The following is a 72,089-nucleotide window of genomic DNA, read 5'->3' as shown; positions in this document are numbered from 1 at the left end:
TGCTTCATTTCGGCTCAGGTCACGACCTCACTGTTCGTGGGTGCAAGCCCCTCTGTGCTGAGGGCACACAGCCTGCTTGGGATTCTCTCTCTTTCTCTCTCTCTCTCTCTCTGCCCCTCCTCCATTCATGCTTGCTCTCTCTCTCTCCCCACCTGTCTATTAAATAAATACCAAAAAAACCCACCCCAACTTAGGCCCCGAAGATGAATGTTTGTCTTTACGTCTTCCCTGAACCACCCCCCCCCCCACCAGCCAAATAATTCTGGGCCTTTCTGCTACAAACCTGCACCTTTTTCCACGTTAACAGTTCGAATGTGGTTACCCAGCCTGACAGGATGCCAAGATGACCCAGGGCCAGAGGGGATAAGGAAGCTGAGCTGTGCTCATACTGGACAACAGGAGAATTGGTGTGGCCTTCAAGACAAGCAACCTAAAACCCTGGAGCCCAGGTCAGGCTCCACTGGGCCAAGTCATGCCCAAGAAGGAACCGTCAGGTAGATCTATGGGGGTGCTAAGAAACTCGTGGAGTCACAGATGGCTGGTTCATGGTTCCAAGGGCCATGGTTCTCATTGGCTTTGTTATATTCTGAGCAAAAGCCCAAGCACTGGTGGGGACCAGGCCAGTGACCCTTAGATGTGACGGCCATGTTCCATGCAACCAGGCAAGGCTTCAGGGAGAACCCCTTTTCTCATCAGAGACACGCCTTTGGAAGCAAAGTATTAGTTGAGCCATACAGCCGTGCATATCCAGTGCATCTGAGGTCAGAACAGGGCAGCAGGGAGAAGGCAGGTGGGAAAGCAGAGCTTGGGGCCATGTGGGTGCTCTGGACTCACCATGCACCCAGAGGAGAAGGGGAAGGCCAGTCCCAAGCCCTGTCTGTGGTGGGGAGGGGGCTGCAGTCTTGGCAAGACCTGGCTAAAGGACAGCTGGCCCTTCCATTAGGGGCATATTTTGAGATATTAAACAATGTTGTGTTTCTTGCCTGTGGGTATTTTCTTCACTCAGTTCCCCTCTTTGCCAAGGGTCTCCCCAGGCAAGCAGGTATTTATGAATCACTCTGCCTCGGGGGTGGGACGTGAGAGAGCGAAGGGCAGAACGACCCTAAGACCGTAAAGTTTCTTACCCTTAACAGGAATAGCTGCTCCAAAGCCATGAGAAGAATCCAGAGACAAAATATCCAAGACCTCGAGAGGAGAATGATTTCCTCAAGACTAGGGAAGGATTCCCTCCGGCTGGTGGTGGAGTTGGGAGCAGGAGTGAGGACACAGGAGCACAAGGAGAACAGAGGGACTTCCCCCCATCCAAGTGCACCCCAAATCCCAAGCTGAGCTTCCAGACACTGAGAAGAAACCATGATGGGGCGTGTCTGGTCCCGCCGTGCAGGATCCTAGACAGCCTCAAGCATTCCCGTGCCCCAGGCAGGCTAAGGAGACCAGAGAGCCTGCTCACCCGGAGGAACCATGTAGGGCTAAGCGGTGCCGCACAGCCCCCATGGAGCTCTTGGCCCAGCCCCCCGCCCCCTGAGCTTTTGCACTGTATAACGTTCTGGAACCAGGGCTGACTGTGGAGGGAAGCAATTGCAAACCGACTCAGATTAGCAGCAAAGACCTTGTCTAGACCCCATGGAACTTGCCGGTGCAAACCTATTTGCTCCCAGCCAAACACCACAGGACGCCGCTGTCTGCCTGGGGCTGCTGGATGAGCTCCCTCGTGGCGTCTCCCTCTGAAACCCTATTTCTGGTGTCTGCTGACAATGAGGGACACAAAAGACTCAACCATAAATATTCCATCTTTGCGGTGTGGGCCTCTGCTAGGGCGTATTATCATTTGAAGGCAGCCCAGAAGACGGAAATAAACTTCAAAGTCCAAAGGGGAAGAAAGAAGAACCCACGGGGGGACTCTTCAAATGAAAATAACTGGCCGACAGGCGCTCCGAGGCTTGAGGGCCACTTGGCTTCAAAGAGCGAGCAGGCAGTATGGACGGCAGGTGCTGCACGGCTACAGACGGGCCCTTTCCTCTGGTTCTCAGGTGAGATCCTTAACATCCCGTGCCATGTGGCAGGTTCTATTTTGCTCCCTTGATTTTCTTCTCTCCGACGTCGTCTTCCTCGGCAAAAATGTAGACAGCGATGTCTTCAAAAGCGATGCACCATACAAAGTAATGTGTACATGGAGGGGAAATGCCCTCATAAAGTGGCGTATGTCTCCCTTTCTGTACCGTTGAACTTCTTTTTTCCAGTCTAGCTTCTGAGTACGTTGATTACATGCTTTACCAGGATCTGTGACACGCGGTCTACATTGTGGCTCTATCCCCCTACACAGACAACTGGTCTTTTTTTCTTAGAGCCGTGACGGCTGCCTCTGTGCAGGCCTCATCGTTCCCCCCACCAATCACTTGTTTACTTCCTCGGCACACATTTGTTCGTGGCCTAACGTGGGCTAAGCGTGATGCCAGCGATGTTGGCCTCCTGCCCACAGCCTTGTGAGTAAGGCTGGGTCCTCCCGCCCCAGTCAAGCCCTTGGCTGACACCTTAACCCACACCAATAAGAAATCCCAAGCCAGAACCGCCCACCCAGGCTGCTCCCCAATTTCCCGATCCATAGACAATGGTAATAAATGTGTGTTGTTTTGAGCCACAAGACTTGGGGAATCATTTGCGATGCAGTGACGGATACCGAATTCACTTTGCATGAAAGGGTGCCATCTACAACCTGTAAATGGTCCCCACCACTTGGAGCAGAAGAGCTGGCATGGCAAGCAGATGAGTTTTGGCTACAGAGTCCTTGCAGGTATTTCGAACTGATGTTCCAAAATTGGGAGACGTCACATAAACATCAGAACATCTGGCCACACTAGTTTCACGTGTCTGTAGAGGACCATGAGCTGGCCAGTGGCTTGGCTGCCCCCTTTACAAAACAGGCACCGTCTGGGGAGCCTGGGTGGCCCAGTTGGCTCAATGTTTGACTTTGGCTCAGGTCATGATCTCACGGTTCGTGAGTTCGAGCCCTGCGTTGGGCTCTCCACTTTCAGTGCAGACCCTGCTTCAGATCTTCTGTCTCCCTCTCTCTCTGCCCCGACCCTGCTTGTGTGTGCACTCTCTCTCCCTCTCTCGAAAAGAAATATGGTACTCTCCAACGTATCAGGTTTCCTCCTCAACAGTAATAAGGGCATGCGACAGTTGCCATTTTTATCCTTGCCCGCACCATTATTTGGTTATAACAGAGATATATTCTTGTGTATTCATGTCCCTACCAAAAGTGGGGGGAAAATAGACCAAAAGGGCTCTATTAAAAAAGAAGTCGGGAAAACATCTTTCTTTATAAAAAAAACAACATTCTCATGTGTTTGATATGTGTACAAAGTGTATAAGAAACATAAGCAGGTCTCAGTTCATTCATTTGTCTCACCTGCCTGGCCCCTTTAGACATGTGTGCTTATGACTCCAGATCTATAGGGCAGTGGTGGTTCATTGGCACAGTCTGGCTTTTCTGGAATCCAGCCCCAGACCATTAATTTCTCATGCTCACCCCTCCTTGACTCATCCCACTCAACCCACCAGGATGGTTTCATGTGTCAACTTGGCTGGGCTTCGGTGTCCAATTGTTCAGTCAAACACTAATCTAGATGTTTCCATGAAGGCATTTGTTAGATTTTAGACTAACATTTAAATTGGTGGGCTTTGGGGGCGCCTGGGTGACCCAGTCAGTTAAGCATCCGACTTCGACTCAGGTCATGATCTCACAGTTCGTGGGTTCAAGCCTTCCATCAGGCTCTGTGCGACAGCTCAGAGCCTGGAGGCTGCTTCACATTCCGTGTCTCCCTCTCTCTGCCCCCCCCCATTCGCACTCTGTCTTTCTCTCAAAAATAAATAAACTTTTAAAATTTTAAATTGGTGGGCTTTGAGTAATACAGATTATTCTCCATAATGTGGATGGGCCTCATCCAATCAGTTGCAGGCCTAAAAAAGCAAAGATTGAGGTTTTCTGAATAAGAAGGAATTTAGTCTTACGACCCCAACCTGGAAACCTTGCCTGAGTTTCCAGCCCACCTGGGCAGTCATGTAGAATTCAGATGCAACACTGTAACCTCAGCCCATATCAGCATTTCCTGCCTGCTGGCTTGTCCAATCAATTCATTTTCCAACCCCTACATTGTGTGAATCAATTCTTTCTCTGTCTCTTTCAATCTCTCTGTCTCTCTGTCTCTCTCTCTATATATATTCTATTTCAACACTATTTCACACTACTATCAACTGCATTTTGTCCTGCCAAATTCATATGCTAAAATCTCATGCCCCATTCTGATGGTATTTGGAGATGGACCCTCTGTGAGGTAACTGGGGTTAGGTTATGTCATGAAGATGGGGCCTTCATGATGGGATCAGTGTCCTTATTAAAAGAGGAAGAGAGAGAGTGTGGAGATCTCTCTCTCCCCATAGGAGCACAGAAGAAAGGCCACGTGAGGGCACAGTGAGAGGGTGGCCATCTGAAACCCAAGGAGAGGGGCCTCACCGGACACTGATCCTGATGGCACCTTGATCTTGGACTTCCAGTCTGCAGGACTGTGAAAACACATATTTCCGTTGTGTAAGCCACCCAGGTTGTGGCATTTGGTCATGGTAGTCCAAGCCAACTAACATACCCACTGGCCACGTTCCTCATACTTTCGATTCTGTCTTCCGTGTCCTTGGCCATGCCCTCAGTCCTTGGTCATGCCATTCCCTTACACCCAGGACGTCTTGTCCCATCTCACCCTCAACAATGCCAGCGCTTCCTCTAGGACTCGGCCGAGGCATGGCCTCGTCCGGGAAGCTTCTCATGACCATGCAGACTGGGATAGGTGGTCTTCCCCGACGATGCTTGCTCCACAGCCCCTCTCGATCCACGTGTTAAACTGCAGTATAATGGCCTCCTTTTATGTGGCCCACCAGAGCAGGACTATCTCTTATTCTGTCCAGTGAATGAATGAATAAGCAGATGAATTCGAACGTGTTATTACTGAGGAGGACAAACAGACAGAATAATTTTAGACCAAGTAGTTTTATGGAATTATCATGTAAATCACTGCAGAATAGAATAAATGCTTTGCAATTTAGGGGAAAACAGAAGGATTTTCTGGGCTTCTGGCAAAGCTTTTTCCTAACTCAATCATTTCATGCACGGCTTTTGCGAGCCCATCTTCTGCTGGTCATAATTATGCATCTCCCACCCCCCCCCCCCACTGTTTTGAATTACTTTGTGCTAACACCAAAATTGTTCCACTGAGAGTCGGATTTATTTGCTGAAATGTGATGAGAAGTGGGATAAGAGACATACTTCACATGCGGTGTCCGTTGCTGGCACAGCTGTATTTCTGAGAAATATATTTCAGTCCTTTTGCTCCATTTCTCTTGTAATTTAATAACTGAAGTACAAAGCTCATGAAAGCTGGGAATGTGCTGGAAGGTCAGTGAGGAAAAATGTGCGTGGTACAGTTAGGAGAGACAAGGGAGTTAAAATAACGGGGGAAATTGATCACTTAGGATCTTTCTGGCCAATGGTTTATGGCTAAATGTCTGTTTCGGCTGAAGACCAGGCACTGGCTTGTATCCACCGAAGGGTGGAACAGATAACACATTCAGGATCTGAATTCCTTTTGTGCCTCTATGGGCAATATAATTACTTGTTTAAAAATTGTTTCATTTAAGACCAGTAGAGGGATGTCTGCACGCCCACATATCAAAGCAATGGTGGTGGCTGCTTCTGCTCCTTGAACGACGGGCCGCCACGTTCAGTTTTCTCACCGAGCACAGAGCCTTTTATGTAGCACATGCCTAATGCCTCTGACAATGTCTTCCTTGTGCGCACAAACAGCTCTGTGTCAAAAATCGACATTCACGGAGGCGCCAGAAACGCAAACAGGTCCCTGGTGGTGGATGGGCTGATTTCCCTCCCGGAGGAGCAGTACCCTGCAATCTTTACTTGGTATCGCGTCTATAAATGGGATGTAAATAGTAGCTCCGCGGTTTCCAAGGAATCTACTGTTATCCACACCAGCGTTCATGACAGCAAACACAACATCACGACTGAACTTTGTAATCCGCACTTTCAGGAGAAGGAGGCCTGGTTTAGTTTAACAGATGCCCCTGATGCCTGCCTAATCCTCTGATACTGGGATGCGGCACAGAACACGGGTTTCACAAGCAGACAGCGCTCCAGCCCTGTCGGGGTTTGGCCTCACCAGATATGTGACCTTGGGCACGATGGTCTGCTTCTCTGAACCCCGGGACCCTGCTCTGTCAAGAGGAGCAGATACAAAATACCTTTGGAGGAAGCATATGCAATGAGTTCAAGCATTTAGAATAGGAATTGGCACATAAGACATGATCACAAATGGTAGAAATTGTTTGTAACTGACTAGGGTTGACACCACGGCCCCTGATTCAGGATTCTGGCTAAGACTTCCAACAAACAAGGAGAAGTCCCCTCCTGTTCCAGAATAAAGTTCGAAACAATTCCTTCAGGTCTTATTAAAAGACTGAAAAGCCAGGGGCCCCTGGGTGGCTCAGTCAGTGAAGCGCCCAACTTCGGCACAGGTCATGATCTCACGGTCCGTGGGTTCGAGCCCCGCGTGGGGATCTGTGCTGACAGCTCGGAGCCTGGAGCCTGCTTTGGATTCTGTGTCTCCCTCTCTCTCTCTGCCCCTCCCCCACTCACACTCTGTCTCTATCTCTCAAAAATAAACATTAAAAAATTTAAAAAAATAAAAACTGAAAAGCCAACCTAGCGACCAAATTGTCCATCTAGCCCAATCTATGCAATTTGTGTGCAAATCCAACTTATATATCTCTATATATGTATATAATGCAATATCACATAATTATTATAACATAGAATATAATGTACACGTATAGTATAAAATATATAATATTTATATACACAGATGCAGGTGTGTGAAGAAATGAGTTTATTGAAGGGAATGGGCCAAAACAAGACTTGCCAACCAGGGGCAGATTACTGTAGATTCTCCATCACAAGAAGGAAGTAGGGTGCTTGGCCACCCTCTCCAACTAAGGAGAAGGAGGCTTCAGCGGAGATAACAGAAAAAACTACACACACTTCAAGGGCAGGGGATTGGCGTCCTCCAGCCAACGTACCTCATGCTGAGCAAAAATGAAGGGGAGTCCTGGGAGAGCTAAATGTGTGTTTCTTGGGGTCTGAGGGTGTTGCCTGCTTCTCTCTTGAGACCTCTGAAAATGAGAGCTGACTGGAGCGGTGCCCTTTTGGAGTGAGGGAGAAGCGACCCACTTGGGATCCCTGCATGGGACCCCCTCGAGCCCCAAGCATGTAGAGAAGATGGCGAAGCCAAGCAGTTTGGAAGCACCCACCTGGTAGGGCAGCGTATGGGGGTGAGGGGTCCCATCACCAGGAGGCGGTAGGTATGCCATCAGAACGAAAGCAATGAGATGATTGCAAACTCCTCTAGAGTCCAGAGATACGTTTGCAGAGATCTCTGTGGGGCTGCCAGACCACCACGGAGGCACCTCCCAAGGGAGCGCCAGCTTTGGGAGACACGATGAGGTAGACAGGACAGGTGGATCACAATGGTGCCCAGGACGGAAGACGTGGGCTGTTGCCTCCAGTTTGCCCCTCCCCTGTCCTGGGGTCGCGAGGAGAGGCAACCAGCCCTGGGGCTGGGAGCAGCTTTGCACCAGATGGGAGACTGAAGCTTTCAGCCTCACCAGACTTTTATTACCTTGCAGGAAACCTTCTCCCCCACATGAGCTGAGGCATTGAGAAATCTGTATGGATCTGCCTGAGATGTCTTCAATGGGTAGGGAAGCGAAGCCCCACAGAGCGATGTTAAAAATAGAAGAGAAAAATAAAGCCATTTGCTGCTTCTATACGTGGAGTTCAGAGGCCACAATAAACCGGCCTCCAAATATGCATTATTATCATGGCAGCTCCCAAGAAGGGACAGGCACACCCGATGTCAAAGCTCAGAGACTTCTTTTATTGCCAACAGCCAAGGCGTGGTGGGGGGTGGGGGTGAGGGTTCTCTCTGGTACTTCTGTACCACCTATTTGTAACTATCACGTTAAGTTAGACACAACTTAACTTAGGATGCCTGATTATTACTAGATAGATTAGATATATATGTTATTTAGATATATACTATCTAAAAATATTAGAGTGAAACAAAACTCCAGGGACTGCAATCAAATTAAGTCAAATCCTGATTTCTACCCAGTCTGTGTTTTATAGCTTTTGCTTACACTTCCTTCCAAAACTCTTTTCCTCTTAATCACCGGAATGTGGGTTCCCTGATTTCTGCCCTCAAAATTTCCCCAGACAAACCTCTTTCTTTTAGGGGCACAGAACTTCTTCATCAGTTGAAATTGTACTCCTCTTTATTCCACAGTCTCTGAGCATACTCAAGTCTCTCTATGACAGCTTCTGATGTGAGTTCTACCTCTAGATTTGCCTAGACAGCAAGCTTGTTAAAACACAACCTTCAGGGTTGGGCGAACAATGGCGGTCTGCTTGGGAACCTTGGCCTCCCTCCCAAAATAACCATGAAATCAATCAGGAAAACAAATGAAACTCAAAGGGACTCATGCCTTCAGTGCTACCAGGAGAGAGAGAAAACAGCAAGCTTTGGGTTACCTCGGGGTAGAGGGAAAAAGCACCAGATTCCCACACAGCTCCCATGCTTACTCGCTGCTACTAAGAGCCTCTGAATGCAGAAGAGCAGAGAGGGGAGGCTGGAAGGATTAGTAAAAAGAGCAGAGAGAACAGAGGGCTTAGGAGAACGATAGACAAAACCGCCCCCCAGAAGGAGGAAGAGAAACCATCAACACAAAATGACTGAACACCGGTCAGGAGCTGGAGATTCCTAGCCCTGCTGTGGAAACGACACTTGCAAGTGGGTGGGACCAGAGATGGGGGCCTGGAAGAAGCCTTACTTGTGGGGGAGACACTGATATGTAGAAAAAACATGGTACCCCTTGGAGATGAGGCAGTGAAAGGAAAGAAGCAAATGAGTCTCCTGCAAAATAACTGAACAAACGGAACAACATCTCTTATTCATCGGTGAGAAGCCTCGATGTTATCCAGATGTCAGTTCTCCCCGAGTTAGTTTATAAATGTAATGCAATTCCAATAAAAATTCTAAGGAGCTTTTTGATGGAGCTGGGCAAGTTAGAAAAATAAACACACAAGAATAGCCAGGAAAACACTGAGAAGGAAGAACTCAGTGGGTGGGGCAGGGAGGGAGGAGGAATAATTCCTACCACAGAGTAAAACATAATACAAATCCTATACAATTGAAACAGTGTGGTACTGGCACATGAACAGACAGAACAGTGGAGCAGAATACAAAGCAAAGAAAAAGATGCAAAACAGGCATCTCAAATCACTGACACAACCATAATCTCTTCGATAAATGATGTTGGGACAACTGGTTAGTCATTTGGAAGAAGATAAAATTAGATCCATTCCTCAAACCATACATACAAATAAACTCCAAATAGATCAGGGATCTAAATGTGTACACATCTGTGTGTGTGTGTGTGTGTGTGTGTGTATAAAACATATATATATATATATATATATATATATATGAAGCAAACAGGGGTAAATTCTCCCATAATCTGGGTATAGTAGAAAGGCTTGCTAATTATGACTCGAAATTAAATGCAACCAAAGATTGACGCAAATTATGACTTGAAATTAAATGCAATCAAAGATTGACACATTTAACTACACAAAAATAAAATAAAATAAAAAGTTGGGATGGCATAAATACAACATAAGCAAAGTCAAAAAATGACAAACGGAAAGAAAATATTTACAACATACATAGAAGATAAAGGATTCGTGTAACTAGTTTATGAAAAAACATGTGAAGGTGTAAAGTCCTCTATAGATTCAATGCAATCTCTATCAAAATCCTAATGGGAGTTGCTACAGAAATAGAAAAAACAATCCTAAAATTTATACGAAACAACAAAAGACCTTGAGTAGCCAAATCAGTTTTGAGGAAAAAGAACAAAACTGGAGGTATCACACTTCCTGATTTCAAAATATATTACAAGTCATCTCAAATGGATTCGGTTTAAACAAAAGACCTGAATTTATCAATTTTCTAGAAGAAAACACAAGGGAAAAATTTTTTGACATTGGCCTTGGCAATGATTTTTTGGATATGACACCAAGGCGCCAACCACAAAAGCAAAAATAAACAAGTGGGACTACATAAGAAGTTTTTGTCCAGCAAAGGAAATAATCGACAAATGGAAAGGTAACCTACAGAATGGGAGAAAATGTTTGTAAAGTGTATACCTAATAAGGCTTTAATATACAAAATATATAAGGAACGCGACAACTCAATAGTAAAAAAAAACCAAGTAACGCGACAACTCAATAGTAAAAAAAACCAAGTAACTAAATGTTAAAATCGGAAAAGAAACTAAGTAGACATTTCTCCAAAGGAGACATATCAATGGCCAACACATATGTGCTCAACGTCACTAATAGGGAAATGCGAATCAAAACCACAAGGAGATATTACCTCACGTTTGTCAGAATGGCTAGTATGACAGAGACAAGGGGTCTAAGAAGTGTTGGCGGGGATGTGGAGGAAAGAGAATATACACTGTTGGTGGGGATGTAAGTTCACGCAGCCGTTACGGGAAACAGTATGGAGAGTCCTCAAAAAATGCAAACTAGAGCCACAGTATGATCTTGCAATCCCACTTCTAGCTATATATCCAGAGGAACTGACATCATAATCTTGAGGAGGTAGCTGCTCCCCTATGCTCATGGCGGCGTTGTCCACAATAGTCAAGACATGAAGGCAACCTAAATGTCTTCAGTGGAAGAATGAACTAAAAATGTATTATGGACGGGGCGCCCGGGGGGCTCAGTCAGTTAAGCATCCAACTTGCTCAGGTCATGGTCCCATGGTTCCTGAGTTTGAGCCCCGCGTAGGGCTTTCTGCTGTCAGCACAGAGTCTGCTGCAGATCTGTCCTCCTCTCTCTCTGCTCCTCCCCACCTTGCACACACTTGCTGTCTCTCAAAAATAAATAAAACGTTCAAAATAAATTAATACAATGTATTATGGACGTATAGTGGAATATTACTCAGGGTGTAAAAAGAAGAAAACCCTGTCATTTGTGACAACATCAATAAATGTGGAAGACATTATGCTAAGAGGGCCGGACACAAGAGGGCAGTAGGTTTATTACAGCAGTATAAAAAAAAAGCAATTCTGAAGCAGTTTAGATACATTATAAGACTGAGCAACTTAGGGGCGCCTGGGTCGCTCAGTCGGTTAAGTGTCCCACTTCAGCTCTGGTCATGATCTCAAGGTTCATGAGTTCGAGCCCCGTGTCGGGCTCTGTGCTGACGGCTCAGAGCCTGGAGCCTGCTTCGGATTCTGTGTGTGTGTGTGTCTCTCTCTGCCCCTCCTCCACTCACACTCTGTCTCTCTCTTAAAAGTAAACAGACATTAAAAAAGAAAAAAAAAATTTAAAAAGACTGAGCAAGTTAGTAAATATGTTACTATTTTGGGGAGCCAGAATCCTCATTATGGAAGAAGTGACAGGTATATGAAGGAAATGGAGAAGGCAAGAAAGAACCTTATGGGGATGGATTGGAATTGGCAGTATTAGAGTGGACTGGGAGCTCATATTTCAAAACTGCGTGTGTGTATGCGTATATACGTGCTTATAGGTGCTTCAATGTATGTATACGTATGTATGTGTGTGGGTACATTTATCAAAGAGCACATCGAGGGCCCAGAGGTTGGTCTCTAATACCATTTCCCACTAAAAGCAACCAGGACACCTTGGAGAAATGGCTAATTTCAGGTCTGTGGCAGGGTAGGTACAAGATAAGCCCAGAGCATTCTGTTTGTCCAGAAACTAAGGAAGTTAAAAAAAAAAAAAAAAAAAAAAGATGGGACCTGTCACAAGGACAGAGGAGCCAATTGAAAGAGCTCCCACTGGCCTAATATGGAGTGTCTGAGCACTAAAATGATTAAGTACGGTAATGAATTATAAACCATTAAGAAGCCAGAAAATCATAGCATAATACATACATGAATAAATAAGTGAATGAATAAATGAATGAATAAATGAATGAACACGGGAGAACAGAGGTCTCTTGCCGATGTTAGGGTGCTATGGGCTGCCAGTAAAGGGCATGCTGGGCCAGGGAAATCTGCAACCAACATGGTAAATATCTGATTGGACAACAGTCACCGATGGCTGTCTAATCATCAATGGTACTTACTCTAGGAGAAATTTTGTTGAGGAACAAGATAGTTTGGATAGTCTTAAAGTGTCTCCCCACGGACTGGTTATTTGTTGCAAGTAGCAGTTTTACAGTGGAAAAATTAGGCAACACCTTGAGCAGGTGACCAACGTTGACATCACCTGTGTGGAACAGACGGGCATACCATGTGCTTTGAGGTGTGATGTCTTAGCAGGACATTTTACCTGCTAAGAAGGTGGCTGAGAAGGCACCTCAGCCTAACCCAAGGACACATCAGGCAAGCATAAAATACGGAACATTCTGTTTAAAAAGTGAAGGGGAGGCCTGTATTCTTAAAAAAATTCAATACCATAGAAGGCGAAGAACCGTGGGACTGTTCCAGAATGCAGAAGGCTAAAGAGCCATGACAACTAAATGCAACACCTGATCCCGAATTGGACCCTGTGCTGGAGAGGGAAAATGTTATCAAGGACGTTAGTATTAGGTCAACCAACAAAATTGGGATACAGGCATTAGATCAGTTAAAAGTATGACATCATTGTAAATCAATACTATAGAATCAATAATGTCCTGTGGTTATATAAAAAAAAATTCCCTATTCTTAGGAAATACACACTGAAGTATTTAGTAGCAATGTAATATATATATATACATATATATATATATACACACACACACATATATATATACACATTCTTCAAATGGCTCAGAAAAAAATTGTGTGTGTATGTGTATATATATGGTGAAAGATAGTGTAAATGGATAAAAAACAAGTGAATCTGGGTAAAGAGTATGATTTTTGTTTTTGTGACCTTTGTGCATGTGAAATTATTTGCAAAGAACGTCATGGAAACGATGCTGTTCACTCTTCCCTACCTCGGACTCCTCACCTCGGATCCACCCTGCAATTCACCGTCACTGACCCTTCGTCTTTACTTCACTGAAATCGATTCTGGTGAAAGGTCCCTGTGCATCCCTGAACAGAAAATCCAGCGGGAGTTCTTCAAATCTTTGTCCTGCTTGGGTGTCTGTAGAATTGGCCTCTTCTGGTCCCTTGCTTCTTAAAAATCAATACCTCCTTAACCTCCAACCACTGTTCCTTCTCATCTTTATGACCACCTGCTTTAGCCTTCCTTTCTTGCCTTTTCCTCCTCTGCTCCTCCCGAGAATGTGTTTCCCAAGATTCTTTACTTGAGTCTCTCTCTCTTCAACATGCTCTCCCTGGGAATATTCTTCTATGTTCATGGCTCCAAATACTGCAAACTGGACAAACGGTTAAATGGCTGATCGTTAAACACCGGTGAACCTGAGTGTATCACTTAGCTCTTGCTGAAGAAAAAATAACTACACAATCTCCGTAGCGTTCAACTTAAAGCCTTTCCGCTCACAGGTCTGTGTGTTGGCAGAGTTTGGCTCATCTCCACGGAGATTTACCCGACTTGGCCCTAAGCTGTGGGTTAGGTCCAGGTCAGCTCTGTGTGCGGCTCATCCTCTGTGGAACAGCGAGGTAGCTGGACACATTCCTTCGGCAAAGGCAGAAGACAAGAGAGCAAATGGAATTGTGTCATGTCTCCAGAGGCCCGGGCCCCAAACTGGCTCATTGGCATGTCTACTCACCTCCCATTTGCCAAAGAAAATCACCGGGTCAAACTCCGAGTCCAGGGGCAGAGAAGGCTGCTCTGTGTCCAGTGGGGAGAACTGCAAAGGCTCTCGGGAAAGAGTGGCTACAGGGAAGGGGTGACCCTGGAACCCTCTGGAGTTAAAATGTACGAACTCATTTGGAAAGTGTTTCAAACGGCTCTTGCCCCGGGTACATCACCCCTGAAATGACGCGGGCATGCTGGGCAGGAGCTGCTGGGGACCAGGGTTCCTCACGGCAGGGGGTGGGGGCAACCGGTGAGCACGGGTGTCAGGAAGGGAACAGAGAGACGTTCCACCTGGAAGAGACATTAAGGGAGGCTTTTAAAAGAGGCTTTCCTGCTTCGGGACCAACAGCCAGAACCTCTGCATCTCTAAGGTTTTCAGATTTCTTCCCTCATCCAAATATTTCTGGGGAGCTTCCTGAGTGTCACATTACACATGGGGGGCTGCTGTGCCCACCTCTCCCGACGCTGTCATTCCATGTTCCCTTGGGCAGGGGCAGTTACTGCTGTGATGCCCTGGGACCTGTGGTTGCTCAGCTGGGACCTCCGCGCACCCCTCCTGCCTGCCATAGTTGGTAGGTGGGAACCAGGGGTATGTGAGGGTTTTCTTACCAATGAATCATCTGCTTATTTATATAATGAATTAAGCCTTTTTTTTTTTTTTTTTTGGCAGGAATTCTCTGACAGGCTAGGAGCAGAGTCTATGCCAGCAAAGAGCAAAGGAGCTTTTCATAACATGACTCTTTGGAGGTTCTCGTGGAAACAGCATGTCTGACACCAGCTCCATACGTTTTTTTTTGTTTTTTGTTTTTTTTTGTTTTTTGTTTTTTTTGTTTTTGTTTTTGTTTTTATTTTTATTTTTAAATTTTTTTTTTCAACGTTTATTTATTTTTGGGACAGAGAGAGACAGAGCATGAGCAGGGGAGGGGCAGAGAGAGAGGGAGACACAGAATCTGAAACAGGCTCCAGGCTCTGAGCCGTCAGCACAGAGCCCGACACGGGGCTCGAACTCACGGACCGTGAGATCATGACCTGAGCCGAAGTCGGACGCTTAACCGACCGAGCCACCCAGGCGCCCCTCCATACGTTTTTAAGTGCATTTGTTTTTTGAAATGGTCCAGAGGCAAACTGTAGATGAAATTGTACACAAAAGTGGGTTCCAAAACCAGAAGTGTGGAGGGGCTGTAAGTATAATGACTCTGAAGTTAGGCTGGGCTACGACGCCTGTGACGCTGCCTACCTTTGTCATCCTAATTTCTCCTGAGACTGCATTCTTTCATCTAGAAAATAAGACCCTTCCCAAGTTTGCAGAGTTCTAGAAGGGTGAAACCGAAGACTGTTAAAAGCTCCTACTGTCCGGACTAACCAGTATGCACTGAATAAATAAAATCTTTCAAAAAGTCAAACAAAAGATACCATCATCGGGGTGCCTGGGTGGCTCAGTCGGTTAGGTGGCCAACTTTGGCTCAGGTCATGATTTCACGGTCCGTGAGTTCAAGCCCCGCATCAGGTTCTGTGCTGACAGCTCGGAGCCTGGAGCCTGTTTCAGATTCTGTGTCTCCCTCTCTCTGACCCTCCCCCATTCATGCTCTTTCTCTGTCTCAAAAATAAATAAACATTAAAAAAAAGATACCATCATCATTATGTTTTGAGTGTGGCTGGATTTTTCCCCCTTTCTTGCTTATCTTCTACAGATGTGTTACTCAACTTTGACAAATTTAGTTTTGAATATTTTTAGCTCACCCTTACAAAGGATAGTGAATGTTTCTAATTAATGGAGAATTTACACTCACTGGTTAAAGGCCTTCTCTTGCCCTGGGTAATTAGGGAATAGGGAATTGAAGGAGAAAGAAACAGGACATAATTGAAGATTTACCTAATAGGTCCCCAAAAAATGACTTCACAAAAGCTTTATGTATTTTTCAAGGAAAAAAAACCACAAACATTTCTACTGCTCTGCTATGCTGTCTTCAGCATATACGAAATAGTACCTGGTAAGGAACCGTAATAATCACAAAGATTGACCAGCTTCTGTGCTAGGAAGCCTCTAAAATGGTCCCCACCTCTCTGCACACTCTTCTCCCCTTGTGGGTGGGCTGGGCAATGACTGGCTTTTAAAAAAAAATTAATTTATTAATTTTGAGAGAGAGAGAGAAAGCAAGGGAGGGGCAGAGAGAGGGAGAAAGAGAGAATCCCGAGCAGGCTCCGCACTATCAGCACAGAACCCAACGCAGGGCTCAAACTCAGGAACCACGAGATATGACCTGAGCCAAGATCAAGAGTCAGATGCTTCATGGACTGAGGCATCTAGATTTCTTAGATCTTGGGAAGAGAGTTTCAACGGTTGGTCCTCCGTTGTTGCCACAAAGATTGCTCGGATTCTTTGTCAAACAACAGCTGAGCTATAGCTCCGAGGCTCTAAGATTTCACCGCCTAATCATCATGGGCCTCTGGTCTTTTCCTAAGGGGAAAAGTACACTGGTCATCGCAGGCCTTCAGGGGACAAAATCTTATTACCCATCTTCCCATCGTGTCACATAGGCCAAGAGTACATTTTTATGAAGATAGAGCAATCAAACTGAAGAGGTAAGACCAGCCTGAACCCCAGCCATTCTTGTCCCGTATGGTCCAGCCACAGATGATTTCTCACACTAACATCACCACCACCACCAAGAGCAACAACAGAATGACCACCACAAAAACCACGAAAATCAACAAGAAAACCACCACCACTCTCACCACCACCACCAACACTAACTACTGCCACCAAAACTCAGCACAAAACCATCACCACGGTCTTCATCAGCAACAACAAAGCCACCATGGCCTCTATCAGCAACCCGCAGCCACAACAACAAGGCAATCACCACCATAACCACCCCAACAGAACGATCACCGTCCAACAACAACAAACCACCACTGACAATGAAACCGTCACATTTATTAGGTGCCTTCTGGGTCAGGTGCCGTGCTAAGTGTGTAAGTGTTGCACACGGATTGTCGCCCTTACTCCCTACTTCCCGGGATCCTCTGAATGGCCCATCCTCTCAAGTTGTTAGGTGTTTGCACATTTCTGGCCTTTGCTAGAATCCTGTAACTCTACCTTTCACCAACCATGCTACTCACTTTGACTCTTGGGCAAACTCTACTCATCCTTTAAAACTTGACTCAAGCATTTTCTGAAATTCAACTTGGTGGCTGACTTCATTTGCATCTTTTGTTGGCCTCATGGTTAGAACCAAACTTGTGGTCTACCTCCCACCATGCGTAAGACTGTAGGGTCCACCCGGTCACGCTCCCTCTGGCTCTATTTTCATTTCAGACCCTGATCCTTTATTTGGCTTTCTAAAAATGCCTCTTAGATATACCTAAATCTTTTATTATGCTGAAATATTACATTTTCTTTTTTTAAATTTTTTGATGTTTATTTATTTTTGACAGAGAGAGAGAGAGAGAGTGCACTCATGCGCACACGCACGCGCACATGAGTGGGGGGGGGGCAGAGAGAGACACACACAGAATCTGAAGCAGCTCCAGGCTCTGAGCTGTCAGCACAGAGCCTGACACGGGGCTCAAACCCACAAACGGAGAGATCATGACCTGAGCCAAAGTCAGACGCCCAACTGACTGAGCCACCCAGGTGCCCCCAAATATTACATCTTGTTAAGGCTTCTTCCTTTGCAATGAGACAGACCATGAATAAATGACTCAATGTGCAAAAAGAGATTTTTTCCAAATCGTTATTTCCAAAGGAAAAATTTGATTTTAAACTCTGCCCCATCATGTATGAACTAAAAATGTAGCATCAGCAACATCTAGCGCTTTCTAGCGAGCCACTGAGGCAAATTCTATCCTTGTTCCAAATACAGGTAGTAACTGACAAGTCCCTGATACCACAGGGTCTGGATGAGTACAAGAATGACCTCATTTCTTCAACACAAATGACTTTTCCTCGAGAGAGTTTTACAAGCAAGTATTTTCTGTTAGTATGGCTTCAGGGCCAAATCCTAAGGGCATACCATGTGCAGCCACCTGGCTAGATGTTGGGGAAAAAAATTGGAAAACAGTTACTGAGAAACTTCTCCCAAAGGACTTTCCACTGATTGCAATGTAATTCTTCCAGAAGCAGTGATAAAAATCAATACGTTCAGAATTACGGGATCCTGCGAAGGTATATATGAAGCCCTGGGATTAGAGGAAGCTTTCTGTTGGGCAGTCCATTTTGCACACGACATGGTGCTTATGTGATTTGCTAGCGGGCAAGATCACGGGCCACCTGAGTCACCGAGCTGTCTAAACACGTGGCGTCCATAGTGATGGGGGGGGACCCCTTAGCAAAGGGGTAAACTAAGTGATGGAACCCGAAAATCTACTGGGAGATTTTCAATTTTAAAACTAGGACTTCTAAACACAGAAGATCAACACTAAGGATTCATCAGGCAAGTTTTCTTTGATAAGAAAGTGTTAATCTGCACAACGCATTCAAGACCTGTTTTCAGGCTGGTGTACCTACTTAAGGGCAAAGTTTTTCATGCAAACCGTGAGCAGCTGAGGGACACATTTGCAATGTTTAAAACGGGATCTGCAAATTGCGTTGTTCCATCGCTTCGGGAAGTATGACCCAATTGCCTCGCATCAGTGGTAAAAGCAGTAATTTCAAATTCTGGACACAGCGATTCCTGAGCACCAAACGATACTCAAGAAACAGTGCAGACGCTTGGATAGCACGCTGGTGGCCTCACCTGCCTACCAGAGTGCCTTGTTTACACCCTATTATCAAGCTTGTCTCACCCAGGAGGCTCTTTTTCTTTTTTTCATCTTGAATTGCTAGCCTTAAAGAGAAGAGATATTGTGTTATATTCACCTTTGTTTTCTAAGACCTTAGCACATTTCCATCGAAAGTGGACATCAATAAAGGGTCATTTAATAGAGCTAATAAAAGAGAGAAACTATCTGTCTCAGATAATACTATTCAGCACTGACATCATCCCTCAACATTTGCTTGGACCCTTTGAGAACCACGGAGACCAGATTGTGTGAGATCAGATAAGTAATGTTATGGCAGAAAGCAGGGAGGTGCTTTGGGGTTTTACAAGTTGAGGTTCCAGGTAAAAAAGCCTGTCTACCCTCGCCACCCAGGAAAGACAAGTTTCCTCAGGATCGAGGGAGAAGAGCAGTCAGTGAAAGCCACTGGAACTACAATGCAGGAAGACCTGAGCAAAGGCTGGCATCGTCCTCTCCACAGACTGAGCCTCAGGGGTGCCTACAAAAATCCCTGAATGGGTGGGGGGGGGGGGGTTGAAACTGGATCCAGGTAGGGGCTAAGGAAGCAGCAAGACCCAGGGTAGAAATCCTCGCGTCCTGCTGGAAGGCCTAAAGCACCTTGTTGAATTCCCGGGGTTCTGGTGCAGAAACAGGAGAAGGCTCTATGCACCCAAGCAAGGCACAGAAGTCACCTCCCACAGCCCCAGGGGCATGCCGCTGCATAATGTGTGCAGGAAGAGGCAGAAGGCATCCTGGGCACTGATGTAGGGTAGTCATTAGATCTACAGATGAGTCATGCAAAAATGGTGGACCGTGTACGGTGGGAGGGGCTGGAATGCAGGGACCAGAGACCCAACAGGAGATCTTGAGAACCGGATAGGTTCTCCCCTGTCTTCTCTCGCAGTCCCCCTAGAGCTCAACTACAACTGCAGAAATGTTGGGGTAACCTCAAGCTGTGACACATTTCTACCACCTCAAAGGAAAGGAGCCACAAAGTTAAATTATAAAGGATAAAAAACAAAGAAATATTATTTCTTGCACACTGAGACAGTGCCGAGTGAAATATACCCATATGGTGATAACGACTGTGTTGTCTGAAATATACAGATGAAATATACAAATGACGTAAATACAAGTACACATCGAATCTGATCTGAGCGCAGCTTTCCTCGGTCTCCTAAGGGAGACGTTTAAAAACTAAGGGGGGAAATGAACAGAGTTCCAATACAGCATTCTGTTTACATAGTACTTTCATTACCTGAAAGCCAAGTACTTGTAGACAAAATAGTCCCACTTCGCCTAGACAGTCACTGCCAAGGAACGTCATCATGTGTGTTCAAATATTCAAGGGAGAAAAAAGATCGGAACTCTTTAAGAAGTCTGGTGGAAATCAAGTGCGCACCCAACTAATTGACTCGGATTTACAGAAGCTTGTGCTACCAGCCCAGCCCAGTAGTGAAGGCGGGGTGGGGGCTGCTGGGAGGCAGGGGGTGAGGAACAGAGAAGCCCCTTCCCAGGAAGTGGAATCAGCACGGAGGTGGCCCATCAGAAAACCCTCTTGGACCCTTCCCAGCCCTGAGTGGCGAGACCTGAGGGGCCTTGTGATCTGCTCCCCTCTATACTGAGGAGAGCTCCCCGAACGTGGGCAGGAGACAGAGCAGTGCTGACCAACAAGACCAGACCAGGGCTCCCACCTGGTCAAGGAGGAGGAAACCAAGCATCCACCTGTATGCCACAGGTCTCACCACCTTGCTTTCCCTCTCACCCTTGCCGTTTTATCCCGTCTTAACAAAAAGTCACACGAAGGAAGCCAGGATGGACCCAGGTATGACCGACCCCCAGGCGAGGCTCGCCATGCACGTGTGCCTTTGTCTGGCAGGGACAGCCATCGGACACGGCAACAGGAGCGCCAAGAAAGAGGAACTCATCCCCTTGCCCGAGGGATAGCCTCACCCGAGAGGCCCACGGTCTCTGACATCAGAGTGGTCACTCAACACTGAGGGTCTGTCCCAGGGGTGGTGCTGGCAGGCGGGGCAGCCTGGCCACTGACCTCTGACCACACACCATGATGGAGGTGGTGCCCACGGCCAGCTTTTTCTGCCTTTCTGACCATCTGTGACACCGCTTTGCCCTTAACGGGGCCCCCTATTTATACCTGGGCACACCCCCTGGTGACACGCTACCACTGTCCTCCTTGCTGAGACTGTTGGGAAGTTGTGAAGAAGTGTCTAGAAACCCAAACTCAGCAAAAGGCCCTTTTTTCCCTGGGACGGAGACCAGTAGGTTAGTGTGAGTAAAGCCAGGACGGTTTGTGGCAAGTAGGTACACCAGCTGTCTCCAGTGTTGTTTTAAAGTCTAGCTTAACTACCAGTTCTTTTTAAAAGTTAGCGACAGGGGCGCCTGGGTGGCTCAGTCGGTTGGGCGTCCGACTTCGGCTCAGGTCATGATCTCGCAGTCCGTGAGTTCGAGCCCCGCATCGGGCTCTGTGCTGACAGCTCGGAGCCTGGAGCCTGCTTCGGATTCTGTGTCTCCCTCTCTCTCTGCCCCTCCCCCATTCATGCTCTGTCTCTCTCTGTCTCAAAAATGAATAAACGTTAAACAAATTTTTTTTAAATAAATAAATAAAAGTTAGTGACAGTTGTCTGTTGTTTGAGAGCAAGACTGACCCTTCCATCCCGAACTGGACGGAAAGAGAAAGATTGTCTGCCAACGTGGGGCTGACTCAGTGACCCCTCTGCCGAAAAGTGACAAGTGTGTCATGTTTTGAGTCACAGCTTATGGAGCGGAGTTAAGCTTCTGCGTTCACCCCTTTTCTCACTTTTCGTAGTGATACCCGGGGACACTGTCTTACGATTTTGTGTCACGAAATCATGCCAAGCGTTCTCACGGTAGGCTGGTAGATCAAGGAGGCAGGAATTCAGAAGAGGAAATTCTAGGACAGGAAATTTGGAGGGTAAACATACAAATACCAACTCCTTATTTTTCTTTTCTAAGAAAGGCATACTGGGTACTACACCCCTAGCTTATAATACAAAACCATAGTTTATAGTGGTAATGATTGCAATTCTACGTGTGTCTTTAGACAGTAATTTTGCAAAAGACGTAAGGATTATTTCAGCGCATACGAATTCCAAATGTCCTGGTAACACGAAGACGAGGCTCAGGCAGAACCCAGAGAAAAATGAGAACTTGCGTTCTTTCATCCAAGGTTTCGTTGCTCTACTCTCTGACTCTCGTAGTGAGTTTGGCAAGTAGACCCAGGGAAGATATTTATATCTTGGCTTTGCATAAAGGGAAATTAAGACAAAAGGTCCATCTTCAGCAAGATGACCTTTTGAAAATAAAGCACAAGCCTGGTATCAAATGTGTTCTCCCCATAGCTACAGAGCAGCAGAGGCAGGCAGGTGCACTGCACCTGTGCTGATAAACAGATGTGATACAGACCGCAGAGGGGGCTGGGAATAGGGCGGGGCCAGCAGCGAGGTGAAGGTGGGAAGGAAATACGTAAAGACAGGAGGCTGGCGTACCTTCGAGGATGCTGGTTTCAATAACTTGTGCACAGTTGTACCATTTACTGAGATGGAAAAGATTGTTAAAAGAATGGATGGGCGGCTGGACGAATAAATACATATGTAAAGATAATAACAGTAAAGGAGAATAAGTCTTCAGGGTAAGAAATAATTCATTAGGCATATTTCTTCTATATCAGGCGGGGTTCTCTGGAGAAACAAATCAATAAGAGATATATCTGAGAATTAGCTTACATGACTATGGAGGCATCTCTAGGGCAGGCCAGCAGGCTAGAAACCCAGGCAGAGATTGCCATCTCGAGGCAAAATTCTTCTTCCGAGAGCGTCCTTGGGGTTTTTTTGTTTTTCTTCTTAAAATCTTCAACTGATTGGATGAGGCTCACCTACATTATTGAAAGTAATCACCTTTTGCTAACAACCGGCGGATCATAGATGTTAATCACATCAAACATACAAAATGGCCTTCGCAGCATAACTTAATTAGGGCTTAATTAAATAATGGTATGTTAGCCTAGCCAAAGTGACCCATAAAAAAACCACCACAATCCAATAGGAAAATCCAATAGGACATTGGTTCCTCATGTATTGTTATTATAAATTTTCTATCAAATGTAAAATTAGACAATCTAAACCAATCACAGGTACCATGTTTCCTTGTCAATTGGACTTCAGAGAAAAAGATGTATCATTTTCCAAGCTTGCTACCATTTCCGTTATAGCACATTCCCCCCAATGATGAGCCCCAGCAACAAGGAACCTGATGGCACCAGGGCAGACGAGCCAGTCACTCAGCACCGAGGGACTTAACGAATAAGGTTGATCATCAATGCTTTCCTCAAAAGATTCTTGATCAAAAGAGGGAAATGATAAAGGAAATTTTCCACTTTTTGTATTTGTGGGCCCTGCTCCTGGGCTCCCAGGGAAGCTTCAACATTTACCAAGGTCAGAATCACTTACCTGAACTTCAAAGCATGGGCTCTATTTCTGCCCCGAGCATACATTGTACATCTGCTTCATTACCACATAGCCTAAATGAAACATTTCAAACTAAAGATAAGAGTAAAAATCTCCCTAGGTTCTGTTCCCATACGTCTGGAAGCCAGCCACCTTGCACATACTAGAAGCATAAGGTAAAGTTTGTAATTTTCTGGCAAAGTCCTTCATCATGATGATTTGTAATTCTGAATGTAACAAAATACTTATATAACCTGGTATTAAGCATTCCTTCTCTGGAGCACTCTTTTCTTTGTGAAGATTGTGTATCCCAGGTAGCTGTCCTCGTTGGACTCGAATAAAACTCTCTTTTTTTTTAGAAATTCAAAAAGGTTTGTTCATTTTGCATGGACACAGCTCCAAGGCATTGTTTGAAAAAAAACCATTACCCTTTACCGATGGTATAACTCAAGGGTCAGCAAACTACAGTCACTGGGCCAAATTCTGACCACAGCCTATTGCTGTAAGTGAGGTTTTCTGGAACACAGCCACACCCCTTCATTTGGGCATTGTCTAGGTGACTTTTCTTTTCAATAAATTTTTTTAATGTTTATTTATTTTTGAGAGAGAGAGACAGAGTGTGAGCAGGAGAGGGGCAGAGAGAGAGGGAGACACAGAATCCAAAGCAGGTTCCAGGCTCTGAGCTGTCAGCCCAGAGTCCAACTCGGGGCTCAAACCCACTAGCTGTGAGATCATGACCTGAGCCGAAGTCAGATGCTTAACCGACTGGGCCTCCCAGGTGCCCCATACGGTGACTTTTGTGTGGCAACTGCAGAATCAAGTACTTGGGAAAGAGACCAAATGAGGCTCAGAGAGCAAAAATATTTACTATCTGGCCCTTTTCAGAAGATGTTTGTGGACTTATTCAAGCAAGGCAACTGTACGGCACAGTGGAAAAGATTCAGGATTCAAGACAGTTGGTTAGTGGGTCTGAACCCAGTGAAGATCTGGGAAGATTTTAAAAAGAATAGTCTAACAGGATGTTTGAGAGAAGCCCAGAACATCTGCATGTGGCTTCAAAGCAGCTTTACCTTCGGCAACTGCTAGCTTGCTGCTCAAAAACTGAAGCTTGGGGCCTCTGGCACAGAAAACTGCCCCCTAATAAATCTCACATGAAGGATGCCGAGATTTGCATGGGCAAGAAAATGGCGCCTGGAAGGCAAACCAGAGCCAAGTTGCTCAGTCTTGCGAATAGCGGCGGGGCTCAGGATTTCACCTCATTTTTAAGCAGCTTATCATCACCTCCAAAAAGGGAAAAACATAACCTTGAAAAAATTGCATTGCTAAATAAAAATTTTTTTAAAAAATTGCGTTGTTTTTTTTTTTCCTGTTGAGAGCATATAAATGAAGGTTTAAACTTTAACAGAGTAGTTTTCCCACATACCTATTCCTAAGTTTCATCTACCACTCGACCGCTTGAAATATTTTGTCATACCAATGGATATGCCCCCCCCCATCTCTCTTTTTCGGGGATAAATTTCGCTGAAATGAACTGACGTAACATCTCAATCCATTACCTTGTATGTGAAACCCAAATAGGGTTTGAGAACCGCTGTTTGAGAGGAATATTTGTGAGATGTTTTTTCTCACCGAGGTGTAGGAAAAACATGATAAAGCAGACACGCGATACATTAGAATTCATTTTTATAAATTTTTTTAATTAATTTTTTTTAGAATAAATTAATTTTTATAAAAGATAAAATTAAGATAAATTTTAAAAGATATCTTTTAAAAAAGGTAAAATTGGGGCGCCTGGGTGGCGCAGTCGGTTAAGCGTCCGACTTCAGCCAGGTCACGATCTCGCGGTCCGTGAGTTCGAGCCCCGCGTCAGGCTCTGGGCTGATGGCTCGGAGCCTGGAGCCTGTTTCCGATTCTGTGTCTCCCTCTCTCTCTGCCCCTCCCCTGTTCATGCTCTGTCTCTCTCTGTCCCAAAAATAAATAAACGTTGAAAAAAAAAATTTAAAAAAAAAAATAAAAAAAAAAAATAAAAAAGGTAAAATTTGGCCACAGTGGGTGGCCAAATAAAGTTGACTTTGGTCATTTATCTACCACGTGTCGTAACCGTAGTATCTAACAGGCGCTATGCTGTGTATCCAGCATGCAAAATTCCTGATGCTCCCTGCCAGATTCCCCAGAGGGGCCTGCGGTTTTATTTCTGGCGTGTTCACTGGGTTCAAACCCACTAACTAACCTAACAAGGCAACTGGGACCGAAAGCCTGGCCTGCCTACCCCACCCAGTACGCAAAGCCCAGGACGGCGCAGAGAAGATCATGCCCAGTGTGATCGTAACCCCTAACTTCCCACCAGATGGCTGACCCACGTCGCCCCAGCTGCCCTCATTCCTGTGAGTTAAAGAACATTGGGCATTCCACAATCTGCCTTTTTCCTCCTTTCTATCTCCCTCTCCTCCTGCAAGACTTAAGTTTTTTTTCTCTTCAGTGTCTGATTTGAGCAGTATAGTGTTTTGCTTCCCAGGAAGTGACTGCTTTTTCCAGAGCTACCACCATCCCATTTTCAGAGTTTGTAAGTCCAAGGGTGAGAAGCCCATCCACGCAGGGCCGGGCAGGAACTACAGCTGAGAACGAGAAACTGGTCTCTGTGTGCCCCTGGCTGGGGCAGGTTGATCTTCGTCTATGGTAGCTGCCTTATTTCCTGATAAATGAACCAGAGAAGCAGAGGGAGCATATGGGAAAGAGGAGGTCAAATAAAAGGACGTCCCCCATGGTTCAAGTCCCTGGGTCCAAGCTCTCCTGAGGCCAATGTATATTTCTTAATTTGGGTCCCCAAATGGAACCTATTATTATTTTAATAATATCACATTTGTTTAGTCTAAAAAGAGAACGACTTCTGTCACTTGCCCACCTAGCAAAGGTTATTATATTATTCAAACTTACCATCCATTTCTATTTCTTCAAGGGCACCAGCGAGGGTACAATTCATGCCAAGGTAGCGATATGGAATCACAGTTACAGTACTACCCCTTGTGGTACCACCCTTGCCTTAAACGCTGATGTCCTGATTCAAAGGAATGACTGATAAACCAAGTGTTAGCTGCAGTAGGCCCTCAGAGAACTAGTTTCAATGCAGATGGGTCTCTAGACCCTCAAATATCGCATTAGGCATCGCACTCCCTCTGAGCACATATGCCAAGGCTTGAGTTTAACTTTTTTTTCCCCTCGTGACATAGACAGAAGTTCCACCAGTAATTTCCACGCCAAGCTTCTGGAGAAAGCCAGTCTAATGTCATCATATTTTTCTAGCTATTTTAACTCAGTTAAAAAAAACACACCAATTTTTTAAACCCCTATTTCTAGAAAAAGCTAGAAATGAGAAACACAGGAGACTGCCTTTAGCTCCTTCAGTAATGAAGCTTGATCGCTTTGCTCCCATATTCTTCTTTTCCCAGAGATCAACTGATATTCCCTTATTTGTAGAACACATGCCCCCTCGTCCTTCAGAGTTCAAATCCAGTTGCCTTTCCTCTGGTGCTTTTTTTTTTTTTAAACATTTTATTTATTTTTGAAAGAGACCATGAGTGGGGGAGGAGGGACAGCAAAAGAGAGAATCCCAGGCAGGCTCTGTACCACCAGCGTAGAGCCTGACACGGGGCTCAAACTCATCAACCGTGAGACCATGACCTGAACCAAAGTCAGACGGTCAACCGACTGAGCCAGCCAGGTGCCCCTCCCCTTTTTCCCAGTAAAGCGGTAGCTCTTACAGAGAACAGTGAGTGGCCTCCTGGCTCATCTGATCCCAGGTGACTTCTTCTGCAGGTTGGGTGGTTAGCATTTCCCTGAAGGGCATTACCTAACCTGCCCCAGGAGGGACTATTTATTGGACAGTGGGGAACCCAAACCAGATTCCAGATTCCTCATAATGAACACAACTAAGGATTAATAAATATCAATACTTTTTAAGTAGATACAATTTTAACGAGCCACGTAAACCCATACCAGCGTCCAAAGAACCCCTGGAATTCATTCTGTCATCCTTGGTGACACACGACCTTGTTACCTCTTAGTGGCTTCATCCATAAAAGGCCAGAAAGATGCCCATTGATTCCTTAGTTATGGCGAAATTGATTCGTGCAAAAATTTTGTGTAGGTGATACGGGCATAAAGGTCTTTCGGTGCTTGAATCCCCTCCAGTGCCCCCCGCGTGCTCCTCCTTTCCAGGTCTGGTGGCAAAAGCTTTCCTGACTCCGAATCCACGAGCACTACTTGAATTCGGGGACTTTAGGATATCTCTAAATCAGGATGAGTCTCATAACCGAAGCCATGTCAGAGTTTAACTAGGAGCATTTTTTTTTTCTTAGAAGTACATAAAATAATGGTGCCTTTTATAACCAGTGGCATTTTAGATTCTATGAAATACAGCAACTAAATGAGTCCTTCCAGAATTCAAGGTCTTTCTTAAAGCAGGTTAACTTTGCTGTTGGCTTTAATTCCTATCTCAGTAGCTTTTCTCAAAATGTGCAGGAAATTGCACCTTGTGGACCTACCCATGGTGTTGAGAGGGATTGGAGAGGTCACCCAGCCTACGGTCCTCAGAGAGACCCCCTTGTTTACTAAGTTTGGGGAATGTTGTATCAAAGTTTTCTCAGTCACTTGAGACTCTGAAATACAGTATGGGTTTGTCAATAAGGTGTTCTCATGTTTGGGATTTTCCTACCACCACTTTTTCCTAGGACTAATCTGAAGGGGAATAGAAATACTGAGAAGATGAAGGCCAAGAGATTATGCAATTTGGCCCAAAGACCCAGATAACGAGTAACAAAGCCCGCAGGTGCAGCTGGGGTCTACCAACTACAGTCCTAGTGTTCTTACCACGCACACTATTTCATGCATCATTTTTCCCTGAAACTAGTAAGGCACCATGGCGTAGATACCTCTCTCCTAATGCACTTTAATAAGAATTTCAAAACTAACAACTTAATGGATCTTAAAGACACATTTACACCGGAGATCAGCAACCACTCAAGTTGTGGAAGTTCTGGGTGCACGCGATATCCGTGGAATGGGTCGCCCAATTGCTGTCCAAGACCCAAGAGCAACTTTTGGAGCATCCGTGCATTTCGGAGTAGGGGGAGATTAAGGCGCAGAAGCTAAGACACAGTCAGAGACACCTCCCGTTACTACAGATCCCTAGTGCCTTGAATCTGGCAAAACTTTTGAGGCGTGCTACCCACCAGCGGGTTACTGCCGCCGGCTCTGCGACTCCTTCACTTCTGATTATGAAAATATCCTTATTACACTGCACTGCACCATAATCATTAGCATTTTTATTGTTTTCACTCAAAAGCTCCTAAGTTATTTAGATAAGCACCATTAAACAAAAATCTGAGTAATTAGTTCTTTTGATGCACCTTGTGGCAGCAGAGGAACTCAAAGACGTTTATTAACAATACACTCAGTCCCAGGTGGGACTTATTATAAACAGAGCTTAGCCCCAAAGCAACCTGTCATTAAATCCTGAACAGGAATTAGGTACTTCTCTCTTCCCATGCCAGTCTTCATCAACCAGCCTCTGCCACTTGGGTAGGGTCATTATATCTTTCCCTCCACTGAAATACCACAAGTCACTGCTAATGCAGAGTCCCAGAGGGTGGCCAGAGACAACCACACACACTCACAGAACTCACAGAACTTGAAAATCAGAAGGAAATCTCAGGGATCGCCTACCTTCATCTCCTCATTTTACTCACTGGAGACAGAAATCCAAGTAAATTAAGAAGTTCCCCAAAAGCCCACAGATGGTCCGCGCGACCCACATCTTCCCTCTCTTGTCCCAGTGAATTCTGCAGCCCACAACCCTTCGAAGTGTCTCACTGAAACCAGTGTCTGGAAGCTGTCCATGGATTCCGGCCACTCTAAGTTACTGATCTACAACAAAACACCCACTCTTCCCCCAGAATGACAAATGTTGTGAATGTCGTATGCTGGCATCAGCATGCATTAAAATGAGGATATTTGGGGGTGCCTGGGTGGCTCAGTTGATAGAGTGTCCGACTTCAGCTCAGGTCATGATCTCATGGTTCCTGAGTTCGAGCCCCGCATCGGGCTCTGTGCTGACAGCTCAGAGCCTGGAGACTGCTTGGGATTGTGTGTCTCCCTCTGCCTCTGCTCCTCCGCTGCTCATGCACATCTCTCTCTCTCTCTCTCTCCCTCTCAAATAAACATTAAAAAAAACAATGAAATGAGGATATTTGTGGGATCTTAGAAAATCACCAAAAGGAAGATTTACATGAAAAAAATAGCGATTTTTCTTTGTGTATGTTGGAAAACAGAACTAGGAGTTGATTGGCATCTAGGGCCAACAGGAGACCTTTGCTGTCATCTGTCCTTGCCAGCTCTAGGATCCCCAGCGAATGCCACACCTGTCGGGGTCTCCGTCCCACATCTGTGAACCAGGCCGACCAGTTTCTGACTTGAATGCAGTGGGGGAGGGCAGAAGCCAGCCAACCGACCCCTAAGAGCTCCTCTGGCTCCAGATGCTTCTTTTGTCTTCAGATGCCCTCCCTCCGGTAGGCGGGATTTCTCTACAGAGCAAATGTCATCGTTAATGAGGCTTTCCCCCTGTGTCGTGTAACATATGGAAGCACAAACAAGATTTCAAAGAAAAGATTTCCTGTTAATTTCTCAGTGTTTTGCTCACATATGATGTCTGGTGACTAGGAGTGGAACGAGGGGGGTCGCCTGCCTCACTCACTGGCTGAGAATCACCCTCCCGAAATTCTAGCCAGGTGCCACAGAGATAAACTCCTACCTGCCTGCCTCCTCCTGAAGCATCATGCAAATCACAGGCCTTGAGTCCTTCGCAAAACAACTCTACTCCCCGGGAAATATTCCTTCACTTAATCTCAGTCGCCCTAACGGAACATTTGCCTGTTCGGCCAACCACATGCTAACACAGAAGAAACACCAAGTTCTGTGGGGCAGGTATTTGAGAAGGGCCAAACACCTTTGAATTTGGCCCTAAGTTCCTAGGTTTTTTTTCCACTTCTATAGCTAGGAAAAACAACGTAAGGTTTCATGTAGATTAACAACAACAATAAAACTACGTGGGTTGTTTTATTTTCCATAGATGGACTTTATATTCTAATTCAAATCCCTGCTCTGCCAAGACTTGGAAACTTTCATCCGTCTGGGGAGGCTTGGCTGATTCTCACCGGATGCCATTCACAGAAGAGGCTAAAAATGCTTTATCTGCCTGAAGCCCCAAATGGCAGGGGAGGAGAAAGCCCAAAAGATAAATGAAAGATACGTGTCTAGATGAGACCTGAAAAGGAGAAGTCGGTGAGGTAGAGTCAGAGGGACGGAGAGCATTGCCTGGGCCACATGATTCGCAAAACCAGGATCCCGGCAGGGACCGCTCCGAAGCGAAAACCCGCATTTGCTGATGCATGAAGGCCACAGGTAATACAGGAGAACACCCGAGCTCATTTCTTTTCCATTTTCTCCAACCAGACAATCCACACAAGAGACTGTACCTGCAAAAAGTTCCAGATTAACTTTTACCAACTGTGTTGTTCGTCTTGACTGTTAATTAGTGCCAGAGGCAATTCCCCCTTTTTCCTCTTCTCTCTCTCCCCGGATTTCCCCTCTGGATGCTAATGAAGTAAGAGATTTTAAGTTCCACAGTCTCCACTGAGACTTCTCTATTGGCAATAAGGAAAAAAACAAATTAACGTGAAGGATTTCTTGAGGGGAACAGTTTACAGTCAAACACCCACTGTTGACAAAACCATCACACCTGTCACTTCACGCCTCTCTGCCAACTGCATAATTATTGTCATTACCAGTAAGTCATGGAAAGATAAATGAGTGTGGATTATACAACACAAAATTGCATAAATATGAATATTTTACGAGACCTGAGCAGTGCCACAAATTAGACACGACATGGAATTGTCACTTGCTTCTAGAGGCTCTTAGGATCTCTCCCCCAGTTTAGGGGAAATCTAGAAAGATGTCCCGGGTGGATGTTACTAGAAGACGAGTGAGGACGAGAATATTCTCTTTGGAACTGATTTTAAAATACATTAAATTGCTAGTGTCTTTTTATGTTTAGGACATGCCGTTTCATTTTTACATTTTCCTAAGTGGAATATAATTTCTAAAGAAAGCATTTTTGAGCCAACAGGGTTTAAAGCCAAACGCATCTAATTTGTTATCACCTACTATTCTGGATCATTCACATTTGAATACGTTGCCAAAAATGTTAGACCAGACCGCTCTGCCCCCCAATTGCCTGTAATTTCTCCACTCTTGGTGACCTTCCTTCTTCTTGTGCGCCCAAGGCCAGCTCAAGCCTGCACTGCTTTCTCCCACTTTTGAACTTCTTAAGCCGGCATCCTGGAAAATACACACTTCTGACACTTTTCAGATTCTATAAGATAGGACTATCAGACTCTTCCTGTCTGTATTAATTGTACATTTGCAATTTCCAAACTTCCACGGATGGTCTCCTTCTCGGTGTCCAAAACTGGGCTCAGAAGTCAGAGGCACTCCTTCAGTATGTGTAAGGAAAATTATTAAATTAAATCCCATGTTCCTTAGTGTCTATAGAAAATAAAATGGGAATAGAAGAATATTAGATAAAGCCCAGGTATTCTTTTCAGCAGGGTGGGATCACAACCCTGGAAACCAGACACATTCACACACACACAAAAAATAGTGTGTTCATTGAGACTTGCCAGCAGGGGCTGGGAATTACCTTCCTAATCAAGGGGATTATTGATTACAAGCTTGGGCGTATATTAAGAAGCAGCTGAATCTCACATGGTATCACTCGATTATCAGTTCCATGAGGAAAGAAAGTTTTGTCTGATTGTTCATAGCTATGTAGGCAGAATAATGATGTCCAAAGATGTCCACGTTCTAATCCCTGGAGTCTGGGACTATGTTAGGTTACATTCCAGTGAAAAAGGAAGCCCGGACACAATTTTTACCCCTAATTTCAAAATTCTGTGCTTATCATGTTTAAATTCTCTATTTTTGACTCAGTTATCATGCCTTTTAAATACTTGTACAATGTCATGGTACAGTTTCAGAGAAACTCCAAAATCTGTGAGTATACTAGATAAAGGATAAATCCACTTGTTTAAAGTTCAAAACTTTAAATTTCCATTCTTTCTAGGTTTCCATTCAAGAGATGAGACCAGAATGATAGAAGTTGCAAACATCGCCTTACAAGGAATGTTATCATACAAGGTTTGACGTGACACCAAATAATGGGCACGATAACATTTGTGTTAATGGAAACTCATTCCAGGTACAGACTAGAGAATGACTTGGTTGAAAAAGGCCGTGGGCAGACACTGTAGGAACTCTGGTGAGAGAGGCAGTGGCCTGGCGTTGGATAGTGCAGTGGGGTTGGAGAAAAGTGGATGAATCCTAGGAAAGAGTAGGTGTTATTGACAGGAATTGGTAACTAGAGCAGGGAGAGAAACAGTCAGTGGGGATCACAATGGCTTTGGACAACAGGATGGATGATAACCATTCAGTAAAGTGCAGAGTGTGAGATATTGTGGTTGAGCATGAGATATGTAATCTCATATAAAATGAGTCCCCATTTGGACATGTTGTGTTTGCAATGGGGAAGGGATACTAAGTGACTGTTGGAGATAGTAATGATTGGATGTATCGGTCTGCATCTCAAGGGGGAGATTTTGTTAGCAACACAGATTTGGAAATCATCATCAATATATGAATGCAGATGGAGGTCGCTGAGTCTGACAACACCCACGGTAAGTGTACAGATTGAAAATTTAGGGACAAACTCCAAGAAAGATTATTTTTAAGGAGCAGGACAGCAGAAGAATATACACAGGAGACTAAGTCCATAGCCAGAGAGAAAGAAGACCAGGCAAATTCAGTGTTATGAGAGCTAACAGAGAAGATTTCAAGATGGCGGGTATAATCCAAGGTGCCAAATGCTGCTGAGAGGTGGAGCAAGGTGGAAGAGTGAGCGTTGGATTTTGCAAAACAGATACCATCAGGGACCTTAATGAGAGTAATTTTAGTGGACTGGTTGGGGCAGAGATCAGCCTAAAGTGTATTAAGGAAGGGTGAGGACAGGGTGAGGAAGTAGGGGAAACAAGTAAGACATCTCTCTTAAGAAGTTGGACTAAAAAAAGAGAAGCAAGAAATGGAGTGGTAGAGAATTGTAAGAAAATTTGTTTTAAACAGAAGAAAATGTTGATCTGAAGACACCAGTGGAGAGGACAAAGCAGACGATTCAGATCATCAAGGAGGTAACTGGTGTCATGAGGTCCTTAAGGACTGGGATGAATCCAGAACAGGGTGGAGGGATGTGTTGTGGATGGCGGTATGAGACATGTCTTCCACTGTAACGGGAGGAAGGGAGGAAAGGAAGGATGCAGGCCGTTGCAGGTGAGTTTCTAGGTTGATGGAGGAAAATTGAGGCAGTTGCTCTTCTGCTGGCTTTTTATTCTTCTGTGAAGTAGAAGATGAAGTTATCTAAATGCTTAATTTTGAAAAGAGAGGTGTTCTAGCACATAAACCAAGTTTTTTAAAACAAGTCAATCCAAGGATCTCAGATGATACCACCTAAACGTTGGTTTGAAGTTGCAAAACCATAATCCAGCGATTTGAAGTAGTTTCAAAGGGGTTTCCAAACATATGTGGCACTCAACATTATGGAAGAACTCAGCCATAATACTCAGAAAAAATTCTCAAACCCCTCCACTCCTCCACATATCTCCCACATCCACAGCTTCTCCAGAGCTTCTCAAATATCAGATGCTAAAAATGCGCCCCCATCCCCAGCCTGGCCCCACTTTCCTTATACCCTCTTCCCATATCCTGTTCTTCAGTTTTGTTTGAAGGTAAACTGAAGCTCTTGAATGAAATCTTTTCTCTCTCTCCCTAGTTCCCAAGCTTTCTTCTCTCAATCCATTCTCCAGATTCAAAGATCTGCATCCTAAAAGATGCAGGAACAGGTCTGACAGACATAGAATTTTTCTTGGAAGACTGGTGTAGGAATGTAAAAAGAATGAACCAGGAGAAAGAACTCACAGGCTATTAAGTTGTGGCCACCATCTCATCAATACAAGAGCTGCTTTTGAAAAACGTGATGTCAACTTTGGAGAACGACCCGGCACAGTAATCCCCACTGGAGTGTAGACCCCTGTGCTGAAGGCTGCTTCCAAAGAAGGCCAGGGGTTAAGTGGATAAAAGGGTGATCAATAACTCTGAAAAATTGATCGTGGCACAGTGCTGTGGCTGACACTGGGCAAAGTTCGAATTATTGATCACGTACGGCATATGCACGTTTTATGCATTAAATCTCCACGTACTGAAAGATTCCAAAAGGAATGAAGAAGACTATTGACCACACGACTCATTGGAGACTTGTGGTTACGTTGAGCCGGTAACAAAATCCCCTTGTGGGCTAATAAAGCTTAGCAAATCCACAGAGAAACAAGGAGATGCATTTCACTTCTCCATCCAGCCGTTGGAGGAATTATTGTCTCTGCACATTAACAGGAAGAACATCAAAAGGCCTCCCCAGCAAGTTCAGAGAGGTTGTCTTATCAGTCAAGTGCAAACAACAATAAAATCTCACTGGCTTAACACAACGGGAGCATTTCTTGTTCATGCAGAGTTATTAGTGGATCCAGCAACCCTTTGGGAGCCCTGTCCTCCACGTGGGGGCTCAGCCTTCCAACTGCTGTGAGCCTGAGTCTCCATAATGGCTGCTGCAGGGGAAGACCACACAAAGGGCTTCTGGGCTGGACATTGCCGCTTGCCCTTCCAGAGCCCTTCACCAGCATTCTCCAGCGTGTTCTGGAGTGGTGGAAGTCTGACCGATGTGATCTTGTCCTCGTTGCACTTGACCAATGGAGAACACCCGCAGGAGGTCTAAGGGCAGAACTGGAGTGGCTTCAGGTGTTACACTGGCACTCAGTCTCCATGTTATTCCTGCTGTATCCCTCTTCTGAGGACCCAAGCTTGCTCTCTCTTTCCCTCTCTCTGTAGGTCCTGGTAACCGTCCTTCTCTTGTCTTTTATTTTATAATTTTTTTAATGTTTATTTATTTTGAGAGAGAGTGCACGCATGAGGAGGAGAGGGGCAGAGAGAGAGAGAGGGAGAGAGACAATCTCAAGCAGGCTCCACACCATCAGCACAGAGCCTGACTCGGGGCTCAGTGCCACGAAATGTGAGATCATGACCTGAGCCAAAAATCAAGAGTCAGACGCCTCACCGACTAAGCCACCCAGGTGCCCTTCTTCTCTTGCCTTTTAAAGCCTAGATGTCCTAACACCTCCCCAGTGTCACCAATCCTAGCGTGTACCACCATCCCCTGTTGATTTCTTAAAACCCAGCCCACCCCGTTATTAAACTCTTTTCCATTACCCAGATTTTAAATGCTTTTTTTTTTCACGTGTATTTATTTTTGAGAGAGACAGAGCATGAGTGGGGGAGGGGCAGAGAGAGGTGGCAGACACAGTATATCCCAAGCAGGCTCCAGGATTTAAGCTGCCAGCACAGAGCCTGAAGCGGGGCTCGAACTCACAAGCCATGAGATCAGGACCTGAGCCGAAGTGGGACACTTAACCGACTGAGCCACCCAGGCGCCCCTCCATTACCCAGATTTTAAATGCTTGGGCCTGAAAATGGCCCTCATCGTGTCCACTTGAAATCATTGACCAGACAGGTCCCGCTTAACTCCTACGAGACTGGGAAGTTTAATCCACCCAATCACCCAAGAGAAAAAAGAACCCAATATTGGTGAAGACCAGAAGTCTCCATCACAAAGACCCAGCAATAGATGTAACACGATTTACGTGATAATTAGCGAGGAAATGGTCACTTTGCCACTTTCATCATTGGAAACAGCACATAACTCATCTCAATTCCTTTTCGGTGTGATTGCAGAGAGCTGGAGTACTTCCAAAAGCAGTGATCAAATACAAAATTACCAAATTAACCCCCCCAATTGGCAATCAGATTGAGATAGCCGTTTCCTCTAGGTTAGAGAAGATTGCCCATTAGCTCTTTAGAAGAATAAGCAGGGCAGGTCACAGCCTGACGCGATATTGATTGGATGTGTCCTCACATACAAAATGCCATAGAGTAGCTTTCAGTGAGCTGTTATACAACTGTCACAGAGGGGCAGGAATACAATGCTATCTTTAAAATACGTTGTCTGCTGATTGATTAAAGCAACCCGACAGAGGTGAGCGAAACACCCAACTCTGAACAGTCCAGAAACGCTGAGGGTGTGCAGGGTGACAAGACTTGAGCTGGACTCAGAATCACCGTCCACACTCTCCAGTAATTGTCTCAGTGCCCCAGGCCACGTCAAGTCTGGTTTCTTACATATAGGTTGAGGCAACTGAATTAAGGGCTTTTTAACCTGAGATATATGGATTACCTCATGAGTTCTGGTAAAATTTGGTAAACTTTGAAGTATGTTTGCATATGTATTTTTTTTTTAACAGAAAGCATTCACAGGTTTCGTAAGACACCAAAGCATCCTTTATCTAGCTCTCCTCTTAAGAAAAAGTTCACAAAGTTGGCTAGATGATGTCTAGTGATCCTTCCAGATCCAGCATTTGGTGATCCTATGGTTATTTCTGGTCAATCTATTGTTTTGATGAGAATATATAATATATTTTCATAGCACAATGGAATTGTCTTAATATGGAGACTCAGCATACCATTGGTGCTCAATACAGGTGTGTAAATCTGAATTTACATCTTGTTTTTCCTAATGTTTAAATATGCCCTTTTTGAAGGATACAGAAACATCTGATACAAATGATCTTTTCTCAGTCCCTCACTCACTCTACATGCCACATTTCCATTTGACCCCCAGGGACTCTATACAGAATAGGATATTAATAATAATCTCCTCCACAGGAAGGTAGAGAGCACATTTTAGTTAAGCAGCTCAACTTTGAGCCAAGATCCTAAAATGCCTATTTTAATTTTCTTTTTTAGAGAGAGAAAGAGAGAGCATGGGTGGGGGAGAGGGGCTGAGGGAGAGAGAAAGAGAGAGAGAGGAGACCTCTCGAGCAGGCTCCCCACTCAGTGCAGAGTCCAATGTGGGGCTCTACCCCACGAACCTGGGATCATGACCTGAGCCAAAATCAAGGGTCAGACACTCAACTGACTGAGTCACCCAGGCGCCCCTAAAATGCCTATTTTAATAACTAGTAATTGTTCTGCACAAACTCTTGTCCAAAGAACAAACTTTAAAATGGTTATGAGCAACTCTTAATGGACCAAACTTCCTAACGTCAATGTCCTAAGGTACCTAAACTGCCCGCTCTCAGAGTCACTGTCCAGTTGTTTTAATTAACCATAGGTTTAGTTTTACTTGCACACTAATTGGGTCCTTGACTAATTGTGCATTAAAGACGTGGCGGTACACTGCGGATGATCTTACAATGCCCTCATTTCTCCCAGCTTCAACCTGGGAAAGCTTAAGGTGTCAGAATATTACGGTTGGTAGTTTCCCATGGAAACAAAGGAAAGAGAATTCGGTTTAAAATGACTCCAACGCAGGATCAGGACCCACAGGCACACATTCGAGATTGGAAAACCTTTTTCAAACACTCTGTGGCGTTAGGTTAGGAACACTTTCTATTCTGGCATTTTCAGAGTGTATTTGACATGAGGGTGAATACGTCTTCAGTCTTGAGGGAGGGGTTGAATGTGCCGACTCTCACAATAGCAGGGGAGTCTGTTTATTTATTTTGAGAGACAGCAAGTGGGGGAGGGGCAGAGAGAGAGAGAGAGAGAGAGAGAGAGAGAGAGAATCCCAAGCAGGCTCCACACTCAGCGTGGAGCCCAATATAGGGCTGGAGCTCACAACCGCATGATCACGACCTGAGCTGTTACCAAGAGTCGGACACTTAGACCATTGAGCCACCTGGGAGCCCCCATTTTTTTTCCTTGAACACAGAACTCCCACTGGGGAATTTTTAGCTAAGATGTGTATAAAATCTCGTTCAGTATTATCTTCCTGTAATTTCCACCTTGGGTTGTTTTGATGAGCAAAGGGATTGGTCAGGTGGGTTAATTTCAAAGTTTATGATGCCTTACCCCGATCCTGAATGCCTCAAAAGCAGAATTATTGAAAAGGTGCTCCAGACATGGACTAACTAGCAAGTTCAGTGAGCTGCTCGGCATTGAATGAGTGATACGAACCAGGCAGAATCACCAGATTATGATTTAGGACACCAGAGTGCTCCGGTCTGGCCGCTTACTCCCTGTACTACCAGCCCGTTATCCTGAAGCCCTTGTTTCCTCAAAAAGGGTTAAAGGGCCATATTTCAAAAGGATCACTTTCAAATTCACAAATCATGACTGCTGTACAAATATTAAATGCACGTATTTAACTGAATCAAAGAAGAACGTGAAAAACAGATCTCTCTAAAACATCAAAAATACCAAAATGAATTTCTAATAGATGCAAAACTAGGCACAATATGTAATCTTTGTAATGAGGCTTCGATCATTTCGTTTTGCAGCGTAGAAATCAATTGTATCGCCACCGGACAAAATTAGTTTGCATTTCTGCTAGTTTTCCACAATTTACAGAGCTGCAGTATAGTCTAGTCAAAGACAATCAAAGGCACAACCCCTGTGGAATGAGCTAAACCTGAAGGATCCGCTAGACAATTTCCAAAATTCTGTTAAAACGACAATCTGTAATCTGCTGCCCATTTTCTTTCAAAAATTTTTCCCAAGAAGCTTGCCCTGGAGATCATAAACACCATCCCCTAGAATTACGCTTGATCACAAAAATGCTGGTCTCTTTGGGTTTGGCCTGCTTATTTCTGCGAGTGTTGCAGGAATGCTAATTAACCATATATTTGCTTTGTAAATTGAGAACCACGCCATTCCGAGTTACTACCGAGGCCACGGAATTAAATCCTGTATGGACGTTTTCATAAGGAGATGGAATTTTATCCTTTAAAGCCTCTGTCGTTTGCTATCCTCAAGCTAGGAAACCACTTCCAAGAAACTGTCCACCAGATGTGACAGCACCTGCAAACACCGGTGAATTCCACCCTTCAAGGGCTTTCAAACTTCCTAGGGTTCATGGTCTGCCAGGAAATGACCTCCTCACCATCTGCAAGGCCTGGACCCTAAGCCAAGTTAACCCTAAAAGATAACCTTTTTTCTTTAAAATTGGTTGTTATTCCTGATTAAACAGGAATTCTTTCCTTTCTTTTTTCTTTTTTTTTTAATGTTTATTTATTTATTTTGAGAGAGAGAGAGAGAGAGAGAAAGCAGGGGAGGGGCAGAGAGAGAGGGAGAGAGAGAATCCCAAGCAGGCTCCATGGGGACAGTGCAGAGCTCAATGTAGGGCTTGATCTCACGAACTGTGAGATCATGACCTGAGCCCAAATCAAGAGTCAGATGCTTAACTTGCTGAGCTACCCAGGTGCCCCTAAACAAGAATTCTTTTCAAACATGACAATCCTTCAACGGCCTTGGTTACACAGTTGAATTATATTCTGGTCAAAAGGTGGCTAGATTTATATTAAACCTAGGTAAATAACTATTTTGCCATGAGAAGTAAAGGGACTTGTTAAGAGTTGGTAAATTTGGGGGGGCGGGGATCAGCGAGAATCAGATATAATTTAAAAATGTTTCACTTCCTTTTACAAAAGCAGAGTCTACTTAACTAAATGTTCTTAGGAATGATTCAGAAAGAAAGACAAAGTGCTTCTTAACATATACATAAAAAAATAGAGCATTAACAAAACATCAAGAAAATTCCAAACAGCTAATCACAAAAAAATTTCGGTCCTGGTTCCTTCGGTCTCTTGTTCTCCTGGATCATAGGTTACCAGCCTGCTTCTGGAAGCCATCTGTTTCCAGACCACGAAGAAACCAGGAGACCTTGTCTCAAATTGGTGGCACAGTTAGATAGTATCTACAGTATCTCCTCAGACACCTGTCCCCAAGTGTCTATACTTGGAAGCATCTGCTATAGTCCTTTCCATGAGGATCTAAGACTAAAGGCAAAACTGTTGGCCTGTACCTTATGAGAAGGCCTCGGGCAAGCACTGGAACAAAACAAAAATTATCTGCAGATGACGAACACTTAATGATTGTGGTTAATTTACTGCTGTCATCAATAATATCAGAATGCAGCAGGATAAACTCCTTATTGGAGTATAATGCATAATTATTTCATAAGGGTTTGATCAATGTGGCCCCTGAGAGTAAAACCAACCCCCAGAGTCTTCTCATAGGGCATAGACTTTCTGAAATATTTATATTAATAACTCTGCACCTCAACAAATGCAAGCGAAGGCTAAACATCTCTTCTAATTTGATGACTTTCCCCCTGTAGCTCTTGCAATAGTGTTGAACTAATTTAAGAGATACCTAACACATTAAACAAACTTAATTATTTTGTATTTCTCTTTTTATATGGTAAAAAGTAAATCTTTGTGATTGCTCTGGGCCTTTGGGAAATTTCCAAGACAGTTTTAGGTGTAAAAGATATCCCAAAATTTTTCTTCTATTTTTTTCTAAATATAGGATCCAGTCTTGGTAAGGCAAAGTCAAAAGAGTTGTCAGAGGAGAGCTGGGACACTTGATTTTGGTTGGATCACAGGTGCTTGAGAACCAACTGCACGGTGACCTATTTAATCAAAGTGACAACAAAATATTTTGAAATACACATAAAAGGTAATACACTCATAAAGAACCTTAGCTCTTTCACAAGTAAGAGAGCTTTGTTCTTTGGATTTTTCTTTCAAACAATCAAGGACATAATAAAGTCAACATAAAGCACAGAAAATTGTTCTGGTGGGCCCAGGTTCTCTGCTATGTAGACAGATTTTACAGAAAGTACACATTTTCATCTTGTAAATAATGGTATTAATCTGCAAAGCAGTGAAATAAACCCAACAAAAATGAGCAAACTTAGCTAAAATTTTAACTTACTTTAAGCCTTCTTTTCAGATTCAGCTGTTGTAAATCAAGGCAAATAAAATTTATTTTCCAGGTCTTGTCTTTTATGAAGCTCTTTTGCATTCTAGAACAAATGGACACTTATATTAGAACAAAATTATTCTTTTTCCTTATAAAACAAAGCCACATATTCATTTGCATTTCTCTATCATTATTGTTTGTAGTATGGTCTCAACCACGTGTAGTTTTTTTTCTTTTTTTCTTTTAATTTTTTGTTTTAGAGAGTGAGAGAGCATGTGAGTGGGGGAGAGGGGCAGAGGGAGAAAGAGAGAGACAGACAGAGAGAATCTCAAGAAGGCTCCGCATTCAGCGCTGAGCCCAATGTGAGGCTCGATCCCGACCCTGGGATTATGACCTGAGCCAAAATCAAGAGTCAGACGCTCAACCGACTGAGCCACCCAGGTGCCCCTCAACCATGTATATTAATTATAACATGGACCAATATGAAAATCTCCTACTTCACAGAGAAAACTAGAGGGTATGTGATTGAGAACTGTCCATCATTTTGCAATGTTTAGGCAGAATAACATAACTTATGTGGCACCTGGGTGGGTAAGTCAGTTAAGTGAGAGACTCTTGATTTTGGCTCAGGTCATGATCTCACGACCATGAGATCGAGCACTGTGTTAGGCTCCACACTGAGTGTGGAGCCTGAGTGGGACTCTCTCTCTTCCTCTCTCTCTCTCTCTCTCTGTCTCTCCCCACTTGTGTCTTCTCTTTATTTCAAAATAAATAAATAAAATTAAAAAAGAAAAGAATAACATAGCTTGTGAGTATGTTTTACACATATTCTACAGCCACACCCATCCCTTTCATACTTTTCTAAAGTGGCCAAAGTAAACCCATTCATTAACATGACCCAAAGATATAGACTCCTACAGCATATAGAAACATGAACCTTAAAATTATGCTTACATACTAATATTTCAGGATTCCATATTACACAGAAAATATCGAGGTATCCAAGAATTATTGTTAATTAGCTCAATTTAATATTAGTTTAAGTCTTTAAGTTACCTGAAGACCTTGCAAATTATGTTTGAGCTGACACACTACAGAACATAATTACTATTGATATTAAAAGTTTGTTAGAATAATGACTCAATTTAGTTGAGCACAAATTACTTTTTGTAATCTTTAACAATGTGTGGAAGTATTGTTAACTTATTTGATCATGAAACCTTCATAATTTTAGGAAGATCAGACTGACTGTTCTCATGAATAAGAAAAAATCAACCAAGTAAAATAACGTGTGTACTGACAAACCAGAAAAAACCACAGATTAATTGACAAAAAATATAGATTTGTTTATTTATTTTTATTATTTATTTTTTTTAATTTACACCCAAATTAGTTAGTATCTAGTGCAACAATGATTCCAGGAGTAGATTCCTTACTGCCCCTTACCCACTTAGCCCATCCCCCCTCCCGCAACCCTTCCAGTAACCCTCAGTTTGGTCTCCATATTTATGAGTCTCTTCTGTTTTGTGCCCCTCCCTATTTTTATATGATTTTTGTTTCCCTTCCCTTATGTTCATCTGTTTTGTCTCTTAAAGTCCTCATATGAGTGAAGTCATATGATTTTTGTCTTTCTCTGACTAATTTCACTTAGCATAATACCCTCCAGTTCCATCCACATAGTTGCAAATGGCAAGATTTCATTCTTTTTGATTGCCAAGGAATACTCCATTCTTTATATATATACCACATCTTCTTTATCCATTCATCCCTCGATGGACATCTGGGCTCTTTCCATACTTTGGCCATTGTTGATAGTGCTGCTATAAACATGGGGGTGCATGTGTCCCTTTGAAATAGTACACCTGTATCCCGTGGATAAATGCCTGGTAGTGCAATTGCTGGGTCATAGGGTAGTTGTATTTTTAGTTTCTTGAGGAACCTCCATACTGTTTTCCAGAGTGGCTGCCCACCAACAATGCAAAAGAGATCCTCTTTCTCCGCATCCTTGCCAACATCTGTTGTTGCCTGAGTTGTTAATGTTAGCCATTGTGACAGGTGTAAGGTGGTCTCTCATTGTGATTTTGATTTGTATTTCCCTGATGATCAGTGATGTTGAGCATTTTTTCATGTGTCGATTGGCCATGTGGATGTCTTCTTTGGAGAAGTGTCTATTCATGTCTTTTGCCCATTTCTTCACTGGATTATTTGTTTTTTGGGTGTTGAGTTTGATAATTTCTTTATAGATTTTGGATACTAACCCTTTATCTGATATGTCGTTTGCAAATATCTTCTCCCATTCTATCAGTTGCCTTTTAGTTTTGCTGATTGTTTCCTTCGCTGTGCAGAAATTTTTATTTTGATGAGGTCCCAATAGTTCATTTTTGCTTTTGTTTCCCTTGCCTCCGGAGACGTGTTGAGTAAGAAGTTGCTGCGGGCAAGATCAAAGAGGTTTTGCCTGATTTCTCCTCGAGGATTTTGATGGCTTCCTGTCTTACATTGAGGTCTTTCATCCATTTTGAGTTTCTTTTTGTGTATGGTGCAAGAAAGTAGTTCAGGTTGATTCTTCTGCATGTCGCTGTCCAGTCTTCCCAGCACCACTTGCTGAAGGAACCGTCTTTATTCCTTTGGATATTCTTTCCTGCTTTGTCAAAGATCAGTTGGCCATATGTTTGTGGGTCCATTTCTAGGTTCTCTATTCTGTTCCATTGATCTGAGTGTCTGTTCTTGTGCCAGTACCACACTGTCTTGATGATTACAACTTTGTAGTATAGCTTGAAGTCTGGGATTGTGATGCCTCCTGCTTTGGTTTTCTTTTTCAAGATCGCTTTGGCTATTCGGGGTCTTTTCTGGTTCCATACAAATTTTAGGATTATTTGTTCTAGCTCTGTGAAGAATGCTGGTGTTATTTTGATAGGGATTGCATTGAATATGTAGATTGCTTTGGGTAGTATCGACATTTTAACAATATTTGTTCTTCCTATCCAGGAGCATGGAATCTTTTTCCATTTTTTTGTGTCTTCAATTTCTTTCATAAGCTTTCTATAGTTTTCAGTGTATAGATTTTTCACCTCTTTGGTTAGATTTATTCCTAGGTATTTTATGATTTTTTGTGCAACTGTAAATGGGATCGATTCCTTGATTTCTCTTTCTGTCGCATCATTGTTGGTGTATAGGAATGCAACCGATTTCTGTGCATTGATTTTATATCCTGCAACTTTGCTGAATTCATGAACCAATTCTAGAAGTTTTTTGGTGGAATCTTTTGGGTTTTCCATATAGAGTATCATGTCATCTGCGCAGAGTGAAAGTTTGACCTCCTCCTGGACGATTTGGATGCCTTTTATTTCTTTGTGTTGTCTGATTGCTGAGGCTAAGACTTCCAATACTATGCTGAATGACAGTGGTGAGAGTGGACATCCCTGTCTTGTTCCTGACCTGAGGGGAAAAGCTCTCAGTTTTTCCCCATTGAGGATGATGTTAGCGTTGGGTCGTTCATATATATGGCTTTTATGATCTCAAGGTATGCTCCTTCTATCCCTATTTTCTTCAGGGTTTTTATCAAGAAAGGATGCTGTATTTTGTCAAATGATTTCTCTGCATCTATTGAGAGGATCATATGGTTCTTGTCCTTTCTTTTATTGATGTGATGAATCACATTAATTGTTTTTGCAGATATTGAACCAGCCTTGCATCCCAGGTATAAATCCCACTTGGTCATGGTGAATAATGTTTTCAATGTATTGTTGGAGCCGGTTGGCTGATATCTTGTTGAGGATTTTTGCATCCATGTTCATCGGGGAAATTGGTTTATAGTTCTTTTTTAGTGGGGTCTCTGGTTTTGGAATCAAGGTAGTGCTGGCTTCATAGAGAGAGTTTGGAAGTTTTCCTTCCATTTCTATTTTTTGGAACACCTTCAAGAGAATAGATTTATTTTTGAAAATCATAATGATTAAACCAGTCCTATTCAACAAAGCTTTATCTTAATTGTGTAAACTTGGGTTCTTAAAATGTTTCTGATCCAGCAGAATAATCATTTTAGCTGTAACTCTCTTAAAGTATTAGAAATTCAATTTCATTACAAATCAAAACCACAATGAGATACCACCTCACACCTGTCAGAATGCCTAACATTAACAACTCAGGCGACAACAGATGTTGGCGAGGATGCGGAGAAAGAGGATCTCTTTTGCACTGCTGGCGGGAATGCATACTGGTGCAGGCACTCTGGAAAACAGTATGGAGGTTCCTCAAAAAATAAAAAATAGAACTACCCTATGACCCAGTAAATGCACTACTAGGTATTTATCCAAGGGACACAGGTATGCTGTTTCAAAGGGGCACAGGCACCCCAATGTTTATAGCAGCACTATCAACAATAGCCAAAGTATGGAAAGAGCCCAAATGTCCATCGATGGGTGGATGGATAAAGAAGATGCGGTATGTGTGTGTCTATATATACATATATATATATATATATATATATATATATATATATATATAATATATGCTATATATAAAACATATATAATAATATATGTTATATATAAAACATATATAAAAACATATATAAAATATACATATATATATGTATTTATAGACACACACACATGATGGAGTATTACTCGGCCATCAAAAAGAAAGAAATCTTGCCATTTGCAACTACGTGGATGGAACTGAAGGGTATTATGCTAAGCGAAATTAGTCAGTCAGGGAAAGACAAATATCATATGACTTCACTTATATGAGGACTTTAAGATACAAAACAGATGAACATAAGGGAAGGGGACCAAAAATAATATAAAAACAGGGAGGGGGACGAAACATAAGAGACTCTTAAATATGGAGAACAATCTGAGGGTTACTAGAGGGGTTGTGGGAGGGGGGGATGAGCTAAATGGATAAGGGACATTAAGGCATCTACTCCTGAAATCATTGTTGCACTATATGCTAACTGACTTGGATGTAAATTAAAAAATAAAATAAAATAAATTAAAAAAAAAGAAATTCAATTTCATTACTTTGGGCGAAGATTCAGAAATGTTTTATTTATGTAAATTTATATTTAACTCAGTAAATGGTTAGAAGAGAGCTCTTTTACTATAAGACACATGATAACCTAATTTGTTAATATCCTCTGGAGATGGGGGGGGGGGGGGAATCCTACTAATACCAGAGGAAAAAGCCTTTCTCAATTACATACACAGACACACGGACATGAAGACACATAGAGAATGTATAGCTTCAGTTCTACAATATCAGCCTCAGTTCTAAAGTAAATAGAGACACACAAACCTCTGTGGCCTTGGTCTCAAAGAGTTGTTCTCCTTCCCAGAAGTTTTTCCTTGATTCGAGCTTAGAATAGACAAACACAAAGGGTGAAAAAAAAAATTTCCTGTTGTCTGTCACCCAACAGAGAATAGTTCACTATACTCCACCTGTAGAAATCAACAAACCATAGATGGCAGAACCAAATTTCCAATCATTGCTGTCTCCAGTGGAGAGTAAATTAGCACCCACATGACCCATCTGTGTGAACCAGAAACAAAAAACACACAATCAGGGGAAAAGAATAAAATAAACCAAACAATAAATAAATAAACAATAAACAATAAATAAATAAATATATAAACAATGAAATAAAAGTTAAAAATGTGAATGTTTAAGTCACTTTGAACTCAGATGGGAAACTATGATAAAACCCATACAGGCTTGAACAATCCATGATGTGTACCTCTCTGGCAACAGTTTGTTAGGTAAATCTTCATATCTAACTGGCACCTCCAAACTAGTAAAGAATAATCCAAATGGGAAAATCATGACCCACATACAAATATAAACAGGTGTGAAAGATTTTGTTTTTCTCATCAGCTAATGAGGGAACTCTGATAATTAAGTCCCTATGCCTAGAATGTTCAGCTAGATTGGTGAACCATCAAATTCGGCACAGCTTTGTCTCATTATAGCTATTGGGAATGAAGATGTCAAAGCAGACAGTGGTGACCCCATTCCATTATTCTACTTATGAAACATCATATCTATTACATGCTCTTTGCAAATTCAAAAGTAATTAAACACATTCATTGTATAAAATTTGATTTTTTTTAATTTTTACTAACATGTATTTAGTTTTGAGACAGAGAGAGACAGAGCATGAACGGGGGAAGATCAGAGAGAGAGGGAGACACAGAATCTGAAACAGGCTCCAGGCTCTGAACTGTCAGCACAGAGCCCGACACGGGGCTCGAACTCATGGACGGCGAGATCATGACCTGAGCCGAAGTCGGACGCTCAACCGACTGAGCCACCCAGGCGCCCCTAAAATTTGATTTTTATAATTGTCAAAATACATTCAACGTTTAATTGACTAAGTAAATTGGATGATCAAGCTGAACACTCATCACCAATGTTCTGTAGTAATGCATCACTCTACTGGGAGGCTGAAATTGTGGACTCAGTTCCCAGCACCAACACTGACCAACTATTCACAGCCTATTCTAGGGGTCCAGTATCTCATCTGAGGGCCTTTCTGGCTCCAAGGTCAATGGCAACAGTAAATCTTCATATCTACACAGCTTTTTGTCAACAAACGGTCATCAGGCAACTGTATTATATTTGTCTGTGTGTTTATAAAATTAATAAATTTCTGGCCCCCTCGACAGATATACCAAACAGAATTTGGGTGGGATCCAGGAATCTACATTTTAAATAAGCTCCACATTATTGTTATACAAACTGAAGTTTGAAAATCTTTACTGTATGGATTTTTTTGTTATGACCAAAAAACAGTTATTGAATTATTCTGGTAAATGGTACACTACTCAGTGCCTTCAAAGCAAAGGTCATCTAGAGGTGCCTGGGTGGCTCAGTCAGTTAAGCATCCAACTTCTGCTCAGGTCATGATCTCATGGCTGGTGGGTTCGAACCCTGCACCTGGTTCTGTGCTGACAGCTCAGAGCCTGGAGCCTGCTTCGGGTTCTGTATCTCCCTCTCTCTCTCTCTCTGCCCCTTTCCCACTCGTGCTCTGTCTCTCTTTCTCTCAAAAAATAAGAATAAACATTAAAAAAAAAGACAGTTGTGAATAAATGTGCATTTTCCTTTACTCATCTGCATTGCCTTTTACTTCCTTCTTTCTTATAAATGGTTTGAAGAAAATCAACAAAAACAAATTCTGTTTCTTTGAAAAGACCAATAAATATGATAAACCCCTCACCACACAAAAAAAGAGAAGACACAGATTTTCTATACCAAAAATGAAAGAGGGGTCATCACTACTGATCTCATGGACATGAAAAGGCTAGTAAAATAATACTATGAATAATTTATGCCCACAAATTTTGTAACTTAAATGAAATGGAGCAGTTCCTTGAAAAACACAAACTACCAAGACTTATATGAGAAGTAGTTCGGATAAACATATATTTGTTCTTAAAAGCTAAAGTAATAATTCATAACCTTGCAAAACAGAAATCACCAGACTTTGATAGGTTCAGTGGTGAATTATACCAAGAACTTAAGAAAGAAATAATACTAATTCTCTAAAAAGTCTACCAGAAGAGAGAAGTAGAGTGAATACTTCCTAACTCATGCTATGAGGCCAGCATTACCATAATAGCAAAGCCAGACAAAGACATTACAAGAAAAAAATACTGCAGATCAATATCTCTCATAAACCTGGACTTAAAAATCTTCAGCAAAATAATAGCAAATAAAATCGAAAATCATATAAAAAGAATTTTACTCTGCAACCAAGTGGAAAACAGTTCAGGTATGCAAAGCTGTTTCAAAATTAAATAAATCAATCATTGTATGAGTACCTGGGTGGCTCAGTCGGTTGAGCATCCAATCTTGATTTTGGCTCAGGTCATGATCCCAGGGTCATGGGATCAAGCCCTGGGTCACTCTCCATGCTGAGTGTGGAGTCTGCTTGAGATTCTATCTCTCTCCCTCTCTCTCTGTCTCTCTCTCTTCCTCTTTCTCTCTCCCCCTCCTTCCCTCTCCCCCACTTGCTCTCTCTCTCTCTCTCAAAAAAATAAATTAAAAATATTTTAAATCAATCGTTGTAATCCACCACATCAACAGATTAAAAAAGAAAAATCATGTCAGTTGAAACAGAAAAAGCATTTGACAAAATTAACATCCAGTCATGATAAAAAAGAGAGAGAAACTTCCTCAACTTTATTTTAAAACATTTCCAAAACAAAATGACAACAACAACAAAAAAACAAGTAGCTAACATCACACTTAATGGTGAGAGCCTGGATGCTTTTCCTTTAATATCAGGGAAAAGATAAGATGTTCTTTCGCACCATTCGTATTCAACACCAAACTAGAAATACTAACTAGTGCAATAAGACAAGAAAAAGGAATAAGTTATATTTAACGTGAAGAAAGAAATAAAACTGTCTCTATTGACAGATGATATGATCCTCTATGTAGAAAATTCCAAAGAATCGACAAAATAACTCTTATAACTATTAAGAAAAAATAATAAGGTCATAGGATAGAAGATTAATACATAAAAGGCAATTGCTTTCTTTTAATTTTTTAAATGTTTAATTACTTTTGAGAGAGACAGAGAGAGAGTACGAGCTGGGGAGGGGCAGAGAGAAAGGGAGATACAGAATCTGAGGTAGGCTCCATCCAGGCTCTGAGCTGTCAGAACAGAGTCCGACACCGGGCTTGAACTCACAAACCATGAGATCATGACCTGAGCTGAAGCTGGACACTTAACCAACTGAACCACCCAGGTGTCCTGTCAATTGCTTTCTTTTAAATGCTTTCTCTTTGATTGTGGGAAAATGTTAATCCAAATAAAAGGGCATTGCCACTCTGAGAAGGTTGTGGCCAAATTGAGGAGAAAATATACCTTTTCCTGACAAATTAATAAACCTTAAAAAGGAGTAGTGCAACATATGCTCTTTCTTTTTATATTCCTCATTTTAGATTTTTTTTTTGGAGTTGGATGAGACAAAAGATGCTGGTTCAGAGTCAGGTAGCAAAGGGAAAATGGCCTAACTAAAAGTGATGGTCTTGATAGTTATACTTTAGTATCAGAAAAAAAAAAAAAAACACCTTTACAGTTTCATGACGGAAAATAGGAATTTATACTTCCTTTATACAAATGAAAGACTTAAATCTCTATGCTACTTTAAAATTTCAGAGTAGAGAAAAAGTGTTAATACCTTTGCAAACTAATTTTGATAATTTTCCTCTTGCTTATGTATTCACTTTAATGAAGAACTATTTGCTATTTTCTCTAAACTCCCTCAGCCCTCTGAAATATTTTTACATAGGCTTTCACTGCCCTTTTTCTGTTATCTAGTGGACTGTGATTCTCTGTGCCTGCACTCTGATGGTGTGTGTGCGTCATCAAGCACGAGGGTTGCAAGTGTTGCAATAGTAGTCACTACCCTGTTACTGAACAGCCAGCAATTGCTGCAATAAAACTAGGCATAAATGTTAGACCACATCTTATTCTGGCTCCATACAGTTTATATTCATGAAAGCCACTTTACCTAGCTTTTTCTGGAGCTCCACTGAATAGTCTTCTGGAACCCTGAAATCTGACAAGGTTTCCAAATCCTGGGAAATCTCTCCTCTGGAGAGATATAACAGTGGAACCTGGATGACTGTTTTTTTAATTATTTTTTTTTTTAGTGTTTATTTTTGAGGGGGAGAGAGAGAGAGAGAGAGAGAGAGAGAGAATCCAAAGCAGGCTCCAGGCTCTGAGCTGTCAGCACAGAACCCGACATGGGGCTTGAACCCATGAACCTGGAGATCGTGACCTGAGCTGAAGTTGGACACTCAACCAACTGAGCCACCCAGGCACCCCAGAACCTGGATGATTTTAAGTGATGCTGCCTTTGGGCTGATTCATGTGGGTCCCCAAGAGCCTTGCACCATCTACCATCATGTCCCTGAATGCTCAGAGCCCTTGACAAGTGAAAAATAGACAGCAGAGTGCCGCCTCCTACTCTTCCATTATGAGAACGTGCAGACCCTGTCTCCAGCCCCACTTTGGTAACTATAGAAGAGTATCTTATCCAAACTCCTTCCTCCCTTACAGAGCAGGCTGAACCTGCCAACAGTGGATCTTCAGCCTATCCAACACTCTGTTCTCCCACTGTTCTCCCACTGTTCTCCCACCCACCTACACAGCCCCCCCCAGACAAAAGAACCTTAAGAAACAAAATGCCTATTCAACGGAATTTCTGCATATAAAGGCACAAAACAGGATATCGTACCTTTTATATCTTTCGGGAGAGTCAAAGGACCCCAATCTTGGATTATTAAAATTACTAAAACCTGGTTTACATCACCACATTCACAGGGGAAAAAATACTAGATTTCACAGCATTTCAAAGTAAAATATATTGCTGGTGATGCATCATTTCCCAACCAGAACAAAGACACCATTCGTGTGACTATGGGGGTGAGATCTGAGTACATCACAACATAGAGCTGGTAAGTTGTCCTGAAAACCTTCATTTTTCCCAAATGGGTTTCTATGTGAAAGGTTTGCAATGATCTGAATCTTTTCCTTTCGTTCCACATTTTTAAAAGAGCACAAAAGCTGCTCACAAATGTAGGCTTGACACCTACTTGTTGGAATCCAGAGAAGAGAGGGTGACAAACTTCACACCCCATGGGGAGAGGATCTCTTTCCAAAAACACCCTTCTGGGAATGGAGAATGATTTGTAATTTGTGAGAGTTCCTTGTTCCTAACCTTACTGCGGAAATAGTTCCTCGGGGATGAGAAGCTTTGTCTGAATTGGAAACGGAAAGAATTCTCTTCGGGGATTTCCTATCCAAAAGAAAGAAAGAAAAAAACATGTCCTATTGTCTTGTCTCAATGGAATATTCTTGTACAAATGTACACCAAGATAACAAAAGATAATATTCTGGGAAGCTTTTTTATACATAGTCAAATCATAGAAAAAAATACATGAACGTGTAAAAACAGAAGGTAGTCACTGACATGGAAGTCTGAATTCACTTTGCTCTCCTTAAATAACACCTATATCAGAACCTTGCTTAAGCTTAACCTTTGGAGAATGTGTTTTGTAGGATTTAAAAATAAACTGAAGAACTAGAATGAAGAAAGTCACAAAAAAGTGGTGTGAGAAATATTATATATAGATGAGGGAAAACAGCAACGCTAGCATTCATTCTATGACTCCATGAATCCCAACAAAAACCTAGAAGAGGAAACAAACAATCGGAAGTTATTGTCTATAAATGGACCAGATGTGCTGCAACATCTGAAAACCTGCTCTCTGCCAAGGGGCAGAGCGGGAAGAGAAGCGAAGGCAAGAATCAGAACAAAGGAAAGCACGGGAAAGAGCAAAGTACCGCGAACCCCAGCGTACAGCTGACAATTAAAGCCAGGAAAACCACAGTGATGAGGCATTAGATTCTGCGAGGAAAAAAGGGGAAGGAAATAAACATAAAACAGACCATTTTCAAATGAATTGCTGTGCGCTCCTAACCCATCTAGAGGAGCATTGCATAGCTAGTAAAACAATATGGAAAATAAAAGCGAATGTTTGTAGAAGTTCAAAAAGCAAAACAATGCAAGAATCTAATTACTTTACAATTTAGGGAGGATGGAAGAGAAAGCACAAAAGATTGAAGAGAAAATTGAAATGACCTCCTGGCCTTTATCTTCCCTAGATTTCCTTTAGGGACGTTATTCAAAAATAAATTAAAAGGTTATGTGTTTAACCAGTCAGACAGGAAGGATAACAAGGGGCCTTGGGAACAGATGGATGATAGAAAATCTACAGGAGGCGAAGTTAAGTTTTGGAAAATTAAATGAAAAATTCATCATATTTCTTCCCTAACTCCAGAAGGATTATAAATCACTTATGTACCTGGAATCTTCACAAATGTGTATCAATGTGGCAAGCACTTCTGTGTCCCCCTACAGGACTTACTTCTCACGTTTGTCACATCATTTTTCTTCGCTTTTTAAGGAAAATACTTGGTTCTATTGAAGCTTCAGAGATCACCTTTGAAAGTACCTTTCAGATTATAGTGCCCTGGTGGGAGTGGGGTTTTTTAGATTAAAATATTTTCTGGCTGGCATTTTTGAGCTGCTTCCAAAATCTTACTAAAATACTGTAAAGGCCACCTAGGAAGATGAAATTTGCACTTCCAAAAAACTGCAACTCACAAGCAGCTCGTGACTTGGGTCTAGGAACAATTTCTGCTAAGAAAAAGGCATATCTGAGAAGAATTAGCATTGTTCACTAACACGTACGTCCCCTACACATATAAACATGCATCCAAACATCGCCAGCCTCCAAGAAGACAGGAAGACACCAGATCATTTACATCCACTCTGTCGTAACTCAGAGAAGCATCTTGCATGATAAACAATTTCTCTACATGTATCACACAAGAGCACATGGCATGGAATCCAGTGATCCCAGTTTTAGAAACCACGCCAGGACAAGATGCTCAACGTCACTCATCATTGGGGAAATACACATCAAAACTACAATGAGACACCACCTCGTTCCTGTCAGAGTGGCTAAAATTAACAACTCAGCAAACAACAGATGTTGGCCAGGATGTAGAGAAACAGGAACCCTCTTGCACTGTTGGTGGGAATGCAAACTGGTGCAGCCACTCTGGAAAAGTGCCAACGTTCTTTAAAAAATTAAAAATAGAACTACCCTATGACCCAGCACTAGCACTACTAGGTATTTATCCAAAGGACACAGGAATGTTGATCTATAGGGGCACATGCACCCCGATGTTTATAGCAGTACTATCAACAATAGCCAAAGTATGGAAAGAGCCCAAATTCCCATCAACTGATGAATGGATAAAGAAGATGTGGTTTATGTATACAATGGAATACTACTTGGCAAAGAGAAAGAATGAAATCTTGCCATTTGCAGCAACGTGGAAGGAACTGGAAGGTATTATGCTAAGTGAAATAAGATGTCAGAAGAAGACAGATATCTCATATGTGGAATTTGAGAAATGTAACAGAAGATCATGGGGGAAGGGAAGAGGAAGAAATAGTTTCAAACAGAGAGGGAGGCAAACCATAAGAGACTTTCTTTTTTTGTTTGTTTTCGTTTTTTACAATTTTTTTAAATGTTTATTCATTTATTTTTGACAGAGAGAGAGAGACAGAGCACGAACAGGGGAGGGGCAGAGAGAGAGGGAGACACAGAATCCAAAGCAGGCTCCAGGCTCTGAGCTGTCAGCATGGAGCCCGACGCGGGGCTCGAACCCACAAACCATGAGATCATGACCTGAGCCGAAGCCGGATGCTCAACCAACTGAGCCACCCAGGTGGCGTTCAAATACAGAGACTTTCAAATACAGAGAACAAACTGAAGGTTGATGGGGGGCAGGAGTGGGAGGAGAAGATGGGTGATGGGCATTGAGGAGGACACTCATTGGGATGAGCACGGGGTGTTGTATGTAAGCGATGATTCATGGGAATCTACCCCCCAAACCAAGAGCACACTGTATATGCACTGTATGTTAGCTAACTTGACAAGAAATTATAGTAAAAGAAACAAAAAAGAAAAGAAACCAGGCCTGGAGAAGGAGCCAGAGATTTATGCATATATTTGCTTATGGAACCATTTGAAAAAAAGAAGAAGGAAACTGTCAAGCACTGAGGAGTCACCAGCAAGGGAAATGTTAAGTAAATCACAATACAGCCACTAGGTTACCTATAAAAGCCACACCTTGGAAAAAATTAACACCGTGCAAACGTGCACAATATAATATCAAGTGATTAAAAAGTAGACTATGAAATTTATTAATGGTGTGAACCCAAATCCAAATATGTTAAAATAACACACACACACACACACACACACACACCTAGAAAAAGCCTGGTAGTCAATACATAAATGAGTTACTAGTGGATGGCAGAAAATACAACTTTAATTCTACTCTACAGGCCATCAAAATTTCTCTACAACAGCTTTTATAATAATAATAATGATAATAATAATAATAATATTTAATTATGTAAATAAAGCACAAAGGAAGTCCCCATCACCAGGCTCTGAGCAACACTGGGCTGGGACTGACACCATGACGTGTTCCTGAATTGACAGACACAAGTTCACTTCTCTTTTCTGAATCTCAGACAAGACTATATGCCCCCCTGGGTTGGGGTGAGATTTAGTGGAATAATTCAGTTAAAATAACGTATTCTATGTGCCAAAGACAACTCTAGCACAAGGCAGGTAGGAAGAAATGCCAGCCGAATTTAAATACTTACAGTGGAGGTACTCCCTGATCGGTCAAAAAGAAACCAGCCTGTTCCAGATGAGTATTTCTGTCGCTACTTCTCCACCAGCACGGGGATATGACATCCACACTGCCAATCTGTAGTGCCCCTCCATTCGGAAGGTGCTTCCAAATGCAGGAAACAACCCTCCCTTTGACGGATGCCAGGTGCGGGAAGCATTGAAGAGATGCTTCGTGGTAGTGGCGGCAACAAGACACACGGAGATGAAAATAACGCAAGACGTAATACAAGAATAAATGATCCGGCACCCGAGTCGCGAGCAAATTATCACATCGGTGCCTCCAGAATAAATTTAGAGCGTATCATTAAAGCTGTGTTTTCGTGTCCCACAAGGACACAGACTAGGTTACCCTAAGACAAAAGCATCAATGCGTCAAATGCACATACAGGTGGTCGAGGGCAACGAGAAATATGTTTTCATTGTGTCCTACTCATATTTTATCCGAATGCATTTCTTGTTGTCTGGTGTTCTGAGGTCACACAGGGCTAAGCTATTCATAGCCAGAATGCTACTTGGCCTTTCAGGGTTATTCTTCATTGTTTCCAGATAAAACCGTTAAGCTTCATACAGGAATGCAGCACAAGAGCCAAAGATCCGTGTCATGTATTTTTTAGAGTAAATCATTACCATCCAACCAGAAAAGCAACATAATGGAATATTTCAATTTTGTCAGGGAAAACCTTCAACAAACTTAGATAATCTTGACGATATAGGAGCTTAATATTTTTAATGCAAAAAAAAATGCTAAGTAAAAGTTTACAAATGCTCACCTTAAATTCAAAATCAGCTTCTGTGTGAAGCCAAAACATGCAGGAAAGAATGATCTAGAATATTTTTGAAAATTTGCAGCTGGCCCAGGATGAAGAAGCAAGCAGGCCTCAGATCCTCCAGGCTGGGGATTTCCTCATGGGAAACAAAACAGAGATGTTGAAAGAAGGTAGGAGGCGGCCCATGATGTAGGATTTTTTTTTTTTCTTCAGGCAAATCTGCTTTTCAGGCTGGTTTGAATCCCCCGAAGGATCTCAGGATCCACCTTGGTTGGATGGGTCTCATGACCCCTCATTAGACCATGATCAAGGATCAGTACCCATCCTTCAGCCTGCGGTGTCCCTATAACACAGCTGGCAGCTAAATACAAAACAGGGGTGTCAAGCTCCAGGGGGGCTAGACCTTGGACACTGTGGTTGACGCCTTCATCTGGGAGAGCTTGGGATGCCCTTCTGTCTGGGCAAACATTGACCCGGGGGGGTAGACTCAGATCGATGGCCCTTGCTGTCTGTTCCCAGAGCCACGAGACCACCAGAGAGGCAGTGCCAGCCAGGAGCTCACGCAGCCCTCTCCTGGTGTCCTCCCACCTCCTGGCTGCCCTCCCTTCGTGTCTTTTACTGAAATCCCCTCTTGTTGACCACTCAGGTTGGTGCTGCTCAGGCCCAGTCCACATCTCTCTCTCCTGCGCCTCCTCCCACTCCCTCCCCACCAGTCTAAAGACCACCTGCATGGGGGGATGCCTCAGTTTGCCTCTCCAGCTCCAGCGGCTCCCCAGCTTCTTGGACTATATCCCACTGCCTACCCCACAAATGCACGGAAGTTTCTGGAAGGCATCCCTAACTTTTCATACTCACAGCTAATAGTTTTCTCCTCCAAACTTGCTGCTCTCACTGCACTTCCTGTCTTGGCAGGTGGCACCACCATCCATCCACACAGTGGCGCAGACCTCGCGTCTTAATTTCTCACTCGGCCTCGCAGTCCACGTGTCACTCAGATCCTGCCAGTTCTGTCTCCAAAACATCTCCTGCCCCTGCCCCCTCCACACCAGCTCTCCTCCTTCTCCCCTCATCCGAGCCCACGGAACAGCACACGGAGCTTCGAGCCTTGAATGTGGACCCAGGCTTGAATCTTGGCTCTATCTCTTATTGGCCGAGGTAAAGCTCCGTGCCTCGGTTTCCCCAGCTGCAACATGGAGAAAAGACTATTTCCCATCCCCTAGGTTATGGAAGCGCTTGCACAAGGCCATCCAGTGCATAGCCAGCACTGTCTCCAGGGGCCTTGGTCTGAAGCAGGCTTCCAGATGGGCCTGTTTCTTCCTGCCCTTCACCGTCCACCCCCTGTGTGACAGCCAGGGTAAACCAACGTGAACCAGATCACACGGCAACCTGCTTAACACCCTGTACTGGCTTCCACTTCTTACTGGAATCAAGTCCATACCCCTTGCTGGGGCCCGTGAACTTGGTCTCTCCGCACTGTCTCGGACCATCTGACTGCTGTGGGGCCTGCCTGGCTCACGACCCTCCCAGCACGCTCTCCCTCCTTCGCGTGTTTTCCTGCCCACGCCAGCTGCATCCCTCCTTGGAGCCTGTCCCTCTGTCTGTCCGAATGTTTCACCTGTGGTCTTCACGAGGCCGGCGTCTTCCTGCGTCCACGCCTCTGCGTAGATGTCCTTTGCTCAGAGGGACGTGCCTGGACTCTGCTATCCTGTCCCCGTCCCCGGCACTGTCTCTACGTCTCTGCTGTGTGTTGTTGGGCTCAATCCCTCTCCCCTCCTTACAGCCTGCCGACTTTGAATCCCATGCCACCAACCGTATTCCCCACTGACAGGAGGCTGCCCACTCCTCCTGTCATTTCTAGAAGTTCTCTGCCGAAGTCAGAGTCCCTCACCCAAACCACTCACTCCTGTTTCATTCCGGGCAGTTTTAATATTTGCAGACACGGTGCATCTAGCCCAGGGCCTCTGGCTTGGCTCCCTGGCCCTTCCCTCCCAGGAGCTTCAGCCACCACCTGTCCTCCCTTCATCCCTCCCCACCTTCCTTCTCGCCCACCCTTTCTCAGCTCCCTTCCTTGTGCGGTCGTCGCCATTTTTCTCTGCCTATATCCTCGACTCTCTTGCCCTCATGCTTTTTCATACTTGCTCAGCCACGCCACTGCTCTGAAATCCAGCCCTCTGCCAACTGGATGTAGCTGGGCAAAAACCACAGCACGTTGCCTGGTCTCACCTGGAATTCATGATGGACAGGCTCCAGTGGACCATAGTGATGTCAAACATGTGATGTGTCAACCGTGGTTCACTCTCTCTCCCATTTCTCCTCGGTGACTATTTCCCCAGCTTTTCCTCTCTCCTCAGGCACCCACAACCTCTTCTCCCCCTTTGCAGCTAGCGGCCTGGCCTTCTGCTTGACTGGGAAATTGCCCCCAACCACACCCCTCTTCCGTCATGCATCTGGGTTTCTACATCCTGCCTCCCATCTACTCACTGTCGGTCGGTGGTCCTCAGACTGTGGTCCTGGAACGGCAGCATCAGGGTCCGCTGGGAACTTGGAAGAAATGCAAATCTACAGGTCACATCACAGGCCTAAAAACTCTGGGGTGGAGCCCCAAACTCTGTGTTTTAACAAGCCTTTGGGTGAATTTGGAGGCACTTGCAAATTTGACAACTACTGCTAGAGATAGAGACACATTTCCATCAAAGGCCGACCTTCCTGCGTGCTTCGCCCCCCTGACCTACTCAAGGGCGTTGCTCCAGCAGAGATCAAGGCCACCTTACACCCCTCTGGAGCCCTGCTCCAGCCAGGCCACCTTCCTCTCTTGTATTCCCAACTCAATCCTTTCTATGAGTTCATTCCCATCCCCATTGAAACCTGATGTTAGTCATCTCATCTTACCCCCCACTCCCCACCCCCCAAAAAATCAATTGACCTCCAGGCAGGCATCGATGCTGCGGTCTGGAAGCAGAACTTCTTCTCTGGAAAACCTCAGTGTCTGCTCTTAAGGCCTTCAACTGCTCAGACAAGGCCCACCCACTGTGTCAAGGGTAACTTCCTTCACTCAAGGTTAATCGATTTGACCACATCTACATCTAATCATATCTACAAAATCCTTCCTTCCTTTCTTTTATTTTTTTTTTAAGTAGGCTTCATGCCCAGCACGGAGCCCAGCGAGGGGCTTGAACTCACAACCCTGAGATCAAGAGTTGAGCTGAGATCAAGAGTCAGACACTTAACCGACTGAGCCACCCAGGCGCCCCTACAAAATACCTTCATAGCAATACCTTGGGAGTATTCGATGAAAACTAACGATCATACCACCATGTGCCATGACCCCCAAATTCATATTTTGCATCCAGGTCACTTTCCTGAACCCAGACTTGTGTATCCACCTGCCTGCTCGTTACCTCCACTTGGATATCCAACACAAGGATCTCTTCGAGGCTGATTCTTACCGGCAGATTCCCTCTCATTTAGCGGCAACTCCATCCTTCCAGCCTTGTTCTTAAAGCCTGTGAGTCTCTCCTTCACGCCCCATAATCAAGTCCTGTGGGCTCTCCCTTCTTCCCTATGCCCTCCTCGGCTTCCACCTCTGCCCCCGACCCCGTCACCTCTCCCCCGATTGCTGCAATAGCTTCTGAATCGGGGGCTCCCAATATGAACTCCTCCTCACGTGCAACCCAAGCTAGCCATCCCTTCGCTCTGGACCAGACTGCACCTCATGTGGAATCCGGGATAAGAGCCAAAGACCTCTGCGTGCCCCCCCCCCGAGTTAACAGGAGCTTCCCCCTTTCCTCACTGACCCCACCGACCTCTCCCCTCCACGTGAGCCACTCTGACCATACTGAGCCCTGGTGTTCCTTCAATACGGCAGGTGCACTCCAGGGCTCAGACCCCAGAGTGTTCCCTCGGCCGGGGACGTTCTTCTCCAGGTACCCACATGCTGACTCCCTGCCTCCTTCAAGTCTTTGCCTGAATGTCTTTTCTCACCAAGACTCCCTAAGTGTGGTACGTCACCTGAACACGCTCCAGCACAGCCCCCCACCGTCCTCACCCTGCTCTAACTTCTCCTGGGGTTCACGGCCGTCTCGGCACCGTGTGTACCCGTTACAGCCGCTGTGTGTCTAGCTCTTCCCCACAGAACTCAGACAGATGTCTCTCGGCTCTTGACACGATGTCTCCCTTCGTCTCGCAGAAGGACACGAGCACATGTGGGCTGAGCGGGTCCTGTGTGACTGTGTCTTCTCCACGCATTTAGTCCTGGTCTCTCTCTTGCACTTGGGTGTGAGCTCCTTGAGGACGAGCTGCCGTCCCTCTCACGCGGGCCCTCATACAGGCCCTGATGGCCGGCAGGCGCCAATCTCTGTGGAGGCGTCAGGAGCTTGTCTTAGTCCATCCGTGCTGCTGTAACAAAACACTACAGCCCGCGGGGCTTACAAACAACTCACAGTCCTGGAGTCCAGATGCCCGAGATCGGGGCGCCAGCACGGTCCCATGACGGCCCTCTTCCGAGTTGCAAATGTCTCACTGTGTCCTTAGGTCACCCTTACAGAGGTGAGGGATCTTTCTAGGGCCTCTTTCATAAGGGCACCAATCCCATTTATGAGGCTCCACCCTCATGACCCAAGCACCTCTCAAAGGCCCCACTTCCTGCCACCGTCACCTGTGGGGTCAGGATTTCAGCACGGGAATTCCGGGGGGACGTAGGCATTCGGACAGTGGCATAGCTTCTCTGACCGACGGGGGTCTTCAGAGAGGAAAGGGGGGCCAGGTCCTACCACTTACACTATCCCATCACCCTCTTACCCCGGACACAGTGGGCTGGGCCTTGCTGGTTTCCGGAGGATTCCGAAATGAGCACTGTTTTCAACAACACCAGTTGACAGAGGACCCCGGCCCTGCCCGTCCCCCTTCACCACCGAATGACCACAAGAAGCTGACTTCTCCCAGGCAGGCATTCTGCATCCCAGACGGAATGGGAGAAGGTCCCCCCAGCCTAGTAATGCCTGGCCTGAACACTCCGGCCTCGGACGAATCGGAGAAGCCACTCCGAGCCAAGCCAGGCATCACTTTAGAACTCCGGATCTATCTACCACTCTGTCTCCAGTCACCGGGACCTTGGCTTTGTCACCCGTGCACACATTCGCTGGAGACTAAACGTTCAGTGTGACAGAATTCACGTCGCCCTCATCCGTGACTTCCACACACGCTGCAAGGCAATTAGGGTTTTGCTCTCCCTTCTAATGCCGGAACTCAGTGTTGCATCGTCAAGGAAAAAGATTCCTGCTTAGAAAAACACGGCCTTTGGGGGAAAGAGGGAGAGATTCTTATCTGGGAACGAATGGGGCAAAAGGGCTAGCATTTTACAAGCTTCGATCAAAGCCAGGACGAGCTCTCCGAATGAGGACAGCTGGGGAGGCAGGAACTTCCAAGCAAGGAGGTCACAGGCCCGGCTGGCTCTCTGGGGGGGTGCTGCTGGAGCTGACAGGCAGCAGGCGGTGGTGTGGTTTGCAGACTGCTCGCGCGCGCTCTCTCTCTCTCTCTCTCTCTCTCCCCTGCTGGCCGCGCGGGGGGCCTGTCCGGTCCTCATCAAAATCGCTGCAGCCCCGCTGCCTTCTCCTTGTCTGCGCCTGTTGGCTTCTCAGCACTTCATTAACTTTTAAATCCAGCCATTTAAATGCCCGCATTGGCCTAGCTCCCCTTTACCTAAAGGAATCATTAAGACACCGTGTCACTCCTCACACGCTTAAACCCTCTCACGCGGGCATCTGGAGAGGCAATCTTTTGTTTGCTCGTTTGTTTTCACCTCATCCAATGTATTTACTTTTTTATTTTTATTTTTTTATTTTTTATTTTTTTTAATGTGAAATTTATCGTCACATCGGTTTCCATTCGACACCCAGTGCTCATCCCAACAGGTGCCCTCCTCAATGATGACGCTGCTTTAACTCGGTGCCTATGAAGCAAGGCCGGACTCGTTCCTTCCAGAACCAGATGGAAGCTCGGCTGCGGGGGGGGGGGGGGGGGGGGGCAGGTCCTAGTTGATGACCTTTGACCCTGCCCCCCCCCGAAAGTCCTTCCTCGTGTCTGACTGCACCCCTCAAGCCCATACCCTCTCCTTTGCACGAAGGCACTTCAAGTTACTGAATAACTTTCCAACCTGATTTCCTCTAGAGTGAAAGTATTTTGTACCTTTTTAACGTTAGAAGACGATTCCATTTTTTTTTCCTCTTGGTTAGTTCTACCCCTTTAAAATGTGAAGACCAACACCGTACGTTATCGGATCAAAAAGTCCAGAATATTGTTCAAAGACACGTAGCCAAGCGGGTGTAAACCAAGCCCCTGCAGCTAGACTGCCTGCATTCAAATTCCCAGCTCTGTCTCCTACTGGCTCCGTGGCCTCGGGCCAGCGGCTTAGCCTGTCTGTGCTTCAGTTCTAAACATCTGTAAAATGAGGATGATAACAGTATGTAGGGCATTAGCATATCATGAAGTTAAGTAAGTTAATACATGTAAGAATATAGGTAGTACTGTTTTGTGCCATAGAAGAGTCTACTATGAACATTAGTTCTTAATTTTCTATAAATAAATATAATTTTGAGTCTGAGCATCTATCCAAACAGGCTCGCCGGAAACTTCCTTGCTCTGGTCTTCAGGGCTTGCTCTGGGGAAGGGAGAGCCCTTGACCCCCTGGGCTGTCAGTGGGTCCAGGTCTGTCCACACAGATTCCTGCTCAGTCCCAAGACCTCTCGAAGGTCCGAGGCTCCGGTGCCGGCTTGGGCCTCACTGCTCTGGCCAAGTTTCCCAAGAACCCACGTGCCAGGGCACACGTGCAACACCGTGGCCTGTGTGGTATCCTCAGCACCTAGCATGAGGCTTGGAGAGAGCCCAGCACTCCATGCCCGCAAAGGAGAAATGAGGACATGGCCCGTGGGCGCAGCACAGGGTCCTAGCCGTGGGTTTAAGCGTCTGTGAAAGGGCCCCAACTCCAGATCTCCAACCTGCCCTCGAGAAGCCAACGGGAGCGGCCAGGTGGGGTTTACTCGATAAGGTCAGTTTACAGCATACAAAATGCAGTCGTACTTTCAGAGTAGATGTAAAACTCCATCTTGGATACTGTAGCCGAAGCTTTAATGACATGGAAATATCTTGTTACATAAAAAAGTCAGGTTATAAAACACCATCAAGAATTGTGTCTATATTCAGTTCCCAGGACTGTGGTAACAAGGTGTCACAATGTTGTGATTTAGAACAGTGGAAGTTTATTCTTTCACAGTCCTGGAGGCCAGAAGTCCAAAATCAAGGTGTGGGCAGGGCCAAGGCCAAACTCCCTCTGAAGGCGCTGGGGGAGGGTCTTCCTGCCCCTTCCAGCTCCTGGTGGTTCCAGTGACTGCCATTCCCTTGCTGTCCCAGCATCACGTCTGTCGTCGTCTTCATGTGGTGCCTCTTTGTGAGCATCTGTCTTCACGTGGGGACGTGTCACATTAACTAATTACATCGGCAATGACCTTATCTCTAAATAAGGTCACAGACGGGCGTACTGGAGGTTAGGACTTCAATGTATCTTTTTTGGGAGATATAATTCAGCCCATGACAGCCTCTCGTGTTGAATTAAAGAGCCTACATCTCGGGGTGCCTGGGGGGGCTCAGTCGGTTGAGAGTCCGACTTCGGCTCGGGTTATGATCTCTGGGTGGGTGAGTTTCGAGCCCCGTGTCGGGCTCTGTGCTGACAGCTCAGGGCCTGGAGCCTGCTCCCGATTCTGTGTCTCCCTCTCTCTCTGCCCCTCCCCACACTCACTCTCCCTCCCTCTAAAATAAATAAACATTAAAAAAGAGTTAAAAAAAAGAGCTACATCTTTTTCAACAATGACAAATGACTACATCTCTTTCTGGAAAACCACATACACACACACACACACACACACACACACACACACACTTCTACCCGAAAGAGAGCTTATCCTGTCCACGCTTCTCACCCTCCTTAACACCTCGTGTTGAGTTCCCCCTTCCCCCCACCCCACCAGGCCAGCTAAGCTGAGGCCTGGAAGTGGGTGTCTGTCTGTCTGCCTCTACTTACCGGTTCCGGCACACATCTTCACAGGCATTGACTCATTATGTGAACGCCCATCTCCACATGGTTTTGTCACTGTTTAAAAAACAAACAAACAAACAAAAAGAGTATTTTCTATGCCTTTTCTGAATCTTGCTTTTCTCACACAGTAACATCCGGCAGAAGTTATCCAAGCTACCCAATAAGCCTCCAAATCACTATTTTTAATGGTTATATAATACATTCTGCAGTTTGGGCATTAGCTGAAAATTAACAGTGATTATCTTCAGATACTTGGAGGCAGGAGCTCTCGTCCATCATCCTTGTTTATGTGGGGCTAGCATGCAACCTGAGATACGATGGCTGTTCAGTAAGCATGCGTGTCTCTGCCTTGTGAGTGAAGCATTTTCCAGAAACTCCAACTCCAGTAGAACTGGTATCACATACATAACCTTATTGCTGCTTAAAAAGGACACTGACACAGGGCGCCTGGACGGCTCAGTTGGTTGAGCGTCTGACTCTTGATTTCAGTTCAGGTCATGATCTCAGGGTCGTCGAAGCTAGAGCCTGCTTAAGATTCCCTCTCTCCCTCTGCCCCTCTCCCCTGCTTGTGCTCTCTTTCTCTCTCTAAAATAAAAACAAAAATGAAGAAGCAGAAAAAGCCCAACACTGACATTTTCGGGTCCCAGAGACTAATGGTCAACGTTCTACATAAGTCACCATAGCAGCCCAACAGCATTAAATGCTTCTATAGCCAAGGACAGGGCTCTGAGGGGTGAGCACTAACCCATGTAGCTTGCTGGTCAGATTCAGAATTCCAACCCTGATCTATTGATCTCCCAAGACCATCTCTCTCCTCCACATCTGTTTTCATAAGAGAAATAGCGTCTCTTTTGCTAGAATTCACTTGGAAAGCCTAGATATGGTTGTTCCCGAACCCAGTCTCCAAAGTCTCACGACCATTAAAAATAGACAATGTGATGAAACAGACCAAAGATTTACAGAATTTTAGCAACCCAGAGAACTGGTCTAACTCTCCTTTGCTTATTTAAAATTGGCGACTTGGCTTTCGAGTCAGATGTGTCACACAGGAATGTCTAATTTCTTTTTGTCAATGTTTGTTTACTTATTTTCAGAGAAAGAGAGAAAGCGTGAGCAGGGGAGGGGTAGAGAGAGAGGGAGAGAAAGAATCTTAAGCAGGCTCCGTGCTCAGTGCAGAGCTGGACAGGGGCTCCATCCCACGACCTTGAGATCATGACCTGAGCCGAAATCAAGACTCAGACGCTCAACCGACTGAGCCACCCAGGCACCCCAAAAGTCTAATTTCTAAGGACACAAGAGAAACAACTCACACATGGCAGGGCAGTAAATCATCGGGAGGTGAGTGGTAAGAGAGACAGAAGCCTGGGATTTCGGGCACTGAACCGGGGGAGGACAGCGGTGGCCTATGAAATTATACCAGGACTCCGCCACTTCTAGGAGTACATTTTCTAGAAAGATTATTGGGAACCTTTGACAAAAACACCCATATGAAAGTATACTGCAGTGTATGTTTCTTTAATTGTCAATCAATTTATGCCCGACCGTGATGGTGCACAGAGTGACCAGGGAGAATCACAATGAGGAAGGGATGTGAATTTCAAAGGTAATTAAGTGGTGCCTAGAATTTACGTTTCTTACCCTCCTCAGATAGCGGACGGTAATGTGGTTCTGAGCCTGGGCTAAACACTGTAACCGCCTGGGAAGTTATAAGAGTACCGAAGCCTGCATCTTGACCACTTGGTACTGAACACACTGAGCATTAAGCATCTCTAAAGCTCTGCATGTGACTTGGAGTCGGCAGGGGCTGAGACCCACATCGCTAGAAGATTCAATTGCAAGGGATTAAAACTGCTAGAACTTAGAAGGGCTGTCTGTGCAATAAGATGAAATTGAGAACGAGAAGTAATTTCCTTATGTGGCAACACAGCCTTCCATGGGCTGTTCTCAGCCCTGGTCTTCGGCCTTCTCTCTGATTCTTCCCTGTACTTTCCTGCTGCAGAACCGAACTCTCCCCCACATACACCACACGTTTCTCCTCTGTTGCTTTGCTGATGCCTTCCCTCTTCCAGGAAACGCTCCCTAAATGACTCTTGCTGATTCTTGGCAATTCAACCTTAAAAGGCCCATCCCAAGCTTCCCTATGATCCCCTAAGGTGTGGACCCACTGGATTGCATTTAATGATCTGTTTCGGTGCCTGTGTCTCCACCGGACTTCAGCGAACACCATAAAAGCAGAGACTGCCCCATTCATTTTGGGTTCCCATCACCGAGGCCAGTCGCTGGAAATCACAGACGGCAAATGAGTAGGAGGTGAAGTCAGGAAGCAGGACGGCGTTACGCAGCATGTATCAGTTACTCATTTATTATAATCTTGAGAAATGTACAGTCTTGGCAGGCATACACACATGCAAGAGAAAATTTGCTCTGTCGATGACAGCCCCCAAAAGCTTAAAAAAGAACACTATGGGGAAAAGGGGCAATGGAGAATTAGTCGCGTCTTATATGGCGTTTCTAAATGTTTCCATTTTTCCTCTTTGCCCTCATTGTAGGAAGCCAAGTAACCTAAAGGTAGCCTAGTAGCCACATTATTTTTCTGCAGCCTGATGGAAACAGAAGATACTCAGTTTCTACAAGTGGTCCTACAGAAGAAACCCTTCCCTCTGAGAGATTACAAGGCCCCGTAACACATCGCTGCAAACATTTGCTGCCCACCCTAATCAATTTCTTGCAAGCTCAGTAGCCAAATGGCAGTGACACTTCAGAAATACCAGAACCTGGTAATTTATTCCTTGACTGTCTTCCCAGACAATTATGGACCTAGCGTCTCCTGTGTGCTAAGCAATCCTGGGGCTACTCTTTCCAGCAACTTCCACAAGAGACGCTGTCAGAACTCCTTACAAACAATCAAGTCTGAAAGAGGCCCCTGGAGAGTGTCTGCACTTGAGCAAATGGTGCTGATGCCAAAGCAGGGAGCAAACTTCTCCCGCCATGTGCAGCCCACGTTGTTAAAGATGGAGTTCTCGTCCAGGGTTTCTCGCGATCGTGCGGCCCTCTGCATTAGACTCTGCGGAATGACAGCAATTTGACCAAGAGTGCCTGGATGGCAGATGCTTTATGTACACTGTCAAGTTTAATGTGGTACAATCCAGGCGATTCTGCCGTGCCGGGCGTGTGGCAAGCCCGCGGAGGGCTGTCGACAGCCACACAGGGTGAGGAGGTGGCAGAATCGTGGGGTGATCAGCATTCAAAGGGAGCTAAGAGACCATCTCGTTCAGCCTCTTCATATTGCAGAGGAACTAAGATAGACCAGAGAGCACAATGGTTTCTTGTTGAAGAGACGTACGGAGAGGTACATGCATGCCCGATCCAAATGTGGGGCTTGAACCGGAGTCTTCTGCCTGCCTAATCTAAACTGGCTACTTGCACTGTCCAGACACACCTGCTGATTTTCAGAACTTCATCTGACTCTTCACCCTGCAGGCTGCTTAAGGATGACCCATTGTATCAACTTGAGCAAGTGACACTGAAGCTGTACAAATGGTCCGTATCTAGTCACTCCCACTCCGCATCCCTAATATGGCTCAAAGCCACCGAGTAATCCCCGCTGACATCCAGTTATGTTGTTGTCGCTCACCGAGTCTGGCCGACCCTTATCTTTGACCTAAAAATCCTTCAGAGTTAGTTCTTGGAATTTAAAGAGTTTCCAACAGGTATGGAGAGAAGCACTTCTATTAAGATCTTTGTCTCTTTTTAAAAAAAAAAATAGGAATAAAGGAGGAGATAGAAGCCAAAAGGAAACGTAATTATAGTTCTATTTGTCTTGCCTTGCATCTCTGAGGGAAATGTGAATCTTTTGTACCAGTGGGTTAATTTCAGCTGAATGTCATTCAACGCGTTCAAAGCTGGTAGGGTATTTTAGAGAAGAACAGAGTGGAAATTGTAAGTAAAAAATAAAAATATTTTGCGTTCTAAAACTAGGATAAATTTTTCTGTAAGTTTTCTTCATCAAATAGAGACAAAATGAAGAAGAAAAGAAAAATAGAAGTGTGGCCTCGTTAATTATTGCTTGTCCAACCCATGCATAAGGGCCATGGTGTGGACAACACATGCATATACACACACACCTGTGTACCCTAAATCTCAATGTCTTATATGTATCATGATTTCATGATGATAACCTCTGTCCCCTCTTCCTCTAAAGTAAATAGAACAAAAACATGTTGGCAGACACAACTCTTCTGCCCAACTCCTCCCATCATCCCCATAACGCACCTACCATCTCAAAAGAGTTGCCATCCATTTACAGTATCATGTTATCTGAAAACAATGAGAGTTTTACTTCTTCATTCCTATTTGGATGCCTTTTATTTCTTTTAGTTCTCTGATTGCTGCGGCTACGGCTTCCAGTACTATGTTGAATAAAATGGTGAGAGTGGACATCACGTTTGTGTTCCTAACCTTAGGGGAAAAGCGCTCCTAAAACCCTAAAGACTCCAACCAAAAACTTCTAGAACTGATCATGAATTCAGTAAAGCTGAAGGATACAAGATCAATGTACAGAAATCTCTTGCATTTCTATGCACTAATTATGAAGCAGCAGAAAGAGAAATTAAGAAAACAATCCCATTTACAATTGCACCAAAAATAATATCTAAGAATAAACTTAACCAAAAAGGTGAAAGACCTCTACTCTGAAAAGTCTAAAACACGGATGAAAGAAATTGAAGATGACACAAAGAAATGGAAAGACATCCCATGCTCCTGGATAGGAAGAACAAATACTGTTAAAATGTCTATACTACTCAAAGCAACCTACACTTTCAATGCAATCCCTATCAAAATACCAATAGCATTTTTACAGAACTAGAACAAGCAATCCTAAAATCTGTATGGCACCACAAAAGACACCAAATAGCCAAAGCAATCTTGAAAAAGAAAACCAAAGCTGGAGGCATCACAGTTCCAGACTTCAAGTTATATTGCAAAGCTGTGGTGATCCAAACAGTGTGGCATTGGCAGAAAAACAGACACACAGATCAACAGAACAGAATAGAAAACACAGAAATAAGCCAACAATTATAGGGTCAATTCATCTTCAACGAAGGAAGCAAGAATATCCAATGGGAAAAAGATGGTCTCTTATTTATTTATTTACTTATTTATTTATAATTTAAGTTCAAGTTAATTAACTTGTAGTGTAGTACTGGTTTAGGAACAGAATTTAGTGATTCATCATGTACATATAATATCCCAAAAAAGACCATCTCTTTAACAAATGGTGTTGGGAAAACTGGACAGCAACGTGCAAAAAGGGTGAAGCTTTCTGACACCATACACAAAAATATTTTCAAAATGGATTAAGACCTAAATGTGAGACCTGAAACCATAAAAATTCTAGAAAACAATGCGGGCAGTAATTTCTTTGACATCAGCCTTAGTAACTTCTTTCTAGATAGGTTTCTTTTTTTTTTTAATTTTTTTTAATGTTTATTTATTTTTGAAGGAGACAGAGACAGAGTGTGGGGGGGGGGCAGAGAGGGAGGGAGACACAGAATCTGAAGCAGGCTCCAGGCTCTAAGCTGTCAGCACAGAGCCCGACGCGGGGCTCGAACTCACAAACCGTGAGATCATGACCTGAGCCGAAGTCGCTCGCTCAACCGACTGAGCCACTCAGGTGCCCCTAGATAGGTTTCTTAAGGCCAGGGAAACAAAAGCAAAAATAAACTATTGGAACTATATCAAAACAAAAAGCTTCTTCACAGCGAAGGAAACAATCAAAAACTAAAAGGCAACCTATGGAACAGGAGAAGATATTTGCAAATGACATATCTGATAAAGGTTAGTATTCAAAATATATAAAGAATTTAAAAACTCAGCGCCCCAAAAACAAATATTCCAAATAAAAAATGGGCAGAAAACACGAACAGACATTTCTCTGAAGAATACATACAGATGGCCAACAGATACATGAAAAAATGTTCAACATCACTCATCATCAGAGAAATGCAAGTCAAAACCGCAATAAGACATCACCTCACACCTGTCACAATGGCTAAAATCAACAACGTAAGAAACAACAAGTGTTGGTGAGGATGTGGAGAGAGGGGAGCCCTCCTGCACTGTCGATGGGAATGAAAACTGGCACAGCCACTATGGAAAACAGTATGGAGGTTCCTCCAAAAATTAAAAATAGAACCGCCCTATGATCCAGTATTGCACTGCTGGGTATTTACCCCCCAAAATACAAAAACACTAGTTCAAAGGGATGCATGCACCCCTATGTTTATTGCAGCATTACTTCCAGTAGCCAACTTATGGAAGCAGCCCAAGTGTCCACTGATAGATGAGCGGATAAGGAAGACATGGTATGTATATGCACTGGAATATTATTCAGCCATAAAATGAATGAAATCTTGCCATTTTCAATAACATGGATGGAGCCACAGAGTATTAAGCTAAGCAAAATAAGTCAGAGAAAAGCAAATGCCATATGATTTTACTCACATGTAGACTTTAAGAAACAAAACAAACGAGCAAAGGAAAAAAAATGAGAGAGAAAGAGACAAACCAAGAAAGAGACTCTTAACTCTTGAGAACAAACTGATGGTTACCAGAAAGGAGGAGTCCAGGGGATGGATCAACGAGGTGATGGAGATTAAAAAGCACACTTATCATGACGAGCACTGAGTAATGTATAGAATTACTGAATCACTCTATGGTACTCATAAGCTGATATTACATTGTATGTTAACGGACTGTAATTTAAGTAAAAAATTTTAAAAATTTATTATAAATAAATAAATTTTTAAAAATGAAATTATAACTTAAAAAAAAAGGGTGGCCATCCAAATGAAAAACAAAAAAAGAGCATGGACCTGTGAGCCAGGAGAGCTTGATCACAGGCAATTTTGCCTTAAAAAATGGCCCAATCGATTCCTTATTTAGAGGATACACCTACACATAGTCCTTTTCTTCATTAGGTAGCCTTGAAGTGAACAAATCCTTTGACAGACTTTAAATCAAAATGCTGGGGAAAGGGGCACCCAAGTGATGAGCGTATGAACGGGACGAGACCCCCGCCCCAACACACACACCAAAATACAACATGGCGCCTCCACTGGAACCAGTGACTGGGTCATGATTCCAAGACAACACTGATTATAAGACACGCCTCTATCTTTCAAACGACTAAGAAAAATAATTTGTAAGTGAAGCAGGATGCCTTAATGATGGTCTGGGTACTAGAGCCCTGTATTGTTCACACCAGTCTCTCCTTACTCTGAGCACCTTTATTCTCTCCTCAGGGATCTGGCAATGTCTCCTGCCTTTGCTCGCATGGGTTGCCCTGCACTAGGCAGTCCTTCTGCATATCATATATCTCGGTACTAATTCCTTTTCACCTACTTCTTTTCTTAGATCCTTCTCTTGGTCAGCTTTCGGTAAGTTGTGCCATGGTGACAAACACCACTTAAATCGCCGGGGCTTAAAACAGCAAAGGGTTTAGTTCTCGCTCCTGTTAAATGTGCTTTGCAGGTTGGCTGTGGCTCTGCTCCACAGGCCCTCATTCTGGGGTCCGGGCTGAGGGCAGGGCCCCTATCAGAGGCACGCCGTCCTCAGCGCAGAGGGGAAGAGAAACAGTAGACGGGTGGTGGTGGCTCCTGTGGCTTGTGCTGAGAAATACATACGTCACTCTACTCCCAGGCCATTAACTCATGCTCACGTGGCTAAGCGTGTCAGGATTGGGTGTGGGGTATGCTCCTCCCACAGATAGGTACAGGAAGGAGGGGCCCTGGAGGGAGAGGTCGAATGGAAGGGCAGTGGAT

This window comes from Lynx rufus, unplaced genomic scaffold (genome assembly GCF_022079265.1).
Source record: "Lynx rufus isolate CCGP_SWC_20201006 ecotype Redwood Valley unplaced genomic scaffold, mLynRuf1.p SCAF_1, whole genome shotgun sequence".
Lineage (NCBI taxonomy): Eukaryota > Metazoa > Chordata > Mammalia > Carnivora > Felidae > Lynx > Lynx rufus.
This window is presented reverse-complemented; position numbering follows the sequence as displayed.